General features: G+C 37.3%; 3 protein-coding genes across 3 annotated transcripts; 1 reads left to right on the forward strand and 2 right to left on the reverse strand.

Moving 5' to 3' along the window:
• Positions 1–13,094: 13,094 nt before the first annotated feature.
• LOC129754422 (mitochondrial potassium channel ATP-binding subunit-like) lies at positions 13,095–15,613 on the forward strand. The gene is made up of 3 exons (XM_055750483.1): positions 13,095–13,318; positions 13,384–14,554; positions 14,614–15,613. Exons 1-3 carry the CDS (start codon positions 13,269–13,271, stop codon positions 15,529–15,531), a joined length of 2,139 nt encoding a protein of 712 aa, XP_055606458.1. The 5' UTR covers positions 13,095–13,268; the 3' UTR covers positions 15,532–15,613.
• Positions 15,614–23,248: 7,635 nt separating this feature from the next.
• On the reverse strand, positions 23,249–26,700 carry LOC129754650 (zinc finger protein 184-like). Its single transcript, XM_055750827.1, has 5 exons — positions 26,507–26,700; positions 25,386–25,707; positions 24,766–25,327; positions 24,442–24,708; positions 23,249–24,381 (listed from the first exon to the last, which is right to left on the reverse strand). Exons 2-5 carry the CDS (start codon positions 25,658–25,660, stop codon positions 23,530–23,532), a joined length of 1,956 nt encoding a protein of 651 aa, XP_055606802.1. The 5' UTR covers positions 25,661–25,707; positions 26,507–26,700; the 3' UTR covers positions 23,249–23,529.
• Positions 26,701–32,061: 5,361 nt separating this feature from the next.
• LOC129755666 (uncharacterized) lies at positions 32,062–33,772 on the reverse strand. The gene is made up of 3 exons (XM_055752280.1): positions 33,561–33,772; positions 32,962–33,381; positions 32,062–32,893 (listed from the first exon to the last, which is right to left on the reverse strand). Exons 1-3 carry the CDS (start codon positions 33,652–33,654, stop codon positions 32,784–32,786), a joined length of 624 nt encoding a protein of 207 aa, XP_055608255.1. The 5' UTR covers positions 33,655–33,772; the 3' UTR covers positions 32,062–32,783.
• Between the last annotated feature and the right edge of the window lie 38,317 nt (positions 33,773–72,089).

Consider the following 72,089-nt stretch of genomic DNA (forward strand, 5'->3'; position numbering starts at 1 on the left):
CCTACCTATAGATTCGAAATATTTTACATTTACATTTACATTTACATTTCTTCTAAAGTCCTTCCCCCGGCGCGGCTCGTAAATGATCTCTAGGCTTTGGAGGACCATCGGATATCCTCTCTAACCCAGCTCTAAGCGGGACTGGGACCGGCATGGGATGTGACTAACAGCAGGACCCAAAGTAACAAGAAGGCTCAATTCCACATCCCGGATGATAAAAAGGGGGTTCAACCCCGAAACGTGCACGAAAACGTTGCTCTCAGAAATTCCTCCCAACATCCTACTACATTGATGGCGCCGCAGAGCAGAGTACAGAAAGTTGTGAAAAGCTCTTGCTGGCAGGGCAAATTTTGCATACGGTCAACATAAATTTCCCGAATAATGCGGAATAAATAACGCGACGCTGCTGGTGCTGCCAGAACAAAGTGGACCCCGGCCGGCTTTCCTGCAGGGCCTTGGTTCAGGATCTGAATGGCATACATACGACGAGTCCTACATAAGAACTGATTCTCTGGACTGGATAGTTTCTCCAAAATTGCACCCAGAGGAGATGTTTCCCCCTCAATCAACCCTACCAGAGATTTCCCCCTGAAAAAAGGGAGGGTGGGGTGTGAATAGCCTGTGTGTATGTGTGTGTGTGTTTGTGTGAATAACAACACATTCATAAAAGATGAAGTTGCCTGCATGGTGGCTGGGATTGTGATTTTCGGGACCGATATGACAATGTTCCGTTCCAGCTAAAATGCCGGCCATCGCCTCGGTTGAAGTGAATCAACGGGCTAGCTGCTGGTGCGATATCTGGTGCGCAAAATTCTGGTGCTTCTTTCTGAAGTTTTCGAGTTTTGTGTGGCCGGGTCGCGGACGAGGTCCTGACACTTGACTGCTGTTGCTGCTAGCGGTATGCAATCATTTCGCCGGTCGTCGTCGTCGTCGTCGTCGGCAGGAATCCGTGATCAGGATATTTCAATCATACCTAATGGTGAGAGGTGATTTGAATTTTCATGATTTTTAAGTTTTCCGCAGAAGAAGGTAATGTTGAGCAAATTCTTAAACTTTTAAAACTTAAGTTAATAATCAGAAGCCGCTTTCTTAAGAAAAAAAATAATTTCAAACAAGTATTTCGAATATCACTGCGGAAAACTATTAATTAAATATCAATTGTTCTGAACATTTCAATATTCTTGATATGATAACTTTCATATTATAAAACAAGCGACGTTACAACTTTTTCCTTTATTTTTTAAATATGTCTTTATTTGAACCAATTCAACATTACATTAATATTACATTAAATTAGGTTTTCAGCTTAGTAATGAACTGTTCATAGCCCTATAGTTAACTAAACGTTGATATGGTCAAAATTTGGTCAATATCAACTTGACGTATTTCTTACAATTTTGCATTTGAAAAACCTGAACACCCCTCATTTTGAAGGTGTGTTTGTGTGTAGAATGTTGCTCCTATTTTGATTTTGGAATTCACTCTTCAGTTGTCAAAATGCCGTCCAAGGAAGAAGAGCAGCGTATCAAAATTTTGCTCGCGCATCGTGAAAATCCGAGCTACTCGCACGCAAACCTGGCAAAATCGCTAAAAGTTGCCAAATCAACCGTTACAAATGTAATTATAGTGTTTGAGGAACGTTTGTCGACAGCCAGGAAGTCTGGATCGGAGGGAAATCGAAAACCGGAAGCCGCTGAGACGACAAAGAGAGTTGCCGGTAGTTTCAAGCGAAACCCTAACCTCTCTCTCCGAGATGCCGCAAATAAGCTGAAAAAAAAACGAGACGGACTATCGACTTACAAGAAGGTATGACTCCAAATCGCGATGATAAACAAAATACGACGGCCAAAGCGCGATCCCAGAGGCTGTACCCGACGATGCTGACGAAGTTTGACTGCGTGGTAATGGACGACGAAACCTACGTCAAAGCCGACTACAAGCAGCTTTCGGGACAGAAGTTTTAAACGGCAAAAGGAAGGGGAAAGGTAGCACATATTTTCAAGCACATGAAAGTGTCAAAGTTCGCGAAGAAATATCTTGTTTGGCAAGCCATCTGTACCTGTGGCTTGAAAAGCAGCATTTTCATAGCTTCCGGGACTGTCAACCAAGAAATTTATATGAAAGAGTGTTTGAATAAACGTCTGCTGCCTTTCCTGAAGAAATACGGTTGTTCCGTACTGTTTTGGCCGGATTTGGCATCTTGCCATTACAGTAAAAAGGCCATGTAGTGGTACGCTGCTAACAACGTGCAGGTGGTTCCCAAGGACAAGAACCCTCCAAACACGCCAGAGCTCCGCCCAAATGAGAAATACTGGGCTATTGTCAAGCGGAACCTAAAGACCAAAAAAAACTGCTAAGGACTAGCAGCAGTTCAAGGAAAACTGGCTTTCTGCGGCGAAAAAGGTGGACAAGGTGGCTGTACAAAATCTGATGACAGGGGTTAAGTGTAAGGCACGGCAATTCGGATTTGGAAAAGCGGAAGCTTAACTGAATATTTTTCCTGAATTTTATACTAATTAAACTTGAAAATGAAATTTAATTTGATTTTTTAAATAAACGATTTTACCGATTTACACGCGTTTTCCCTTGACCAAATTTTGACCGTATCACCCTTTACTTTTAGTCTTGAATATTAAAAACTAGAGCTGCAGAGAAAAACTTATTACTCATTTGGATTCAGATTCAGCACACCTTGGCAAGTCCAAATCAGCTTTTAAATATGAAATCACGGAACAAAGTTAATTTTGTAGACCTGTTTTTTGTATTCTCAGTCTTTTTCCAAGTATTAAGAATTTATTGGTGATTGGCATTTTCAAGAGTCAATAACTTTTTCGAGTTTTATAGTTTGATCTACTGATTTCGAAAAAAAAACTCCAAACAGATTGCCATGAAAGGTTTTTTTTATAGAAGGGTCTTATTTTCTCTAATATAAAAAAACTCACTCGATGATAGAAAACATGGGAAAACCTTCTTCCATCTCAGCGAATTTGCATAAATCGTTCGCTATTTGTATTCTGCGGCCGCTTAAATGAGTAGACTGATGCCAGGAAAAATCTCCCAGTCTTTCATAAAGCTATACATAGTGGAACTTTTCCGCCCGGAAGATTTTTTCCCGTAAAATCTCTCATTCGTTTAGGATTTGTTTTTTCAACGTTTGGTTCCCTTTTGTTTCAATTTATTCGACGAAGACGATGCCGACGTCGGCCATGCAACTTTGTATTTGCGCGGCGAATAAAGAAATCCAAACAGTAGCAGCTAGCGTCCATGTGGAAATGACGGGAGTTTTCTTCAGGGTCGTTCCAGCAATAATGGGCGAAAAACGAGATTCTAGCCGGGCAGAAAAAAAAATCCTACTAGCAACTGGAATGGAAAACTTGTTCTCAAGTAGTTTTTTCCCAGTTGATGTACTTTCGGAGTACTTTTGTACTAGGATACCCCTCCCCGTTTTCCTCATTCTTCACAGATCTTCCTCCCAGATCGTTCTTAAACTATTTAGGAATTCATAACAGCCCGTAATCCTCGTTTCATTCACTGTGTAGAGTAGAAAACTAAAGCAAAAGCTGTTTAACCAAAGAAAGAATGGCAATGCTAGGGGTCCATACTAGTAGTTTTTCTTTCGGATTTGCTCTCTCTTCCTCCTTGTGGTCGGGGAAAATGCGGCCCATCATCATGTGGCCGATGAGCGAAAAAGACACTTTCCAAAGTGTCATAATCACGGTTCTATGAATTTAAATACTTAAATGGGACGCATTCTATTCATAGATTGAGGGAGAGAGCAAAAAAAAACACTCCTTTGAATGGAAACCGGAAAAAAGATTTATCCCGGGAAATGATCCTGGAAACTGCATTTTATTTTCAAACGAGTCGCAAAGGACGGAGCGCGTTTGGAGTAGTTTTTCATTCTTGTTCCATTCTAGTTGAAGGAAGTTGTTAAACTCCCATAAACTTAGAAATGCGTGAATGCAGCGGTTCCATATCGCAAAGCGATTTTCAGGCATAACAATGGAATTTTGTGATTTTGTGGTTTTTGTCATTTTTGTAATCCTTGTAATTTTTGTCATTTTTGTAATTTTTGTAATTTTTGTAATTTTTGTCATTTTTGTCATTTTTTTTCATTTTTGTCATTTTTGTCATTTCTGTCATTTTTGTCATTTTTGTCATTTTTGTCATTTTTGTCATTTTTGTCATTTTTGTCATTTTTGCCATTTTTGTCATTTTTGTCATTTTTGTCATTTTTGTCATTTTTGTCATTTTTGTCATTTTTGTCATTTTTGTCATTTTTGTCATTTTTGTCATTTTTGTCATTTTTGTCATTTTTGTCATTTTTGTCATTTTTGTCATTTTTGTCATTTTTGTCATTTTTGTCATTTTTGTCATTTTTGTCATTTTTGTCATTTTTGTCATTTTTGTCATTTTTGTCATTTTTGTCATTTTTGTCATTTTTGTCATTTTTGTCATTTTTGTCATTTTTGTCATTTTTGTCATTTTTGTCATTTTTGTCATTTTTGTCATTTTTGTCATTTTTGTCATTTTTGTCATTTTTGTCATTTTTGTCATTTTTGTCATTTTTGTCATTTTTGTCATTTTTGTCATTTTTGTCATTTTTGTCATTTTTGTCATTTTTGTCATTTTTGTCATTTTTGTCATTTTTGTCATTTTTGTCATTTTTGTCATTTTTGTCATTTTTGTCATTTTTGTTATTTTTGTCATTTTTGTCATTTTTGTCATTTTTGTCATTTTTGTCATTTTTGTCATTTTTGTCATTTTTGTCATTTTTGTCATTTTTGTCATTTTTGTCATTTTTGTCATTTTTGTCATTTTTGTCATTTTTGTCATTTTTGTCATTTTTGTCATTTTTGTCATTTTTGTCATTTTTGTCATTTTTGTCATTTTTGTCATTTTTGTCATTTTTGTCATTTTTGTCATTTTTGTCATTTTTGTCATTTTTGTCATTTTTGTCATTTTTGTCATTTTTGTCATTTTTGTCATTTTTGTCATTTTTGTCATTTTTGTCATTTTTGTCATTTTTGTCATTTTTGTCATTTTTGTCATTTTTGTCATTTTTGTCATTTTTGTCATTTTTGTCATTTTTGTCATTTTTGTCATTTTTGTCATTTTTGTCATTTTTGTCATTTTTGTCATTTTTGTCATTTTTGTCATTTTTGACATTCTTGTCATTTTTGTCATTTTTGTCATTTTTGTCATTTTTGCCATTTTTTTCATTTTTGTCATTTTTGTCATTTTTGTCATTTTTGTTATTTTTGTCATTTTTGTCATTTTTCATTTTTGTCATTTTCGTTCACTGAGAAAACTTTCGACATTTTTATGTTTTTCTTATACGCTTTTTCGATTTAGTCATGTTTGAAGTAAGTTTTTCTCATGATTTTTGGCAATTTTCATCCGTTTAGTATGTGTTATTTCTCATTTTTTGTATTCAATTTCATGCAGTTGCTTTTTCTCTTTTATTATGCTTTCTTCTCAAAAAGTTTAAATTTTTTATCTTCTTTCTTTTTCTCATTTTTGTGTTTTTTTTAAATTTTTTATTATTCTGAGGAACTTCTCATATTTTCTTTGTGATTTTTGAACTTTTGGTGTCATTCTCAACTTTGTGTAATTATCGTTATTTTTTATTTTATTTCAGTCTTCTATTTTTTTTGTAGATTCTCTCAAGCTTTCAATCTATCCGAATTTTTCGTTATTTCGCTCAATAAGGCCGGAACAGAAATGAAATCTTTTCTTAGAGTAGAAACATCACGAGGGGGAATAATAAAAACTAATCCAAATTGGCAAACAATTAGAACGAATTGGACAGAAGCTTGCATACAACAAACTTGCGTACAATTTACATTGAAAAAACGAAAAATTCATCAATTCGACTTTCGGTCTTTCAACTGTTCGAATTTTCGAAGAATTTATCAAAATTTTCAACTAAATACTTTAAACTCAGAGACTCGAGACGTGGACATTGCTCGAAGAGGACATGTGCATATGTGAACCAATTAGAGAAATGGTCGAACGAATACCGTCACTCTCTGTGCCAGTAATTAGCGTTGCGAAGTTACTAATGGCAGTGATAATTCAACCCATCAACATAAAAGACAACAACGACAAACAGCTGCTTCCCTTCTTGGAAATGAACAATAGTTTAAGAAAAGTTCTTTATAGTTTTGTATAGGTACTGACCTACATAGAAAGGTGCAGAAAACCTCGGGAAAAAATTCAACCGACTAACTAAAACAACAGTAGAGAAGAAAAATCTGCACAGCATCCAAAGTCCAAGGTAAGTTAAATATTTTAAAATAGCGTCCTTTTCCGGCGGAAAAAAAGGACGAGCAACAGAAACAAACAAAACCAAACTCACCGGAAACGAAGCAAGGTGGCCCTGTCAGAGAGAAACGGAACATTCGGGGTGGTGGCCAACTCAAAAAAATAAGATGGGGGGACCCACCTCGCAAGAAATATCTGTTTTTGTTTGCCTCGAAGTCCGGAATGAAAAACTATGTCCATTGTCGTTCTGCGGCAGCGTGGAAGTAAACTTCGCGAAGCAAAACCAGCGCAATATTTGTTGAAGAACGAACTATAGTAAGTAAGTAAGTTTACAACTAACTTTCCACCGGGTTTGTCATTCCTTTCCGGGGACTTTGGTGGAATTTTGCTATGGAATAAAGTGAATAGCCGGACTTTCAATTCGTTACACTTATTTTTTAGGGGAAATTGAAATATCATGGAAAAAAGTTTTGGTTGACCTTTGGAATTGTTTCGTTTTTTTTTATTATTAAAATGAAGTTCCTGTATTCAATAACTTGAACTTTACTACCTTAGCCTAAGCGAATTTTAAATTGAATTCTTATTTCCCTGAAACCCTTTTCCTAATCAGTTCGAAAGTTTAACAAAAGAATAAATCTAGAATCATCATCAATTCATTTAACATATAAAATTTTTACCTTTAATCCGTTCGAAAAATTTAATTTAAAATTAAGATTACATCTTTTTCATACATTTACATTAATGACAAAATTACACAAATTTGTAACATAACAAAAACAATAAAAATAACGAAAGGGAAAAAGGGAGTCCAGAAAAAAGATAAAAAGGCAAAATAAATATTTAGAAAATTAGATAAACTATGAAAAAACGGAAATAGCACACATTGCAACATCAAAATAATTTAAAATAAGCATGTCTCTAAGACATAAATTTAAAAAAAAAAATACGGCTTTAATTTTGATTACAATTACAAAATGGCAAAAGAGTGAAAAAAAATGTGACACAAATACGAAAAATGAAATAAGCAAGCGAGAGCGTATTTACAAACAAACGAGAAAAATGAATCAGAATATTAGACGGACAAAAATGTTGAAAATTAGTAAATTTAATGAAATAGAAAGAAAAAAATAACAAAACCAACTCAAACTATACAAATGTTTAAAAAGACAGAAAAAAGGAGAAAATTACACATTTCATAAAAAAGAAAAAAAATATCAAATTCACACAATAGCAAATGCAAAATTTTTTTAATTTTTTTTTTTGTTTCGATTATAGTCGTTTTACCATCTTTGTGGCATTCGCGACTTTATCAACGTTACAGTTGGCGGATCGTTATTGAAAAACTTATCCGGTACAACTGTGTTCGATGTTTACTCTTGGGCTTGAACTCGCGGACATCGGCTCAGGAGACAACAGACTTGCCAACTGAGCTATATCACAAGCCCTATTAAATTTTTGAAAAACGACTGACACAAGTAATATGTATGGGAGAGTGGGGAATCATGGGCCACTTTTTTTCGTTGTTCCATAACTTCTTTATTATAAAAGATAAAATGAAAATAAAAAATGGTTTGGTTTTCTACATTTTCAAGGTATCATAAGGTTTTTTTTTAATTTTCAATAAGTTATTTTCCCCAAATTCAGACTGTTTGAAAAAAAGCAATTTTTTTTTTATTTTGAAAAATGGTGGGGAGCCGTGGGCCACCAAATCCAAATTGACCAAATAACATGCAAAGTTTATGAGTTGACCCAAAACTGTGATTTTCTAATTCATTTCGTTATTTAAAAGTTATTTCAGACGATGAAATAAAAAAGAGAGCTGTGTATGATCGCATAGAAATAGATTCCAAAACCTGGCTCGCGAACGTTTTGGCAAAAAATTTTATATAGGATGGACAAAATATTTTTCATAACTCTTCATTTGGCATAAGAAAACTTTGCAGATAGGTAAAACGTATTTTAAGTTCTGAATGTGTATAAAAACATTAAAATATAGGTGATTCAAGATGTGTGGCCCACGATTCCCCACAAGCTATGATTTGCAAATTGGTTGCGTTTGTGTGATTTATTGATGTTTTATCAAAAATTTCTTTTCCACCTGAAAGATCATGACAAAACTAAGATCATAAGCGTATGAGCATATTTTTGTAATGCACTTTAGATTTCCCATCGATGAAATTAGCGGGTATTTTTTTAATTATGTAAGTAAATTTTTCTAACTTTTTTTTAGCTTGATAAATAAAAGAAGGATATGATGCGTATTCCAGTCAACAACATATAGGAAAATATGCTCAGCGACGACGATGACAGTTGGTTTGAGATTTTTATCTCAACACACTAGGATTGTTCGATCTTCAGGGAAAGATCGATTCAGCTGAATGGTTCCGGGATCGATCCACCTTAAAAATCGAAGCAAAAGAATCGATCTTTGCTAGATCGATTTTTTAAATGTTTGTTAAAGACGGGTGCTGCCTGAGGGCTGATTTTATCTAAAAAAATAGCGAAAAACTACAGCAAGCTCATAGTTTTGAATATATGAAATTGTATGAGCTATACAAAATTAAACTTCAGAATGTTTTATTTTTCATTTCTCCAAACGATATACTTTCAAGTTCAAGTAATATGCAGGTTCGATAAGAATACGTCAGGTTCGATAAGAATAATTTAAGTCAGTTCATCACAGCGATAGGTCACTGTACAAAAATAAAGCGTTCAGTTATCACTTGAAAGGCTCAGGTTCAATTCTTCAAGCATCCATTTTTTTAAGTAGGTATAATTTCCATCAAAAATAGAGGCAATATAAAAATATTTATTTTAAATTAATATAATAATTCAAATGTAAATACAAAACGAACGCTTTATTTTTTTTTTTAGAAATACATTTGATTCAAAAACTGAACAGCTTCCTACTGAGCTTTGACCATGGAACTTGAAAGTTTAGATAAGAACTTGAATCTTAAGCTGAGAAAAATGCTTTGGATCCAAATCTTCACCAAAATGTCCTGGTTTTCAAGCTACTCACAAGCGGATCTATGATGCCAAAATTTCATGAATTTTCATCAGTTCATCAAATCATTCTTTGCTATTCGCTAGCTTCAAAATAGGTCTATTTTGTTGAAGATCTTGCCCACAAAAGCTTTAGATCAGGGGTGAGCAACCTTTTGAACCAACGGGCCAATTCAAATTTGAAATTTTGTCGGCGGGCCGCACTTATTATAACTTTTCTCTTCAATAATATGCAGAGCTTCGTGGCATTTTTATAACCGAAAGTTTTTGGGGAAAACAAATCTGAAAATGGAAAGATAAATCGAATCCACTTGATATTGAGAAGGTGCATGATTAAATCTTTGTCATTTTTCAATTTTCCCAATTTTTTTAAAGTACTGCTTGGTGAACATTCATAACGTTCATAAAACATTCTTGTTAAAACCGATGGTACTATTATTCGTCCTCACTTCCATTTAAAAATTTCCTGGAACCTTCCACAATAATAAATAAGAGTATGAAAAATGTGGGTATTCAAAGAAATCGCCGTCTTCTTAGCGTTGGACGTTGAATCGCTAATTGACTTTGTGGGATTTTTTTGCCACAATCAAAACTTGTCCTCAAAGCCTAGATTTTCTTCTTCAAACGGTAGAACCTCCGTTTCTTGAATTGAAATTGAACAAGGTGGTTGAAATCACAGAAAAATTTTCAATTTCACATATTTTTAAGCAATTATCAACAAAACTACAGTCTTAATTCTAGAATTGTTATGCAGATTTTTAATTTTTTTAAAATCTTATTTAGTCATTATTGGGATATAATTTCTTTAGTAATATAATGACTTTGGTAATAGGGAATGCGATTTCAAAGTGAAATAACTCAATTTATCGATGTTTGTTATAAATTTTTTATGAAGTTTCTGAAAAAAAACATCACAGATAATTGTCAAAGACCTTTTGGGTCGAATCACAGAGTTTCAGACATCTATTGCTTTTATCAAAAACTTTGATTTTTGTCGGTAACTTTGATGCCGGATAATTCAAGTTGATAAAAATTCAAAAACGTTCACCCAGTCATTATTATTAAACTTTCGTAGTTTTCGTCAACATTCAGAAATAAAAAATATTTCACAAGGTTTTGGTTTTAATTTTTGCTAACCGAACCATCCTTTTTGCCGAATTCGATAGAATAATTTAAAAATATTTTCTGCTGAGCATATTTTTTATCATAAAACTTTATTTTTGCTTGAAACGAAACTTTGAAACTCCTTTGATCATGTGTAGCTTCCGATTTTTAGCTGCTCTTCCTCACTTTAATGGATTTTGCTTTTCAAAGTTGTAGGAGTTAAATTATTAGGAAAAATGTATTCTGATTCCTAAATAATAACAAAAACTCCAATTTTAAATTATGCCAATAAGCAATATTGCATTTATGCCTTGACAGAACATAATAAATGCTTTAAAAGCTAGGGAAAAGGTTAACAATCTGAATGATTGTTGGGAAAATGCAGATTAGCGCATATTCGACCATGTCATATTCATTTTTCCTAATAATCCATTGTAGAAAAAAGTTTAGGCATGAACATTTGAAAAAAGCTTCGCGGGCCGCACATAAGGGTCTCGCGGGCCACATGCGGCCCGCGGGCCGCGGGTTGCTCACCTCTGCTTTAGATGCTTAGTTGAAGGTTCTATGGAACTACCGAATACTTGAGCATTCGATAAAAATTCAGGTTTTTATCAAGATTATAGACAGGATAAAGGTAAAACAGCTTATCTTTAAATCGATTTCGATTATATTAGTGGCATGGTAGCACCAATAATGAAAAGCTGGCTTTCATATGATAGAATGGTATCAAAATTCTGCATGAGACTGAATCTTAAAATATCCGGATTACGTTGAAAATAAAAACTTCAAAAGATCGAAAGATCGGATCGAAAATAAACCGATTTAATCGATTTTCTCAATGCCAAAGAATCGATCCAAAAAATCGGAAATTTGAGTTCAAAAGATCGATCTCGCAAAGATCGATTCAAGATCGACCAATCCTACAACACACATCTGAGATATTAAAAGTGGCCCACGATACCCCACTCTCCCATACTTAAAATGAATAAATGCAATGAAGGCACAAAACGATTGATACTAAAGTGAAATAAAAAGATGAAACTCCTATAATTAACATCAATATAGAATACTACATGATAACAAATATTAAAAAAATTGACAACATAAAAAAACTACAAGAATGACTGAAATTTCATAAATTTACATAAATCAATAAAATCACTAATGTGAAAAAAGTTATAAATATAATTAAAATTACAGAAATAACGAAAGTGACAAAAGTTACATTAGTGAATTAAGTTACGAAAATGATAAAATGACAGAAATCACAAAAATTGCAAAAATGCAAAAAAATGAAATAAGGGGTTTTTTTTTATTATCTGACGGTTTTGCGCCGGGGGTCTTCAGTTTTTTCCGAAAATTGAAAATTCGGTATATTTTCACGACTTAAAACACATATATTTTTATTCAGATTTCTAACATTTTTATTTTTCGAGTTAGACTCGGTTAGATTTTTTTTTGTAAACAAAAATAACCATATTTCAAAGCTACATAACTTGTTATTTTTCAACGGGAATTATGAAGTAGCACATCAAAATACATTGAAATTTTATCCGCTTTCCAAATAAAATACTTAAGGGGATTTTTTTTATTATCTAACAATTTGCGCCGGGGGTCTTCAGATTTTCCCCAAAATTGGAAATTTGGTTCATTTTTGCGACTTAAAAACACATGTATTTTTTCAGATTTTTAACATTTTTATTTTTTGAGTTAGCTTCGGTTAGATTTTTTTGTCAATAAAAAATAACCATTTTTCAAAGCTAAATAACTCTGTTATTTTTCAACGAAAATTATAAAAAAGCACATCAAAATGCATTGAAATTTTAACAGCTTTCCAAATAAAATAGTTGAAAAAACTTAAATAATGACCTTCAACATGAAAAATTGTAAATAAACTTTAAATGGGATCTTAAAGTACCTTAAGTATTTTATTTGGAAAGCTGATAAAATTTCAATGCATTTAGATGTGCTATTTTATAATGTCTGTTGAAAAATAACAGAGTTATGTATAAGGTAATTTTTTTTTTACAAAAAAAATCTAACTGAGGCTAACTCAAAAAATTGAAATGTTATATAGAAATCTGAAAAAATACATGAATTTTTGAGTCGTAAAAATGAACAAAATGCTATCAATTTTGGGGAAGTTCCAAATACCCCCGGCGCAAATTGTCAGATAATAAAAAAAATCCCCATAAATAACAATGGTGACAAAAACAATAATTTTTTTTATTTTTATGATTTTTGTCATTTTTATCATGGAATGGTAAAAAACCTTTTTTAATTAATAGAAATTGTCATTTTGGACGTTTTTATTATTTTTGTCGTTTTTGTCATTATTGTAATTTTTGTTTCCTTTTTTGAAACTTTTTAAGTTTTGCCATTTTTGTAACTTTTGAAAGATTTTTTTAATTTATTTAATTTCAATGAAAAATTAGGTCAACTTTTCAATGTCAAGCGAGTTCATAAAAATCAATATTCGACCAAAATACTTTTTTTATAAACCACCACAATTTAACGTTTAATGCATTATGAAGTCATTTAGAACTAAAAAAGAAATTTCATTTCTGAAATTTCACTAAATGATACAAACGATTTAGTAGATAACAAAGAAATTTAAAATTCTTATTTGCACCAGCCTTGTTTCTCGGATAGAGATCACTGGTGGAACTGCTCTAAAGCCAAACGTAAACAAAACCACCCAACTTTGACAGTCAGCTGATAACCACCCCCTGATGGTGCAGTTCGCGTGCATTCGGATCTCATCTTTCGTACGGAATTTGTATAATTTATTCCTTTATCCAAGCTGGAAAGTGGAAAACCGGCACCTGTTTGTTTATACTGCCTAAAAATCAATGTTCCTGACTGATTGATTTCGAAAAAGCATATGGACAATGCTGAAATTACTCCTCACAGGACATCGTTTATGTCATCCAGGCCCCAGGTCAGTTTGAAATTTTTAACATTTTTCCATGAGATGATTTTTATACGATTTGTTCCTGTTTTCAGAATAAATCCGCAATCGACGCTTCAAACCCTAAGATTCACTCAGAACGAGTTGCTCAAATCAGCCAAAGATGTCTTCCAGCAGCAGCGGCGTCAATTCGTCACCAGAAACACGAAACAGGAAGTGGTACGCACCCGGCAAGGTAGCACCAAGATAGTGAACCTGTTGCTTGGGGGAACAACTGTCAGTTTAACCATCGGCTATCAATGTGGGCGACGATGGTTTGTCCACTGTGAAGCGCCGGCCTTCAATCGACTAGATGGACGGAAATCGAATCAGTCTGATTCTGTGAAGTTTGACTGGAAGAAATTTTGGAGCTACTTGAGGCCGCACTGGTTGAGGCTGATTGGTTCAATTTTGGCGGCCTTGGCCGTGGCGTATTTCAACATTCAGATTCCCAATTTACTGGGAACAGTTGTGAACACGTTGTCTAAATATGCCAGAACAAGTTTAACCGATATAGAAGCGGCAAAGTTCTTTGATGAAATGAAATTTCCATCGCTACGTCTTTTCGGAATGTATATTGGTCAAGCCAGTTTTACATTTGTTTACATTTTTCTGCTGAGTCAGATAGGAGAACAAATGGCTGCAAAAATCCGACAGGATCTCTACAAGCAGATCATTATTCAGGACATTGCCTTTTTCGATGAAAATCGAACTGGTGAGCTTGTCAATCGACTGACGGCTGACGTGCAGGATTTCAAATCCAGCTTCAAACAGTGCATATCACAGGGATTGAGATCCATAGCTCAACTGATCGGTGGAGGAGTTTCGCTTTTCCTGATTTCTCCTCAACTGGCAACGATAGCCTTGGTTTCGGTCCCAGCAGCTGTGGCCATGTTTTCGTTCCTTGGTCGATCCCTCAGAAGTTTGAGCAAAAAAAGTCAAGCCCAATCGGAACGGGCAACCTCAGTTAGCGAGGAAGCACTGGCAAATATAAGGACCGTTCGAGCCAGTGCCAGTGAGTTTTCCGAAGTAGAATTATTTAGGCAAGAGACTGACAAAGCTGCGAAACTTTCCGAGCAACTGGGCACTGGGATTGCTGTTTTTCAGGCACTGACAAATTTATTTTTGAACGGTATGGTATTGACGACGTTGTGCCTAGGTGGATACTTCATGTCCACTCAATCGATCAGCGCCGGAGACCTGATGGCGTTTTTGGTCGCTTCACAGGTTAACTCAACAAAGTATTTTTTTTTTTTTGAAGTTTTAATTTTGATTTTTTATTCCAGGGCGTTCAACGTTCCCTCGCCCAAGGATCGATTCTTCTAGGTTCCGTTGTGCGTGGCATAACGGCCGGTTCCCGTGTCTTCGAATACCTGGCTGTCGAACCGAAAACCGATCTTAAACTGGGACAAATAATCCCTGCATCGGAGCTACGCGGTGAAATTCGCTTCGAAAATGTGTCCTTTACGTACCCTTCGCGTCCGAACCAACAGGTGTTGAAGGACTTTACCCTGGTTCTAAAACCAGGCCAAACAGTGGCCCTAGTTGGGGCTAGTGGTTCCGGTAAATCTACGATAGCCAATTTGTTGGAACGCTTTTACGAACCAACAGAAGGACGGATAACTATTGATGGTTACGAGCTGGCCCAGTTATCGCCCCATTGGCTCCGGGGTCAGGCAATCGGTTTCATCGAACAACAACCGGTACTGTTTGGAACCACAATTTACGAGAACATTCGTTACGGGCGACCGGAAGCCTCGGAAACGGAAGTTCTGGAGGCAGCAAAACTCTCGCAATCGCATCAGTTCGTGAGCCAGCTGCCGGAAAGCTATCAAACGTCGGTCGGGGAACGTGGTGTTCAGCTGAGTGGTGGACAGAGGCAGCGTATTGCGATCGCGAGGGCTCTGCTAAAGCAGCCCACCATCTTGATTCTGGACGAGGCTACCAGTGCTCTGGATGCTTCCAGTGAAGCTGTGGTACAGAAGGCCCTAGATGCTGCCGTTGTGGATCGTACGACATTGGTCATTGCCCATAGATTGTCCACGATACGTAATGCGGACGTTATCGTTGTACTGGACAAGGGCAAAATAGTGGAGAAGGGAAACCACGATAGTTTAATGCAGAAGAAGGGTTATTACTTTGAACTCGTTAAGCAGCAGGAGCGTCAGCAGAAGGAACAGGATCAAACGAGAGCTTATGGGTGAAGTGAGTATCGGTTTCATGACATAAAACATGTTAGTTTAGTAGAATAAAGTATCGTTAAAGTTGTGTTAACTTTGAATTTTGCTTCGTTTTTTACCCACGAGCTTTCAGGATTGCATTTTCTTCAATGTCCAAATGGGTTTCGGTAAAGCGCCTTATTATAGATTTCGTTCACATCTGTTCAAAGCATATTCTAATACCGTTTCCTTTTAAAATCACAAAAAAGGAAAGAAGTTCCATTGCCTTCTGATGACTCCGGAGATTCAACGGCCAGGCTATGAAATTGGATGATATTTCACAGGTGTAGAGGATGTACGCGAAAAACTAGAGAATAAACAAATCAATAGATAGAAGATAGACTAGATCATCAATGTGCATTCAAAGCAGAAAAAGTTCTGAATGATGAAAACATTATTTATTTAAGATTCGTTTTGGATGTGCTTACAATGTTTCTTAAGTTTCAAGTGATACAGTTTATTACTTTACATCTTTGTTTGTTTTTTTTTTTCCAATGAACAGGTATTCAAAGTTTATCATTTTTTAAGGATATTCTCAGCTTTAGTATACTGCTTATACATGTTGATTCCTTACACTAATGACTAGAAGCTACTACAAACTATTATATACTATGCTAAACTATCTAATACAAAGTTCTAATGAGCTCATAAGGAGAATTAATGCATTTAACTCGATGGTTGTTTTTAATTTTTCTGAATCTCTCGTCTAAAAGTTCTAGTTGTGCTAATTGGTGAACTCTCGTCGTAGAGGTATCAAATGGTAGATTAAGAATCATTCGAAGGGTACGGTTTTGAAATGTTTGCAATTTCTTTTTGTGGGTGGTTGCACATGAATCCCATACAACTGATGCGTATTCAATAACTGGTAATATTATTTGTTTGTACGTTGCCAGTTTGTTTGCTCTGGTGAGTCTAGAGCGTCTGTTGATTAGAGGATAAAGGCATCTTACTATAACACAGCATTTGTTCAGAACATTCTCGATGTGGGAGCGAAAAATTAGTTTCCCGTCCAGCGTTAAGCCTAGGTATTTGACTTCAGGCGCCCATTCTATTTGAGCATTTTCCATTTTTATGTTACAGCCAGGAGGAGGATTGAGTTTGGGAGATTGGCGATGAAGAAACATGATAGTCTGCGTCTTCGACGAATTTATTTTGATTTTCCAGATATTTGCGTACTCGGCGAATACATCTAGGCATCGTTGCAGTTTATTACAGAGTTCACGAGCGACACGACCTTTCACGGCTATGGCAGTATCATCTGCATACAGGCAGAGAAAGCCTTCGTTGGGCATTGTGGGGATATCGGATGTGTATATGCTGTATAACATGGGTCCGAGAAGGCTTCCCTGTGGGACACCTGCTGATATTTCAAAACTATTGGAGTCAACTCTGTTCAGTGACACTCTGAACTGTCTTTTTTGAAGATAGTTGTGGATAATTTTTATTAAATATAGCGGTATATTGTAGTTATAGAGTTTGTATACTAGACCGTGGTGCCAGACGTTATCAAAAGCTTTTTCCACGTCAAGCAGAGCCATAGCAGTTGATTTGGAAAGTCTTTTGTTCGTGTTTATTTTCTTCACAACGCGTAATAGTTGATGGGTAGTGGCATGTTCCTTACGGAATCCGAACTGCTCTGGTAATAATACTCCATTTTCTTCAATGAAGCGGACCAATCGGTCAAGTATAAGTCTTTCAAAGGTTTTGCTTAGGGCGGACAATAGGCTTATAGGACGATAGCTAGTTGGACAGGAGGGATCTTTTCCTGGTTTTAATACTGGAATTACTTTGGCGGTTTTCCATACGGTTGGAAAGTAGTGGAGGGCGAGACATTGATTGAAGATGTTACTTAGTAATGTATGCACCTTCGAGCTGAGATTTTTCAAGACCAGATTAAATATGCCATCGAATCCAGGGGCTTTCATATTTTTGGTTCTTTTGATTGCTGTGTGAATCTCTTCAGGTGAAATGGCTGCTGTTGCTGGGACAGTGCATACCATTTGATCAAGGGTTGATATGGTTGCAGTTACTTGATTTTCAAGGGGACTGATAATTGATGCTCCGAGCTCATGTGAGTTGACGAAATGCTTTCCTAGGGCATCAACTTTTTCTTTAGAGGTAATAAGCAGGGAATCAACACTTTTCAGAGGGGGGATTTGCTTAGGTTTTGATTTCAAGACTTTGGTTAACTTCCAAAAGGGTTTGGATCCTGTATCTAAGCTCTGAACAACATTATGGAAATTATCGTTTTTCAAAATATCCATTCTGATCGATATTTGTTTAGTTAGTGCATTCGCTGAAGCTTTTTTATTTATATCACCAGAACGTTGAAACTGGCGGCGATAGATGTTACGTAATCTAATCATGTATTTTGTATGGTTGTCAATTTCGATGTACTTACATTTCACCGGTACCCTTCGGATGAGAGTTTCATCTGCGACTGATATTGCTTCGGCTAGGCCATCCACAGCATGATCGATGTCTTCGGGGGAATCAAGAACAGGATGGTCCTCGATTCTGGAATCCACCAGGCGTCGAAAAGCGATCCAGTAGACGTTGCAATAATCCTTCCGTATAGATGGAGCAGCAGGTTCAATGGTTGTGTTCACTTCACCAATTACTGGAAAGTGATCTGATCCAAGTTCGATGATTGCAGTCGGTTTGGAGATGGCAATGTTCGTGAGGAAGATATCCAGGGTAGAGGGATTTCCAATAGGAGATAGAAACGTTGGGTCATCAGGATGCTGGATGGTGTATTGACCAATTTGTTCGTGGTCCAATAGGAGGTTTCCGTTAGTATTGCGTATGTAGTTTCCCCACTGTTCATGCTTAGCATTAAGATCGCCACCAATGATGAACTTGGAGCTGGTTCGAGTTAGAAGTGTGAGATCCTGCTTGAACTGTTGAGATAGGCCAGTACTTTGAAAGCATTGTTTAGGGCAGTATGCAGCGATGAACCTGATGTTTCCAGTGGTTTGAGATTTAAGTTCAATTCCGATGGCTTCGATTATTTTGGTGTTGAAGTGTGGTAGCGTGGAAAATTTGATGCCTCTCTTTACGAAAACTGCAACCCCACCGCCACGTGAGTTGGAGCGGTCAAGACGGATGATTTGGTGGTCTGGTAATGAAAAATTCATATTGGCTCTCAAGTGGGTTTCTACCAATGCCCCCACATCAATGTTGTGTTGAGCAATGAAATTTGTGAACTCCAATTTTTTCGCTCGGATAGAGCGGCTGTTCCAGGTTAAGAAGCGAAGATTAGCCATGAAGACGGTTGAGTGTTGTCACGAGGGTCGTGATTTGTTCAGTGAAGGCACGAAGAGCTGACATGAGATCCATCATCATCTGCATCATTGCTGGTATCTGGTTCGGCACGGTGCTTTGGGGCTCACTGTTGGACACTTGTTGAGCAAAAGTGCGCTGAGATTGATGGTAAAAACCAGGCGGAGTTTCAGGGTTGGCAATACGTTGAGACTGGTTCGAGGTGATAGGAAGTGGCGGAAAGGTATCACCGTTGACTGGTACTGGCGGCTTGGGTTTTCGAACGGTTTGGGATCTCTTGGAGGCCTGTTTGCGGATATTCTTGAATTCCTCACGTTTTGGGCACTGTCGGAACGAGGCGCTGTGATCAGCTCCACAATTAGCGCACTTTGGGGTTGTATCTGCGGGAAGAGTGCATTGGGAGGTAGTATGGCCTTGCGAGCAAAGATTACACCTCGGTTTAAGGTTGCAGTTTTTAGCGCCGTGTCCGAAATTGAGGCAGCGCTGACACTGTGTAACATCTCTGTTGCCTCCACGATACCTTTCCCATCGGATATTGATATGAAAGAGGCTTCTGACTGCTTCGAGTGCTTTAAGAGTGACTGATCCCTTGGCGAAATGTACTAGGTACATGCAGTCGCGGTATTGTCGGTCGTCTTCTTCCTTTCTGGACATTTGATAAACGTTGATGACTTTCAGATTGTACCGCAAAGCGAGCTCACTCTTGATTTCATTGATGTCAACTAGTGGAAGCCCCCGGATGACAGCTTTGAAAGGTTGGATACCCTGGATGTCATGCGTAAAAAACTCGATGGAATTATGGCTCAAGAACAGGCGCATTTTGTTGTAATCGTTCAATGACCGGGTGACAATTTTGGTTCCAAAGCTGGTCATTTTGAGATCCGCATCTAGGCCCAGGCGGCATACTTGTTGGTGAAGTAGGCAGAGTGAAACAGATTTCACCACTAAAGGAGGGAGTTTTGATCCAATTTCGTTTCCCGCAGAGAGCGGAACAGGATTGACGGCAGGAATTTCATTTTTCACGGGTACATCTGCTTCTCTCAGAGCATCGTAAATGTTCTCCGAGATAATTTCTTCCGCTCGTGTTCTTTTGCTGTTCTGATTACTAATACCGTATTTGTTTTCACCACCCGAAAGTGTTGCACCTTCCACGCTGAAAACGAGCATGAATCGAGTTTTGCACTCACCTTTGTTGGTGTGTGTGAAATCGGCAGTGTCAACAGAAAACATCAAGCTGTCAAAAATCCATTACAGCTGGTATTTGTTTTCGTTTGACTTTGAAAATTGAAATCAAATTTACTTCAGTTGATCATTGTCTTGCAAATAATATAAAAATTTTAGCATGAATTTATGTACTATGTTAAATTGTGAAAATTTCAGATTAATTTTATTAGAGGCTTGCTTGGTAGATTCGCCTCTGGCCCTGATGATAATAACTGCAATACCGGCTGATTCTGGGCGGTCTATGTTTGCTGCTGCTGGACTGCAGTTACCCCAGCTTGATGGTTCCGATATTTTGTCTTGAGAGTATCGTTTATTCCTCGCAAATCTCATCTTCTTCGTTCGAGTATTTCCGTTTCAGATTACAAATAAAAAACCGAAAACGGCGAACTCGGATCGCGGAAAAGTTTAATAACATACCGAAACGAACGAAATTCAAGCCCTTGTAGGGATGAATCATCCCACAGGATGAATCATCCCACAGGATGAAAATCCCGTATAAAAAAAGAAATTCAAGCCCCCAATGCGGGTGCAGTCTCGAACTGCCTTTTTTGAAGGGCAACGGGTTGGAATCCGGGACTTGACGCAACCGAGCATCGTCACCCTAAATAAAGCACAGTTCTTTCCCGATTTTCACGCACTCGGAGACTTCAACGCTCGAAGCTGGCTTGTAGCAGAGTAGCTTCGAAACAGCTTAACGCTTCTTGCTGCACGAGACCAACTTAAGGGACCCGCCCGAGCAAGAGAACTCTTCGGTTTGGGCGATTCCGTCAGATCTTTGGGTTGCAATTTTTGCACTCGGATTTGCTGCTCTTCTTCGGTATCTCCTGGAACCGATGGCAGCAAGCCTTCTGGGCACATTTCTTCTTGGGAGCGTCCGATCCGCATTTTCCATTTTTGCTTGAAGATGAAAACGAGTGACTCTTGGTAACTTTCCGGCTGCCTCCAGTTGCTTGAGGGCCGAGATTCGTTTGTTTGCTTTGGAACGTTTTCTCCGGATAAAATTCTCCGCCTCTGCTGGAAACGGCACTGGTATTGAATCCGGAACAAGTTTCCGTAAATTAAGGAAAAACACAATGTGGAAATAGCTAGAACGCAATTTTTGCGGTATAGAAATAAACAAGACCAGCTGATATTTGTTTACATCGGGAAGCACGTCCTGTCAAAAATCATGATAGTATTGGTGAGAGCGCCAGCAACACCGAATATTTTCAGAGTGTTCCACCGTCCACTTTATGGTGCACTACCAGTGGGCCACCATCCCTGAAAACGAGCATGAAAACAGCAAAAAGTGCACTACCGGTAGTGCCCCGGTGCACCACCACACGAAAACGAATTCTCTATAAGCGAATCCGTGCTGGTGTCAGCCTTGCCGGCAGAATGGCGATTTTTGCGCTTTCCATGACCCATCGTGCGGCAAACACAATGGAGGAAGCCAGAGAGCGACGCGAACTATACTAACTAACGAAATAAACACGTCCGTACAGCAAGAGAGTTAGCACGCGAATGGTGAAAAAAAAAAAGTTCTGAACGAAAAATCTTTTCTTTTATCACTTTTAATCCAGACAGAGAAAAACTCATCGAATTAGCTCCGCCCATTTCTCTGACGTTCGGGTATTTGACGCTATAAAAAGAGCGCACCCAGCTCAGTTGGGCTCAAAAAAAAAAAAAAAAAAAAAAAAAAAAAAACAATAGTTTGAAACAAGAGGAATGGGCGATGGGCGCGCTCGCGACCCCGGTATACGATTTCTCATGCGTTAAACAGAGAAAGCGATAGCCTTCACTCCAATTTCACTCCGATTAGCTGTCATTCTTATGGAAATCTGTGTAAGAGTAAAGAGCAAGCTTTATTCTTTTTAGCAGGCCCAATCCCAATAGGGAAGAATGACCCTGGCAGTTAAACTCCCTTGAAAAAAAAAAAAAAAAAAAAAAAAACAGTTGGGCTCATTCGTAAAACTATTCGCGTATCGGCAACAGTGGCAACAGTCAACCCGTGAAAATTTGGTCTAGATTGGTTCAGCAGTTTTTACTGCTGCCAATCGAATGTTGCCTTTCTTTGTTGGCTTCAATCGGCTTAGTCTTTCCGACATCGGAGGTTGTCCAAAGCTCTCGGTGAGCAACTAACATATTTTATGGGTGTATCATCGGTTCAATGCAGTCGCTGTCTGCATGCACAGAAAACACGCTTGGCTATTAGTGTGTACTCCATTGTTTGGATCTTGTGTGCTTGTGGCAGAGCTCCAGGCCGCTCCCCCATATTGTAGTTTCGACAGCGTTTCACACGCAAGGAGCCGTCTCTGGCTACTCTTTGGACCATGGCAGTCAGCATAATCTACCAAAACTTTAGCGGTTGATGACCATTACTCCGAGATATTTAAGCTGCTGTTTCGAAGACGTAATCCAACAGTAATTGTAGTCCATTAGCGGCTTTACTTTTTTGTTGATCACGAGTGGAACTTCGTTTTTTTTCGGGCCTTCTGAAGCTAAACTTCCATCATCCAGATGCCAAAGCTTTCTACAGACAACACCGTTGCAAGGTCTTCAATCTTTTTGATTGCTTCGCCGGTGATCATGCGCCTCCTTCATGAATTCAGCATCAACACTTCATTAAACATGACATTCCAAAGCACAGGTCCGAGTATGAGGAACCCTGTGGAACACCCACTGAGGGAGGTAGATCTCAACCCGGTTTTCGGTTTCGTAGGTCAAGACTTGAATTTTTGAAGAAGCTTCTTATTAACCTGTTTCTCAACTGGCGTTGTTGAAGGCATTCATAACGTCGATCATCACAATGGCGCAAAATATTTGATTTGTGTTTTTGGTCTATAGATAGTTAGTTCTTCCTTCATTATTATTTATGTTCATAAAATTCTGTTGTTTTTTCAGCTATTGCGCTTCTTAGAGAACCTCTTTTCGATTAACATTTATCTAATCCAACAATCGGATTCGACGTTCATATCTTAAGCCTACAGTTAAATATAGGCCACGTTTAAGTCGTAAGCTTTCTAAGAAAATCATCTATAGAAAATGTAAATTCTTTTTTTTTAACGTTGGAACCAATTGTTCATTTTATTCTTGAAAATATTGTTATATTATTTAGTATTAACCTGTATTAATCTCCACTCAAAATTTGCATTATTGTCCTAGCAATATTCAACTTTTGTTCATCAAATTTTTAATATAAAAATTAGGGGGAAATATATTAAGCTATTTAAAGGTATTAGTGCTGCAATTTAAAAAATAGCTTAACCAAAATGAAAAAGTAAAGAGAAAAATTTAATCTTTGAAACTTTGTTACAAATTTCTGATTTTTTTTAAATATATATCGAATAATGTTTGAAACCAAAAGAGAAAATATTAAAGTAAAAAAAACCAAGAAAGTTCGAAGTCAGAAAACAACTTCCTAATAGTATAAGCAAAAAATGTATATATCAAAAGGCCACCGTTTTATTGCACTGCGTGTCGAAAAGTCAACCATTCTCACGCACGTTTACCCTTCTTACCAACCCTTCGTCCGGCGCACTCGGTCCGCCGGTGCTTCGCCATACTGATCTTGTGCACCGTCTGGCGACAGTTCGGGCACCGTGTATACCTTACATCTCCGGTGTGGGCCTTCATGTGCGATTTGATGCTATGCCTAGGGATCGTCTCCAGACAGATGGAACATTCGGCGGTATTGTTCGCATCGGTGTTGATCTGGCCGTGAACGTTCCGTAGGTGGCTGTAAAGGTCTGCCTCCTTGTAGTGAGCCTTGCCACATTCCTTGCACTTGAAGCGCCCATTGTGCAGGTGCCGGTGCTGATAGAGGCCTTTGGGAGCGAAGTAGAGTTCGTCGCACATCTCGCACGGGTAGAATTTGAGCGTTTCGGTGGGATGATGTTCCGAGAAATGGTCCGGGAGTTCCTTGGAATGAGCGAAAGTGGCCTGACATAGGTTGCAGGTCGGTATCATTTTGTTGCCGTGATTTTTGCGACTGGCGAGTGGGCTGCTTCCGGATGAGGTGGGTTTTTCTTTGTCCTTGATCTTGTCCTTCTTGACCTGGCAAAGTACCACCTTTCGGTGCCGATAAAGACTACCATAGCTGGGGAAGCATTTACCGCATTGATCACAGCGATAGGGCTTCTCGTTGGTGTGCGTTCGCATGTGCTTGGACAGATTGCTGGGACGGATTTTTTTCTGGCAAACAGTACAGGCCACCGACGGGCGGCGCCTTTCTGGTGGCAGAACGAAAGCGACCCCGTGGGCCGCCTTCATGTGCAGACTGAGGCTACTTTTGTTGTTGAAGGTCAGCTCACACTTTTTGCAGTGTAGATTTTCTTCAGAGAATTGATCCTAGAAGCGGTAATAGAGGTAAATTTTGCTGCTGTGTTTTTTAATCGAAAGTTTTCTTACCCTATCATCAGTGCTTGCCTCATTATCCTCCGGCGAAGCTTCCAAGCTTTTGGAATTTGTTTGCAGCTTAGAGCGCGTTACCCTTCCACTCGGTACTGGGCTTAAGGATCGAACCACATCTTCGATGCTCACCTCCTCGTAAGTCGTCGCCATACCCAAAGTTAGTTCCAGTTCCATCAGTACCGATTCATCTTTGATGGAGCAAATACTAGTTGATTTATCATCGATCAGCGGGCCATCTACTTTAGGATTATCTGCGCTGTCGTTCTGTTAATTTAAAGAATTTTTAATTAAGTTGTTTGTATTTAAAATTAGAGTACTAACCGAATTAATACTAGGAGTATGCTTCTCTGATTCGTTTACGTTATTCTTAAAGTAAATATTATTATTGTTATTATTGCCGGTTTCTTCCGGGAAACTTTCAACGGAATCAATACTGATAGGGACCTTTTCGTCCAGTGAGGGCGTTGAATTTCCTGAAGATACTTTCGGCGGTTCCTCTTCCTGTTTTACAACTTCCTCTGCCGAGGGTTGTTTCTCATCTTCAACAACAGCAGAAGATTTTTTTCTGAATTTCACCCGTTTCAATTGAATCTTGTAGCCATCGGCCCTGGCAATGGTCTGTGACCAACTTTGTTGTGCACCGTCGATCTCCTTCACGAAGCAGCGGAACATATCGATTCGAGCCGTACATTGTAGGCAATATGTTCGTTTGAGGTTACCAAACTTTGGATCGTTTTCGGCATTCGGTAAGCCAAAATATTGCTGCACCAAAACCGCTAAAGATACTCCGGGTGCCAAACAGTGGCTACCGGGAAACATCGAATCGGTTGTGGTAAAACGTAGACACATCCGACAGCAGGCCACCTCGACCGGGGAGTTATCTCTGAAAGAGAGCATACAATTAAAAATTCGCATTTCATATAAGTCCTTTGCAGACTAACTTTACAAAAAGTGTCGGCTCCTGATATTCGCTTTCGCCACTCGGTGGTTCCGATTCGGTGGGTTGCAGTGCCTTGAAGTGATTCTTGCACACCAACAAAATCTCGGAAGCATCGGGTTGTCCCACATCGACCCACTGCTGGGTTCCTGCATGAATTGCATCTCGCCATCGCTGTCGCAGCTCCAAATCGGTCGGAATCGGAACCCCAAAATCGGTGCTAGGCCCCGGATCGCAATTCGGTACGCAACAGGTGGTGGTGCTGATGAGGGAAGACATGATTCTCTCTCTTCCTTTCTCGCTCTCTCTCCGTTCAAGCCGAGTACCTTGATAAGCGATGGATTAGAAAGTTTTTGAGGAGTTTCCCATTTTAAAACCAACACTCAGAGGAAATCTTATTATAATTTCCATAAGACACGTCTTATGAACCGCTTTTTTGTGTCCAAAATAATCTTTCATAAGAGTCTTATGAAATTCTTTCAGTTTTTATAAGAAGTTCTTATGAAAAATAGAAGAAGTGACATTGTGAAAAAACAATGAACACGTTCATTCCTTCAGTCAATTTTTCATCGTCTTACCAAGCACTAACCCGTTGTGGAGCCATTAGTTTTTTTTTTAAGTTAAAAGTGATTTTGTTATTTTAATTGGTAAGTTCATTTTGTGTAAACGTTTAAATTATTTGTTAACTTATAGGTACACATTGTTTTTGTTTTCTATTTAGCATGATGACCGTTGGAAAGGACGGCGGGATGCGGCGGAACGGCGGAATGACTGTTGGAATCTGGCGTTGATGCGCTGCTCATAGTGACCATGTAATATTTTTAAACAAATTACGCAGAAAATAAACTGAAAGTTTTTAACATCAATTATCTCGATATTTTCTCATCACAGGTAAAATTTTCTGTTTCCATAAGACCCTCTTATGAAAAGCAACAACCTCTCATTGAAGCAGATGTTCATCTGAAGAATTCATTCGCTTCATAAGACAATCTTATGAATTTCATAGAATTTTCTTATGGCGCCACTTCATAAGAGAATCTTATGATAGACATAATAGTATTTTTCTGAGTGAAGATATACCAAGAATTTTTACCAAATTTAATAACATCAACCATCAAAACTCACCTGAAACAGGAATCACTCGTTACCTGATCAAACATCCAACGAATCTTCTACTGGATAACTGTAAATGTAACAACACCAGATACCGTAATGGAAGCGCAGTGAAGCATTCCGATGGATGGACTTTCTTTCGTTTGTCTGACAAGAGCGCAGCAGCAGCAGAGAAACAGAAAATTGTTGACGTGACGTGTTTGTTTTGTTTTATTCGCGATGAGCTGCTGCTGCGAGTAGAACTGAAGAAGATACAGATACCCACACATTGATAATTTGTATATGGATGCTTCCTAAGGAACATAACCCTACTTTTATTTGGATGGAGCTCAGTGAAAAAAACTGGAATGTGTATGAGTGAACTTTGGTGCGTAAAGTTCTAATTTTGATACACTTCTAGCAAAAGGAACTCATGTTGAGGTTAATTTTTTAAAGAAAAAATGTTCAAGAGGCCTGTTCATAATGGGATTTGGTTTTTCGGATTCGATTATAGCCACGAGACGAAAACTTAACAGAGAAAATATAAAACACGTTTATTGCGTCAGCAGTTTTCGTACACACTCATTTGGCGCAACACCTTAAACTTGTAAAATTGACCCATTATTGCGAACAGCCGAGATCTGTCAAAAAAAGTGTCGTTTCCTGGAGTCAATTTTACACATTATTTAGAAAAGCTGGCTTACTAAATAAAGGGTAGTATTTCAACTTGTCATTCAGAATATAGAACTCTTTCTGCCGTAATCGATCTCGTTCGACGATTCAATGAATCGATTAATGCTGAAAGATCAGTTCAATTGATTGAGTTGATTGAATATTTTCCTATTCTATAACAGGAGCATGAAAATTATACCTTGCCGAATACAGAAATTCAAATCTAACTGATTTGTTTTTATTATTTTCTTTCCATCCTTCTGACATTTTAAGGGCTAACATCAAAGGGCTGACATCGCAGAGCGGGCTTCCAAAATAATGTGTAGATTTTACATGCTTACATTACTAATTTTCACCTCTGCTTTGACGTACATGCTGTGTACACTATAAGGGGTACAAGGACTTTACATGAAAAAGGAGTTAACCCAGTCTTTTCCGATAACGGGTCAAAACTACACTATAAGGAGTTGCGCCAGATGAGTGTGTAAAAGGTGAAGATACACATTAAGCGAGAAATACACAGAAGGTGTACTTAACTAACCACAGGGTTGCGTTACACTACAGTGGAATTGCTGTTACTCAATACCCCTGCTCAATTCAATGTTCTGCAACCCGAGTTTTCCTCGCAGCTCCTTGAATGCAGCAGCTGGTAGCCCTTTGGTTAGAATATCAGCTTGCTGCTCCTTCGTTGATACATACTCGATCCTTATAGCCTTGCTATGTATCAAATCACGTATGAAGCACAACTTCACATCTACATGTTTCATACGCTTGCTGTCACGGGGCTCTTCAGCTATCTTAATGCATGCCTGGTTATCCTCGTAATACACCAACGGCCCTTCGACGACAACATTCAAATCGGACAACAATCGAACCATCCATACACCTTGGCATGCCGCTGTGCATAAAGCGACAAACTCCGCCTCCGTGGACGATAACGAGACAGACTGCTGCTTTTTCGTCAGCCAAGCAACTGTACCACCAAAAACTTTAAAGGTATAACCGCTCACGGATCGCCGATCAATAATATCGTTGGCCCAATCGGCATCGCTGTAGGCCTCCACTGGAACCACTTTGTCACCGCCTCGATACTCCAACACAAGACCTAGTGTTCCTTTAACGTATCGAAGGATCCTCTTCGCATGTGTCCAGTGCTCTTCCGTTGGACAACTCTGGAACTGGCTCATGTAGTTCACTGCCGCTGATAAGTCTGGCCTCGATGTTAAAGTAACGTACATCAAGCAACCTATCAATTCGCGGTAAGGCTTGTCCGTCCGGTTCGATTCGACTCCTTTTGGCAACTTGAGTCGACATTCAATCGGGGTAGAAATCGGCTTGCACTCCTGCATACCGAATCGATTGAGCAAGCTCTCCAAATAAGCTCGTTGATTGATGCGCAACACTCGCTGGTTCACATCACGCTCAATCCGCATCCCAAGGAAATTCGTCACCTCGCCCAGGTCTGACATTTCGAATTCCTTCGCCAATTTGCACTTTGTTTGCTGGATTGCCTTCTGATCACGAGACACAATGAGTAAATCGTCAACATAGACTACGACGTATACTCCATTGTCACCGTCTCCTTTGAGGTAGAGACAAGCATCGTTGTCACTCCGTCTAAATCTCAGATTCACCATGAATCTATGCAACCGCTCGTTCCATGCTCGTGAAGCTTGTTTGAGACCATATATGGACCGATTCAGCCGGCAGACGAGGCCCTGCCCCTGCTGAAACCCTTCCGGTTGTGCCATAAATATTTCCTCCTCCAAAAAGCCATTGAGGAACGCGGTTCGTACATCCATCTGGTGTACAATCAACCGTTGCTGGTTAGCAACTGCCAGAACAACTCGTAGTGTGTCAAGCCTCGCCACAGGAGCAAACGTGTCAAAGAAATCGATACCATAGCGCTGAGTGAACCCTCGAGCAACTAATCTAGCTTTATAACGAGGTTCACCGTTTTGTCCTGGCTTCTTCTTAAATATCCACTTACTTGAGATCGGCTTCCTACCTTCTGGCAACTTTTCTAGGGTCCAGGTGCGGTTCCGGATTAGCGACTCCATTTCTTCATTCACTGCGCCTTCCCAGCACTTCCAATCATCACGCTTCCGAGCCTCAGCAAGCGATTCCGGGACATTATCTACAAATCCCAGCGCATTCAAGGCAAATCCAGCGAAATCCATCTCGTAATCCTTCTGCCAAATTGGCGGCTTCCGCACTCGCTTCCCTTCTGTATTGACCGAGCTGGACACTGGTTCGTCCGACGTTTCAGCTTCCTCATCTTCGGTACCACCACAGCTAGCGAACCTTTCGTTTTCATCGGTAACACTGGATCCCATTTCCGATGCACACTCTTCACGATCATCACTTTCGGATTCACTATCCGACTCTATTTTTGATCTTTCGATCATCACTATTTGTTCACTGCTTTTATCAGGTCCCGAAGACTGTTTCGGTTTCTCAACTTTTTCACCGTAACTCTTCTCGTCGAACACCACATCTCGAACAATCACTATGGTTTTCTTCCGGGGATCATACACGCGGTATCCATTGTTCGCGTATCCCACAAAAACCCCTTTCCACGACTTACTGTCCAGCTTTTTCCGAAGCTCTTTGGGAATGTGAACATGCGCATCGCAACCAAACACTCTCATGTTCGCGACATTCGGCTTTTTCCCATACCAGATTTCACTAGGAGTCTTCTTCATATTCAGCGCACTAGCAGGACTACGATTCGTCACGAAAGCAGCTGTTTCTATCGCTTCGGACCAGAACTCCATACCTATTCCAGCACCGATCAGCATCGAACGAGCTTTTTCCACCAACGTGCGGTTCATTCTTTCACTTACAGCGTTCTGTTCCGGTGAGTACGGTACGGTAAACTCAACACGGATTCCTTTCTTCCGACAAAACTTATCGAAACCGAAAGCGCGATATTCCCCGCCGTTATCGCAGCGAACACGAGAAACACGACTTCCGAACTGTGCCTCGGCTGTGGCGACGTACTCTTTAAAGCACTTCAAAACATCGCTCTTGGCACCAATCGTATAAACTTTCACGAACCGACTAAAGTCATCAATAAAACTCACGAAATAGCGTTCTCCGCTGTGACTTTCTGGAGTCACTGGTCCACATACATCGGTATGTATGAGTTCCAAAACTCGCGACGATCGCCTCCCGACGTGGCTTTTATCGAAGGGTTTGCGTGTTTGTTTACCCTTGATACACGGCTCGCAGAAAACATTTTCGCTTTCTTTCTCGCACACGACACTTTCCAATCCGTCAACCATACCGTTACGAACGAGAGCACTCAGATTTTTCTGGCTCAAGTGGCCATACCGCCGATGCCACAATTCATCGCACTGCCTTATTTCCCCACACGAATACAACGACGAACCTTTCGTCGCACCCATCGCCATCTGTAGTGACTGGGCATCTTTTTCCAATCATTTTTCAACGACGAACTACAGCTTTCCGGCCAAGCATCTATTCTTCACCAATATACTTTCTAAACTGATTTCTCCACCCTTCAAACGAAGCTTGAGAAAGAGCTATGCTTTTTCCCTTTTCTCCAACACGTATACACTCACACGCGTAAGCTTACTCGAGCATTAACGGAAATCCGTTACTGAACGTTTGAAGTACACGCTTATGTTGATCTTGCTATTATAGATATATAACAAGAACGTTAATCTTATAATCATTATAATACATGGCAAATCCAAATGTAATACGGTCATTCACCTACCTAATTCTGATCCCTACATCCGTCCCCTTTCCTACTCTGAATTTAAACAGAATATCAGAAAATACCGCTTTTTATAATCACTTAACTTGTTTTACTATGAATGTATTTCAATATTACGAAAAAACTTTTTTTTCAAAGGTTCACTAAGCAATGGAACAGATTTGTAATTGAAATGTTCATGTTTATTACTTATGAAAACTTATTCAAAAACCCCTTTATTAGTTTTTCTGTATAACTTGACGTAACGTTGGTTTCGTTTCAACCACAATAATTCCACTTGGATACTTAACTATACCACACTATACCAGTAAGAAGATATATTTTTAGAAATTATTCCATGCTTCAAAAGTTTTTACTATAAATATTCTCCTAGGTCGCAAGTTTTCATTTTTTTTTGAAATTATGAACCTTAAATGTTTTTTTACAAAGACTTTTCTATAAGCTGAAATTTTAACCATTAATTTTACATTTTTATTTTTACTACTTTGGCTTATTTCAATAAAGGAGAATGGCATTTTGCTTTTCGGATGTACTCAAGAAAACCAAGTTTTATACAATTTCTTTCTTGTTTTCTCTTTCCTTTCGTCGGCAGAGCTTAAAAATTCGTTGAATTTTCTCTATTGAGAAATCTGCTTCGAATCTCATTATGTTTTTATCTTTTCTCCCACATTTTGTCGGCTGAGCTTTACTGGTATAAAAAAAATTTACATTCAATCATTTCTATCATCTGTTTGTACTTCCTCTTTTTCCTTTCCAGTATTGCAATGTTCGCTTTCTGAAATAATCTACTACGAATCAATCTGTTTTTTCCCTAACCTTTCGCCAGTAGAGCTTGACATTTTGGCTTTCAAGAAATCCCAAATTTCCGCCCATCGTGGTGCAACCGATCGTGTTGGCTACGCAGGCTACCAGCAATGTGCTCGGTGGCGTCAAAAATCAGCTGGTCCCAGATGCCCGGGCCGAGGCACGAGAAAAGTACAAGGACGACGTTGAGTAGCAGTAGGGGGTCGGGGCCGAGAAATTGCAACATTTCTACTGCGCCCTGGAAGCAGGTTACTCTGATTTCCCTCAATATTTTCCTCCAAGAAAAAAGAAAATTTACTTATTAATTAAGTTATCAATTTAATTATTTCTTGACAATTTGTTACACAGTAGGTTGTACGTTTTATTTTAATGATACAATCGAAAAGCCATAATTAAGAAAAGGAATGCATTGCTGATAAATGCAGATCTAAAATTTACCTATTTATAGTTTGAGACAGCTAATAAACAAGTGTTTGGAAACGTTTTCAAGACTAACTTTTGTATCGTACGTCATTCTTTAAGAGTTTACTAGAACTGATCAAAGACAGTAGCTACTAGCTTGATTAAGTGGAATGAAAATATAATCTCTCTAATCACTTTATCCATCCTACGAATTGTACGTTCTTCTAAGCAGTTCGCCCATCTACTATTTTAGTACGTCTATGAATCAATAGATATGGTCAAGCCATTACTAGAATCAATATACTTCTTAAAATTTAAGCTCTTACATTACCTAAATATCGAAAACAAATTGATCGAATTGGATTGTTATCCGTTCATGGATGGACCGGAATGAGTCATATTTTCGCTGCGATGTGAACTGGGATTGTGGCACGATTTTACTGCGATCGGAGCGATCGGGGTATGGTTGTGGTGAATTTGGAAAGACCAACCGCATTGTTTGGCGGATGATGAGAAGAGAATACTACTATGGCTGCGTGACTGATGCAAGATGGAATATTTTTTAGCTAAGTTTAAAACCAACTCTGTATTCATAGCGTTCGAAAGTGAGTCAGAATGCTTTCGCAATAAATAAATCTTAATTCCTAAAATAAGTTATGTTCGATGCTTTCAGTGAAAGAAATCTTCTTAGTACGGTGAATTGCAGCAACAGTTCACAATCAGTTGATGTTCGTAGCAAGAGTTGGCGTACAAGATGCTGCAGTCTTCCTGCTGGCCACAGCTCCCATAACCGATTCCTGTAAAAGAACCAGAAGAAAGAAAGCATACAATTAAAAATCCCTTAAATCCGAAGTTCAGTACAAACCATTAACTCCAAAACCTCCACCAAAGCCTCCCCCGAAGCTGTTGGTTCCACAACAGCAACCATCGTGGAACACTTTGTAGTCGCAGTAGCTGTACACCGATGCGTCGCACAGTGGACAACCGGGGAGTGCTCGCCGTTGGGGTGCGAGCAGGGCGGATGCAACCGGTGCCGCCAATCTTTGCCCGATGGCCGCCACAGCCGGCGTTCTCAGGGTGTCCAGAACTCGGGTCACCAGTTTAAGGGTCGGATTGGCGGCGTCGTCTTCGGGTGAATCCATTTGCGGTTTCTTCATGTCTTTGCCAGGGGCTGGTTTGATCGTCGTCATCGTCACAGGGCTATCGGCCATTGCCGAAGCATCCGCTGCAACCAGTGCCTGAGGTAGCAGGTTTTGCTGGAAGCCAGGTAGTTGCAGAAATTGAACTGTTGGAAAAGGTGAGTGGAACGTTTTACATTTTCCCCCGATTTCAGTAGGTACTTTTATAAAATGGAAAATTCCTATTTTTTAATGTGTTATAATATGTAATGATGTAAAATAATATGGTCAAATGCATGACATGGTTATCAAAAAATAGAAATACTCAGTTAAAAAAATTATTTACCGCGGCAAAAGGAAAGGATCGAAACCTCGCAGCTGCGGTGATATATAATTGTGTAAACTTTGTCAACATCGATATCGACCAACACATATAACATAGAAACATCTAGAATATTCGATTTTAATTGACCTTATTCCTAATGGTGCTATGATTTTTAACTGTGCAAGAGAGCACAGCCGGTGTTGTGAAGGAAGACAAGAGTTGAAAAAACACTTAGATGGTTTTTCGAAATGGATGCCGGGCATCCTTTGCTGACCAGCAGCACCGAACAGATCCTAACGAGGGTGCTGGGGCCGGGGTGAAGGCTTTAAGCAGCCTTGGTCCGGGAGTCGTTCTATCGATGCGTTAGAACGAGCGCTGATTGTTTCAATAGTTTAACATCCAAACAAAAGAGACATCGAAATCTGGATTATGCGAAAAAAAAAATATCAGAATCAAACGGTGTGAGTTTATTATTTAAAACTGCTCACGAGAATTGATGAATTGGTACATTTTTTTAAAAATTTTGTCACACAGGTTGTTTTGAAAACTTAGGGTAGAGATTCTGGTCACATCAGAAATATCTGATGTGCATTTGAATACGTAACTGTTCTTGCACATTTGATGCGTTGCCTACTCATAGGCGTTTAATGTATTCTATCCTCCAAGGAACATCTTTTGCATCCAATCCTGGAATATTACAGGTAGAACAATATCAAAATTTTATAAGAAACAATGAAAAAGGAATCCTAGAGTGTCTTAATTTTTATTTTGAATCTATATCATATTCTGATTCAAAATATTCGTTTAAGGTTCCGATGTCTTATTTCCAATTGCACATTGTTGTTTGAAAATAGCTTTTGTATTTCGATCTTGTATCCTCAATCTTAATTTGAATTCTTTATTCAAGATAAGAATTTGTGTATAGTTTCAGAATCTGAATGCTGAAGATGAAGTCAAGATCGAATTTCTGATTTCGGAATTCAGATTTAAGTTTTATTTAATTTTTTAATATTTTGTTTTAAAAATTTTATGCAGTTGAAATACATCAAGGAAAAAAAAGTTTTACATTGAGACGATTGATGAAACCAATTCAGGTTTAGAATACCTGAACCAGTGAAAACTGAAAATCCCTACAATTAAAATAATAAAAGGTTTAAAATTCAGATTCAGAATCCATTCCATCTGCATTCTGAATATAATTATAAAATTAGAATTCTGAATTTGAACCCATTTTCAATTTCAAATCTGGATTTTGAATCTGAACTCTGAATCGGCATTCTGAATTCTGAAATCTAGATTAACAATCTATTCTATTCAATTATGTTATTTGAAGAGGATTCTTTTATTCTGAATCCTTACTCTGAATCCTTATTCTGAATCCTTATTCTGAATCCTTATTCTGAATCCTTATTCTGAATGTCAATTCTCATTTCTGAACATCTTCCTAATTCCGAATCTAATCTCTGTTTCTAAATGCTGAATAAGACGTCCAAATCTGAATTCTGAATCTTCATTTCTGAATCATCAACCCTGATTTTTGTATTTGGATTCTGTTTTTGCATTTTTTAATCTTATTTCACTGAATTCTAAATCCTAAAATCTGGATCTGAATAAGGAATCTTAATTGTAAATTTAGAATCTGATGTAAGAATCTGAATTCTTAATTATACAAATCATAATTATATCTGAATCTTGTTTCTATACATTATCAATGTTATTTTACAGTGTTTTCAACTGTTACTGTTGTAGTGACTGGGCATCTTTTTCCAATCATTTTTCAACGACGAACTACAGCTTTCCGGCCAAGCATCTATTCTTCACCAATATACTTTCTAAACTGATTTCTCCACCCTTCAAACGAAGCTTGAGAAAGAGCTATGCTTTTTCCCTTTTCTCCAACACGTATACACTCACACGCGTAAGCTTACTCGAGCATTAACGGAAATCCGTTACTGAACGTTTGAAGTACACGCTTATGTTGATCTTGCTATTATAGATATATAACAAGAACGTTAATCTTATAATCATTATAATACATGGCAAATCCAAATGTAATACGGTCATTCACCTACCTAATTCTGATCCCTACACCATCGTCGTGTAGAACTCCAGCTCGTACAACAAATTGTTTCTTCTCCCAACAGCAACCACTTCTCCATCCCGAAAAATTTCCACTCTCCCACTCTTGAACACTACTGTCATACCCGCACTTTCCACTTTCCGAACCGAGAAGAGATTACACCGTGATTCGGGAACAAAGAGAACATCTCTCACGGTGCACTCTATCTCCTTCTTTCCCACTTTGGATTTCACTACTACAGTGCCCGAATATTTGGCCGTTACACTTTCCCCGCTCTTCACAACTGCTATTTCCATCGGGTTTTCCATTTCACTCAGCCTTACGAACAATTTACGATCGTTCACTATGTGCTCAGACGCACCAGAATCAACGAACCAGCGAACTCTTTTTGAGTCGCTTCCATCCATGGCGGCAAAACAAACTCCCTTGTTACCACCATCACCATGCGATAAGTGCGCCATTGATTTCGGATAAGGCTTGAAATTTTTCTTCGTGTCATCTTTCTTCTCGGGACAATCAGATGCTTTATGCCCTTCTTTTTGGCATTTGAAACACTTAAATGATCTTTTCTTCCCTCTTTTGACACTACCCGAAAAAGCAGCTTGCTCTTGTTTCCCTCTCACTTCACTAGCACTCGAGCCTTTCTTCTTGATCTCTTCGTCCAGTAATCGGCACTTAGCAAATTCCAGCGTTAGCGTTTCTGCTGGAAGCGTCTCCAACGCCGTCACCACCGTCGAATATTCACTGCCAAGGCTCAGCAACAAACCACACACAACATCTACATCTTCCATCACCGCTCCGACTCCACGCAATTGGCGGACAAGCGATTCGTACCGGAGAAAATGTTGCTGGAGTGCTCCACCTTCGTAATTCAACTCCTTTAGTTGACGGTTAAGATGCATCCGCTTCGCAACACTTTTCCGCTCAAAGACTCGCGAAAGCGCATCCCAAATGGCCTTCGGCGATTCGTGTGCCTGGACATATTCAATTTGGCTATCGCTAATGCGAGAGACAAGTAGGGACTTGCATTTTCTCTCTCTTTTCCGCATCTTCTCCAGCTTAACCTCTTTCTGTTGCCTTTCTTGGGCAGAATCCGAAGACTTAACCTCAATTTCTACTGCCCGTTCCGCAAACTCCCGGTTAACACAGTCAAGGAGCTCGTGCTCCTCCAATGCCACCATCATGCGGTATTTCCAGGAAGGGTAATTTGTGCCATCAAAAAGATGCACCCGGAGAATGTCTTTTTCGTCCTCCATTCCGCGCAATCGGAAATAACTCGCGTTTAACTACTTTCGAATCACTCGCGATTTACTGCGGCCCATAACCTAATGGGATTTGGTTTTTCGGATTCGATTATAGCCACGAGACGAAAACTTAACAGAGAAAATATAAAACACGTTTATTGCGTCAGCAGTTTTCGTAAAAGGTGAAGATACACATTAAGCGAGAAATACACAGAAGGTGTACTTAACTAACCACAGGGTTGCGTTACACTACAGTGGAATTGCTGTTACTCAATAGTTCAAAACGTATAAAGATAATTAAATTAAGAATTCAAAAAACGATCAGATTCATAGATTAAATACGGTTTCAGAATTCAAAATTTTGATCTTGAATTTCGATTAGGATCAGGCAGAATAATCTCTGTGTTCAGATTCAGAATTCAAGATTCAGAATTCAGAATTCAGATTCATAATTCAGATTCAGAAATCAGATTCAAAACTCAGATTCAGAATACAGATTCAGAATTCAGAATTCAGATTCAGAATTCAGAATTCAGATTCAGAATTCAGATTCAGAATTCAGATTCAGAATTCAGAATTCAGATTCAGAATTCAGATTCAGAATTCAGATTCAGAATTCAGATTCAGAATTCAAATTCAGAATTCAGATTCAGATTCAGAATTCAGATTCAGAATTCAGATTCAGAATTCAGATTCAGAATTCAGATTCAGAATTCAGAATTCAGAATTCATATTCAGAATGCAGAATTCAGATTCAGAATTCAGATTCAGAATTCAGATTCAGAATTCAGATTCAGAATTCAGATTTAGAATTCAGAGTTAGAATTCAGATTCAGAATTCAGATTCAGAATTCAGATTCAGAATTCAGATTCAGAATTCAGATTCAGAATTCAGATTCAGAATTCAGATTCAGAATTCAGATTCAGAATTCAGATTCAGAATTCAGATTCAGAATTCAGATTCAGAATTCAGATTCAGAATTCAGATTCAGAATTCAGATTCAGAATTCAGATTCAGAATTCAGATTCAGAATTCAGATTCAGAATTCAGATTCAGATTTCAGATTCAGAATTCAGATTCAGAATTTGGATTCGGTTAATTCAAATCCATTATCGGGAATTCAGCACGAATCTAGGAATCAAATTGAAAATTTAAGTTCAAAATTAATAAAAAAATCATATGAATTTTCATAATAATTCAATTATAGAAATTTAATTTTCAAAGTTTTTCAATTCCAATCAAATTTTCAAAACTCAAATTTCTATTCGAAAATTCGAAAAATTTTCATATAAACAATTGAAATTTTCAAAATGAAAATTTTAAATTGTTATAAAATTGAATTTTAAAATTTCAAGATTTCAAATCGCATAGAATTTTTTATTTTTAAATTTTGAAAATTATTATTTGAATTTTTATGATTCAAAATTTTGAAATTTTAAATCTTTTTTTTTTATTTTTCTAGTTTTATGATTTAAAATTTTACAATTTTAAGCCTCAAGGCCTAAGCCGTTTCAAATTAAGAAATTACAAAAAAAAAATTAAAATTTCTGAATTATCAAAATTTATTAAAATCACTACTGAAATTTAAAAAAAAATTAAATGATGAATTTAAAAAAAAAATTATATATCCAAATTTTTTAAATCTAAGCTTATCAATTTTCAACAATAAATTTTTTTTTAAATATTTTCAAAACATGATTTTTTTAAAACTTTATATTTTTTCTTAATGTAATTGACGTCATTTGAATTTTTTAACTTTTCATTATTTTTCAATATTGAAATCTTTTTGAGAATTCTGAATATTGCAATTTTAAAATTTGGTGTAATTGTTTTACTTTTTGAATTTTTTTTTTTATTTTAAATGTGTTTGAAGCTTCAAATTTAGATGTCTTTAAATTTTCAGATATAAGAATTTTTAAAATTTTAAAATGTTTTAAAGATTTTAAATATTCAAATTTCTCAAGATTTAGAATTCCGATCTAGATGTTGTTTTCATACAAATATTTTACGCTAATTGAATTTAAATTTCATTTGATAGATCGTTAATCAGTTGCTAATTTCAGAAGCATCCCCTAACGATTTTTCACTGTTAAAAACCCCTCGGTCAAACAAAATTATTGAAACACAGCCCTGCGCAACATTGACAGCTATTTTCCTTTTTATGCAAATTTTATGCTGCAACATCGGCAATTTACAGTGGTGTAAGTTTTGCTTGTTTTCATTTAACACCCTCAAATGGGAGCGTGAAAGAAATGTCTATCTATCGCCATCCTCTTCAAACCAATGGGTCTATCATCTTTCCTTAAGCTTGTGTGCGTATGTTTTGCAATCTTTTTGTTTACACACCAATTCATCAGCCAAAAATTTTATGCTTTCCGAATGAACGAATCAGTTTGCAGTAGTGTGCAGTCGCGTTTGCAAGTGTACTTCGAAAACGCTCTTCTCGGGGAAGGTGGATTTTCGTGGATTAATCGTTCTCTTGGCTGCTCGCAGGAAGAAAAAAAACTTAACTAGCAGAAATTGAAAATCGAAATCCATTGCGTGTCCTGTTCTGTCCGTCGTGTTGTTCGTTCTGTTTTCGCGTACAAAGTTTTCGCCTTTTGGGACTTTCGTCGAGGCGTTACTTGTCAGCGATGTAAAGTGTGTTTCAATCCGCTGCTGGTGGACCAAACAAGTGTATAGTGCCCAAGGGATAAGTGCGGAGGTTGGTTCATCCCCAAATAGGGTTCAATTCGGGGGTCCTAGTCAGTTTTCTTGATTTAGGAAAGTTAGGGTCATATCCACAGATATGGTTGCCCATCAGTGGTGAAAAGTGATATTTTTTGCCCATTCTGAAAGTGTTGTTTCGTTCGTAGCAGAAGATGCGTTGGTGTTTGTGAGAGCAAGAGAGTGGATAGCCGAATAGGAAAGCAGTGCTGCCAGTTGGCCAGACGGGGAGTTGATTATCGTGTTATCACTTATCAGGTATTTCTGAGACTGATACCGTATTCGTTTTCACCACCCGAAAGTTTTGCACCATCCACGCTGAAAACGAGCATGAATCGAGTTTTGCACTCTCCTTTGTAGGTGTGCGTGAAATCGGCAGTGTCAACAAAAAACATCAAGCTGTCAAAAATCCATTACAGCTGGTATTTTGTTTTCGTTTTACTTCGAAAATTGAAATTAAATTTACTTTAGTTGATCATTGTCTTTTAAACAATATGAAAATTTTAGCATGAATTTATGTATTATGTTGAATTGTGAAGATTTCAGATTTATTTTGCTTGGTAGATTCGCCTCTGGCTCTGATGATAACTGCAATACCGGCTAATTCTGGGTGGTCTGTGTTTGCTGCTGCTAGACTGCAGTTACCCCAGCTTGAAGGTTCCGGTATTTTGAACGTTTATTTCTCGCAAATCCTTCGTTCGAGTACCTATTTCCATTTAAGATTACAAAAAAAAAATTCTTGGAACTCGGATCGCGGAAGTCGGGGAAGAAAATTTTGCTAACAGACCGAAACGAACGAAATTCAAGCTCCCAATGCGGGTGTAGTATCGAACTACCGTTTTTGAAGGGCAACGGGTGGGAATCCGGGACTTGGCGCAACCGAGCATCGTCACCCTAAGGCACAGCTCGAAGCTTGCTGGTAGCAGAGTAGCTTCGATGCAGCTGAACGCTTCTTGCTGTGAAGACCAACTTATAGGACCCTCCCGAACAAGAATACTTTTCGGTTTGGGCGATTCCACCAGATCTTTGGGTTGGCCTTTTTGCACTCTGATTTGCTGCTCTTTTTCGGCATCGCCTGGAACCTATTGCAGCAAGCCTTCTGGACACATTTTTTCTTGGGAGCGTTGTTTGCTTTGGAACGTGCCATCCAGGTGAAATTCTCCGCCTCTGTTGGAAACGACACTGGTATTGAATCCGGAACAAGTTTCCGTTCTTCGGGATAAAAAGAGAAAAAAAACAGCTCGAACGCAATTTTTGCGGTATAGAAATAAACCAACCAGCTGATATTTGTTTACATCGGGAAGCACGTGTTTTCAAAATTCATGATAGTATTGGTGAGAGCGCAAGCAACACCAAATATTTTCAGAGTGTTCCACCGTCCACTTTATGGTGCACTACCAGTGCACTACTTATCGTGAAAACGAGCATGAAAACGATAAAAAGTGCACTACCGGTAGTGCACCGGTGCACCACCACTTGAAAACGAATTCTCTATGAAAGTGGTCCGCCTCGTTTACGTGTTTGTTTTGAAATATCATAACACCACAGTTGACTTCCATTTTGGACGTTGAGAATACAATTTATAATTTTTTTTAGGCAAGTTGGCCCAGAATGGTCCTACACTCAGAAAAATACTATTATGTATGCCATAAGATTCTCTTATGAAGTGGCGCCATAAGAAAAATTAATGAAATTCATAAGATTGTCTTATGACGCGAATGAATTCTGAAGATGAACGCCTACTTCAATGAGAGGTTGTTGCTTTTCATAAGAGATTCTTATGGAAACAGTAAATCACTTTCGAATAAGAAAAAATTTAGATATTTCATGCTGAAAACATTTACTTTATTGACTGCCAAATTCGTTTGAAATTAAATCATTCATGGTTACCAACAGCAGCGTATCAACAGACGCTTCCTTCAAAGATTTTTTTTTCCGCATCCCAATCTTCGACCTTGCGTTTTTTGCCGATCAGCTAGCTGAAAAGTAAACAAAAAATGTATTTCAGTTTACTACTATTCCAGAGATGACAATAACATTTAACTTTGAATGAAAATAAGTAATTATGAACCGACGATTGCTTCGTACTGGTTAGATGGATAAAAAAAACTGATGGAATGAACGTGTTCATTATTTTAAACACAATGCCGTTTCTTCTATTATTCATAAGAACATCGACTGAAAATTGAAAGAAATTCATAAGACTCTTATGAAAAATTATTTTACACTCTAAAAAGCGGTTCATAAGATGCATCTTATGAAAATTATAATAAGAATTTGCCTGAGTGTAGTTAATCGTGTCAGACGAAACAAAATTAAACAGATTTTTTTTTTATTAAAATATTCGTCTCTTGAAAAAATTTAATATTTTTTATCAGATTGAAATACGATGGATCTAAAAAAAATCATATCTACCATGAAAAACAGTTTATTGTGGCACATATCGTTTAACTTCCATTTGATTTTGGCGTCAATAACATTTAGATACTGTTTAGGGATGAATCATCCGCACAGGATGAAAATCCCAGAAAAAGAAAAGAAGAAATTTAGATACTGCGCGGATATTGAACAATGTTATTGTTTAAACGGTGGTTCCGAAAAGGGAGTATGTTCTGGAATCAAAACCTTGGTGCCTGAAATTGTTCTTACAGTTAATTTGGTTCAGCCTGGTTCAGCGAGATTCAAGTTTGTATGGAAAATTGACACCCTCTTTATCTAGCGATACAACAAATATAAATTCTATGCAACGATATGCCTCGATCGCTCTACAATTTGTTTTCTTAATTTAGCATAGAGGATCTCTAGATGTAATTTCAAACATTTCCTTCAAAGACCATCAGATGATACGAGGTACGACTAAAAAGTTATTAAGGTTACAAAAGATGTATGTCCATCAAGTCCAGCGGTAAAAACTACTTGTTGTTCCAATTTTTTTTTTTAAATAATATAAACGTAAAAAGTTCGAAATTTAAATAATCAGGCTATTCTGCTTTTGTTTAACATACCCTTGAGAAGGACATACCTTTCTGCTATCCTTAACAAGTTTTTTAACGTAATTCGTATCTTCTGTAGGTCTTCAATGGAAATGTGTGAAATTACGTAGTAGGTAAGTTATTTTATTTTCGTAGTATTCCATCTCACGATATAACTTGACGAACATAGGGGAGATGGGGGCATAATGGCCACCTTAAGGAAAACGCTTATTTAACCATAGAGAACAGCTGGAATATGTGAATTACATCATTGTTTCGTGTTCATACACTCAAATAGTCTATTGCCTAATTAGATGAAACTTGAAAAAGTAGATAAAAACGTTTAAAACTGCATTTTAAAAATTTTTGCCGAAAGCTGAAATCCACTGTAGAGGCATAATGAGAAACCCCCCGAGGCATAATGAGCACCATTAATGAAGGCATAATGAGCGTTTTCTGCCGTGAATTCTAGCAGCAAATTCGACTCGATGAAGTCAACTGAGTAATAGAGCTACAGCTTGACTTGTCGCTACAGCTACAGCAGATGTCGGAGAGGTAATCAGTAGGCTCGAGTTCGATTCCTGATCGAGGTGATTTTTTTTTTAATTTATCATTCATGATCATGATTGCACTAAACGGTGAGGCGTAGATTCATCAAACAAAACAATAACAAAATAATATAGGTCTGTTTGTAGAATTCAAAGAATTAACACATGCTCATACATTGTGTTTCTGGTGTTTTATTTGACGGATGATGCTTTGATGCTATTAGCCGTATAATGTAACAATAAAAAAAATCAATCATGAATGGTATGTGCAAAAAAAAAATCCCCTCGAACAGGAATCGAACTCGAGTCTACTGATTACGTCTCCGACACCTTATCAATAGGCCAAATCGACAGACGAAACAAGCCAAGCTGTAGCTCTATTATTCAGTTGACTTCATCGAGTTGAATTCGCTGCTAGATTCCCCGGCAGAAAATGCTCATTATGCCTTCATTGAAAGTGCTCTGTTCGCCTCTAGTAAACAAATTAAAGTAAAAAAGCGTTTTAAAATTGATTAAAGTGAAAAATCAAAAATTTTATGATGTTGAAAATTGAGAAACAATGCTGATACAAGCTGAAGTTAATGTCTACACCATGAAGCCAATAAATATTTTTTTTAAATTTTTTTAATGAAGGGTCACAAAAAGTTAAAAAAAAATAATCTGAAAAACCTACTTTTCATTCGATTGCTAGTAAAAACTGTTTGAGCAATGACTACAAAATTTATTCTAATTCTGTCATTAGATTTTTTATGCAACAAAAATTGAATTTATTGGAATTTTTCAAAGTTGACTACTTCGCGCGATTTTTTTTACAAATTTAAATTTCATCTGTTTTTGTGGTCCATCGTCAGGTTGTACCCAGATTTTCATTGCTTTTACTTTGTATGTATGTATATATTTGAGATGATGGCCGAGAGTTTGGTACTCTATATCACCACTATACGAAAATTTTGTCAGTCGTGTTGCATGTTATTGAAATAGGGATGTTCCTTTTTTCCACTTTCTTTCTGTACTGCTTATACTTTCATTCGTGCTTTTTCGAGAAAATTGAGAATTTCTCTCAACTTTTCTTTATCAAAATTTTGGATCATTTCGAACAGATTGGAGTATCGATTCCAATCATAGTGGTTTCGTATATGATTGAATTGAATGCATTTTAGTAATGCATGTTCTGTGGTAAAATTTTCGTCACATAATTCGCACAATTTTGTGTCTCGAATTCTCATGATTCCCAAATAGTATGGTGAATAATCGTGTCCGCTGAGTAATCGATTCAAAGTTCTAGTTTGAGTATTGGTGAAATCGGTATTCCAGTACCAGGGTTTTGTGGAGAAGTTCGATTGGAATTCGTAAAATTTGATTCCTTTTCTGTCGTGTTGTACCATGTTTTTGTACCACAGATTTGTGGATTCCAGGGACTCTAGTTTGAATCTTTTGTATGCGTCTTCTAGTCGTAATTTGTTTTGTAGTAATATTGGTCCATCTAGTCCTTGTTTTGCTAATATATCCGCATTTTCGTTTCCTTCAATTCCTACGTGTGAGGGAATCCATTGGATTTTCACATTTTTAGTTGTAGCTAGCGTACATATATCATGGGTAATTTGGTCGAATTTCCTGTTCTTTATGTCTTTTTTAATAATTTTACAGGCAGATTGGGAGTCGGTAAAAATTACGGCAACCCCCCTGGTTGTGTCTATATTTTCTAGTGCTACTCTTATAGCTAATAGCTCGGCTGTTGCAATGTTAACACAGTTAACTAAAGAAATGCTTATCTTCGTATCTGAAGAAGCGTCGTAAATTCCAATGCCACATTTGTCCATACTTTTGGAGGCATCAGTGTACCAATGATCACGGTGACCATAATGGTTATTAATCATCTCTATGGCAAGTGTTTTTAGTACGGTCGGAGATGTTTCTTTCTTTCTCATCATTGATCCTATCATTTGATCTTCTATTTCCACTTTTAAAGCAATTTGAGGTTTTGTTTCTGTGTATATTGTTTGAAATTCTTGTACATTTTTTATATATGTTCTTTCTATAAAGGTGTATTTTGCATCGTTTTGAATATTTGACAAGTCTAAAGAATGTAATTGTTGGGCTATCAAATCGTTTCTTTGGATGTGTAGTGCAATACGTTTTTTAGCTAAATAATTCCGTTTGATATTGAGTGGTTCTTCTCCAGCTATTGCTGCTAAGGTGTTTTTTGGTGTAGTTTTTGTACATCCTGTAGCGATACGTAAACATTGTCTGTTTGTTATTTCAAGCATGTCACAGTATTTCTTGGGTGTTCCGCCATATATAATAGCTCCGTAGTTTAAATAGTTACCATATAAGGCTTTATGATATAACATCATTACTTTAGGTGTGCCACCGAATTTGATTCCGCTTATAATTTTTAACATGTTTTGTTTGGTCAATACGTTTTGTTTAAGAGTTTTAATGTGTATTCCGTATTTAAGTGTCTGATCGAGTGTGATTCCTAAGTATTTATAGCTCTTTACTGTTTCCAGGGTCTCCCCTTCCATTGTCAGGCAGAGTTGTTTATCACAGTCTTTGAATAGCATTGCTTTAGTTTTTGAACTATTCAAACGTAATCCCAACTCAGAGGCTATTGCCGTAAAATGATTTATTTCATTTTGCATCTTTCTCAAAGCTGTTTCCAGAGATTTTGCTTTAACGATTTTGAAAAAATCATCAGCAAACTGTAGAGTTGTAATATCTGGGTCTAAGTTTGTATTGTGTAAAGAGGCAGTGTAGATGTTAAAAAGAACAGGTGACATTACGTCTCCCTGTGGTACTCCGGTGCAAATTGATTGGCTCACAGGTCCTTCTTGTGTGAAAACCAAAGTTTTCCGGTTATTCAGGAAATTGTGTATCCATGTGCATGTGTCTTTTTTAAAACCATTTCTCAACATTATGTTGTATAGTTTTTCAATATTTACGGTGTTGAACGCATTTGAAAAATCGAAGAAAACACCAATTGTTGTGTAGTTGTCTCTTCGTGCTGCTTTAATAAGATTAGTTGCAAAGGTAACACAATGTTCTGTCGACATTCCTTTACGAAATCCGAACGAAAGGTTTGGAATGATATTGTTATTTTCACATGTCTTTTGTATGTCTTCAAGAACGGCCGCATTCAAAATTTTCACTACACTTGGTAGGAGTGCTATGGGTCTGCTAGAGCTTATTTCATTTGGTGGTTTGTTAGCTTTTAAAATTGGGATAATCTTTATTTCTTTAAGATGATCGTCTAGTACTCCTTTACGCCACATTTCGTTAAGTAAATCTATGATTTTCATTGCGGATTGCAGGTCCAAATCTTTAAGTGTCCCGTAATTAATGCAGTCTGTACCTGGTGATGATTTTGAGGATTTGTTTCTTAAAAATCTTTTCCAGAGTTGATAATTTAAAATGGAAGTTCTTGTGTTATTTTCCTCGGGTGGGAGAGGTTCTTTAAAATTTGATGGACCAAAGTTTGTGGTTAAAAACTGAGTTGCCATGTTTTTGCTGTTGATTATGGGGTTGTTTTTAGGGTTGATGACTGGGAGGAGTTTCAACCTTCTGACAAGTTTCCAATTTTCATGTGTGTTTCTTGGGTCTATGGATCCTGAAAGTTCAATCATTTTGTCTTTGATGTGTTTGTGTTTGGATTTGAGAAACATAGCAGAGGATTTTTTCCATTTAACTAAGTTTACACTGCTGCTGCATCTATTATACTCACGTAGAGCGTCTTGTTTTTGATTATATAGTTCAGAGAGCTCCGAACTCCAGTAATATTTTGGTGAATAAGTGCTGGTTTTTTTATGTTTCTTCGTTATATTCTGTGAGAGATTAGAAAGATCCATTAAGTCGCTGAATTCCCAGTGTTTTACTTGAGCCATTTCTTCAGCGATTTTTTGTTTGTCGTAGTAAAACTTTTGTTTACGTTTAACTCTTAAATCAAGACAAGTTTCTATGATAAGATGTCCACTTCCACCAAAAGTTTTGTTTACTACCTTCCAATCAACCATATTAAAGAGATTTGGAGTGCATAATGTTAAATCAATAGCGCTGGGTCGCTGATTAGTGATTGTAGGAAGAAAGGTAACTGTTCCAGTATTCAGTAATAGTAAGTTAGAGCCAATTATGGCATCATGAACAATTTTTCCTTTGTTGTTTGTCTCGTGACATCCCCATATCACTTTATGACTGTTAAAATCACCTCCAATTAGAACTTTTCCATAGTTAGTTACTTCACTGAAAAGAGTTGTTATTGCTGTTTCTAAATTGCCAATTGAAATTCTGGGATTTATATAAACAATTACTAGAGCAAGCTCTATTTTAGATATGAAAAGCCCAAGTGTTTCAAAGTCGCCTGAAGTTGAAAGTTGAATGGTGTCAAACTTAAATTCTTCCTTAAGAAAAATTCCTACGCCTCCAAATCCGTCCGCACGGGGAGCTAGAAGTCGATGGTATCCCTGAATATTCCATCTTCCTGTAGGTATTTGATCCGGTTTAATCCAGATCTCGGAAAGTAAAGCTGCGTCGTAGTTTTGGGTGTACATCTCATGAATTAATTCATTTTTATTTCTGTATAAACTCTGAATATTTGATTGTAGTACTTTGAAATCGCCGGTGTGAACTATTTAACTCCCGGGGATCCCAACATTCTGTTCAACTCACCCATAATACAAGCTGATATCTCTCCTCCTGTTTTTCCATGTGTTTTAGTAATGTCCTCTAATTTCAAATTAATATTTGTTATTATTTGTTTCCATTCTTCATGTGATTGTTTTTTAACAGATTCTTCGATATCTTTTTTTAGCCTCTCAAATTCGCCTGTTTTATATTTATTAAATAGTCCCACACCTCTGTGTTCTTCCTTTTCCTCTTCCATTTTTCTTTTCTTCGCGAATTCGTTCTGATTTAATCCTAAAATACTTGCCACCCCAGGTACAGTATCTGTGACTACATTTAATTTGTTTTGGGTTTTATTTTCTTTTCTAGATCTATTTTTATTATAATCTAAACTCCATTCTTTGCGTTTTTGTTGTAGATGTTGTGGAAAACTTTGGCCATTTGCTGCTACTTTAGAGTATGCTTCAGCTGGTGTTGGATATTCATCTGTTGTTCTCAAAACATCGAATAAATTATCTGTTGGAATTTCAAAAAATTGTTTCGCTTCCTGATAGGTCATACTTTTCCTTGCCATAATCGCCTGTATGTCATTTTCTTTTTTCCATCGTGGACACTCTTTATCCGTCGTCTTGTGATTACCATTAGGACAATACAAACATTTTAAAATATCACAGGAATTGTCTGCAGAATGTTCTGCTGCACACTTCATACATTTATTAGATAACTCTTTACAGTTTTTGGACAAATGATTATAACGTAGACATTTAAAACAAATTATCGGTTTTCTTATGTACGGCTGCACCCTATGTATCACAGAATAAATACTTATATCACTAGGTAAAGTGTTGCTTCTAAAAACTATACCCATTTTATATGTAGCTTCTTTTTTCTTGTCTTTGTATCGATGCATTCTGAAAACGGAGTCTATTTCTACCTTTGCCTTTATGATATTTTTTATTTCCTCATCTTTTAATTCTAGTGGAATTCCAGAGATTACTCCTGTTACCGTAACATATTGTTTAGGGATGAATGATTTATATCCTTGTAGGTTGAGGTTTTGACAATTTGCGAGTCTATTAGCGTCTTTTATATTTCCAACATATACTGTTACCTTGTTTCTTGCTGTCTTTCTTATGTCGTCAATAGATTTGTCGAAACCATTTTGGTGTAGCAAAATTCCGACTTGTAACCTGTTAATTACCCTTCGCTTTTCCACTTCCGTATTTTCCACTATCACCCGATACGGACGACAATCACCACTCTGATAATTGTAATTTCTGTAGATTTTTACAGGTTTAGGAACCGTATTTTTGTTTCCTTCCATGGTCGGTTGAAGAGTTTCCATGATCTCGTCCTGCATCCTTTCCATTCGTCCGGGATCCGGTGGTATAAGGTGGTGTGTTGATGCTGCTCCATCTGGAGCAGCATCCTTGCCACTCATCTTAGTACGGTCGTTAGATTATCACAGATGGATTCTTATGTAATTTTATCACTAGATCACAGAGTAATATCACAGATCTTTTTAAAATTAATCACACGACAGACACTTTAAAAGTTTTTATTAAAAAATAAACCACGTTAAAAAATAGAACATCCACACGCTATCAATGTAAACATTGGAATCCCGCTTTTTCTTTGTTGGAACCAATCAAAAGTATATTCATCGGAATGCAAATTTAATCTACATTCTAGTGAGGTGCAACAATTCACGCTGTGAGATTTCACAAAAATATGAAAATTATAAACGTAAAATCATTTCTGAATTTCTAGAATCACAAGCAGAACGCGTCCAGCAGAACGTGTTTGTTTGCTCTCCGAGTAGGTACGGTGGAAGGTGATTTGGACAGAGAGCCGAAATAATGATGCGTGTCGTGACTAGCAATCGCGAACTACTATCAATAGAAAATTTCCGACCATCATTTCTTTTTGTTGCATCAAAAATCTAAAGACAATAAAATGTTAGAATAAGAGTAAATTTATAGTCATATTTTTTTCAAAACCCTACCATCGCCCAAACAGTTTTTACTTGCAATCGAAGGAAACGTAGGTTTTCCAGACCATTTTTTTTTAACTTTTTGTGACCCATTCATTAAAAAAATTAAATAATATTTCTTGGCTTCATGATGTAGACATTAACTTCAGCTTACATATGCATAAGGCAAATATTTTTTTAGACGTGTAATATATGAACTACAACAGTTTTCCTGAGGCATGTTGTTTTTTCTCTTATACTGAATAATGAGAAAACTAGTAGCTTAAGGTATATAATGTTCTAAACATATTTTACTGACATTACAAGGTTTCCACAGACAAACAGACAGGACACTTAGAAGATAAAACGGTTGATTTTTCGCAAAGTGATTACATTGCCATCTAGCGGCGACATTGCCTACCAACAACTTTTACCTTTTATCAAATGATCTAGGATGCCTATGACATTTTGATGTTCCAAAGATAATGTAAACAAAGAAAATATGAGATTCAATTCTGTTATTCGTTTTTAAAGTTGAAGCTGGATCGGATCTGAAGGCGACGGAGTTCAGTACGTTAATGGAATGTGTAATTAATGGCAGCAAGAAAAACAACAAAAAAAAACCATTCGATTTAAGCTTTCGGGAAAAATACTTAAGATTTATTCAGAAGTTCGTAAGTTCACAGTGAGGTCATCTTAATGCATAATCTATTTTCCAGCTGCAGATAACCCTACGAATGTTATTCCGTATAATTCCATCAGCGTTACTGTAGAACAAATTTCCGTTTCGATACCCGGCAAATCCATCAAAACTTGGTGTTTCATTCCCTTTTCAAGAGGACACATTTTCGAAGCGATTTCGGAACAGTTATTTATCAATAATTTTCGTCCCAGGCAAATTCTTGCCAACGCATTGGTTGCAGTTAATTTTGATTCTCAACAAATAAAATAAGTTTTTAAATAACACATCTTAATGTATTATCCAAATTCGGAAAAACAAATTTACTTCATACAACCCTTCTAAGCTTGAACTTTTCAGCACGACCATACTGACTGGACACTCGATTTCGTTTTCTGGATAAATTTTCCAGAAAAAAAAACAAAAAAAATCATTTTTCCAACAGTACGCAATGTCGATTCCAGAGTGCGCATCGATCGATTTGAAGAAATGCTATCCCAGTTAGGAAATGCCACCCAACTTTAAAAATAAAACACGCAATTTCTACGATAAAATCGGGCTAAACAGGACCATTTGGACCAGGGCATGTTTTGTCAAATTTTTCAGGTTCGCCACCTGCCGTCGGTATCGCGAACCTGCAAAAGCTGACAACAAAAAATTAGACAGAAAATGGTTGAATTTTTGTTCTAAGAGTCAAGTCAGTGTGGTCAGTGTTTTCAGGCTGGTGGCAAATTCATTAAAACCTCTTTTATGATCCTTGATATGTTTGTTAATATTTCAATATTTAGTCTTAAAGTATGTCTACAGTTAGAAGATTTTCACACATTATGTACATAAGTAAACACTCAAGAGTTTTCTTTGTTTAAGACTGCTTAAAGATAGATTTTGGAAGCATCCTGGAATCATCCACAGGTATCCAGGTTGTATTTTCTTAACACTGCAGATGCATTTCGGCAAATCAACACAGCATTTCGACTGCATAAAGGTGTTCCTTACAGATCTGTTACGCATTCAACAGCTCTCGGCATGTTAGACCATCGTTTGATTTTTCTTTCATGAGGGTACCACAGAGCACGTAATCCAGGTCACGACTAAATATAAAACGTTAAATTTAAGCAAAAAGAAACGTGAAAATATTTAAATCTACTTACATTTTAACGCCAGGATATTGTTTTGTTGGAGTAAGTTTGCTCGTACAATTTTCGGTGAATTTTATTTTGGATACAGTTTCTGGTTGTCACGCAATGAAAAACAAACACGGTGAGCTACTACGATGATAAAAATTATTATTTCAAAAAATTGAAGTGGCGCAATCTGGTGTCGACATTGCCTACCATTTATGGGTTTGCGAAGAATGAAAAAAGAGTGTCCTGTCTGTTTCTCTGTGAGGTTTCTATTGATATATCTAAGTTTTGTTTAGATCGGTTGAACACGCCAAAAGTTATAACGATTTGAGCTTGTAGTGTCAAATTGACACTCCTAAGGCTGATAAAGGTAACGAAACCTGATGCGGATGAGGGTTGATCGTTTTTTTTTCAAAATCAGCCATTTCACATTATTACAATAGTTAAAAACTATCAATCATATAAAAACAAGCAAATTCAATTCCAGTACTCTTTGTTGTAAATTTCGAAATTTTAAAAAGATGCTAATCCAGTGATAGTGTTCAATCCGATAGTCAAACAAAAGGCAATAATCTTTACACACAACACGGTATTTTTGTAGCTAAATAATAATAAATTTGACATCGCTAAAAATTTGCTGAGTTATTTTAAAAGAAAACCATCTCCTATCAAACGGGCCCAGATCTATTTTTTGAGCTGTGCTTTCAAATTTAACTTTATTCGATTAAATGTCATAATTTATCCAAAAAATTTCGAATCACTCTTTTTAAAGCTTGAATATTTTGAGATTACGTTGATAATCTCAAAATCTCACTAATCACTAATCTTACTGGAATCGATCAGAGCTTCGAACATCTGTGGGTGACCATAGATACGGGCCAGCAGAAAGTTTATATTGGCGTTGTTTATGTTAGTCCTGCTGATGCTAGCAATCCGTCAATTATCGATGCTCATCTAAACTCAGTGGTCGCTGTAGCAGATATTTTACGTCCAAACGATCGGCATATTTTGCTTGGTGACTATAATCAGCCTCTACTGAACTGGGTGAAGAACTCAGCAAATTTTGCGTATCCTGACCCGTCAACTTCGACATTCAACTCTTGCTCTTCGGCTCTCTTAGATACGATGGATCTTTTGGGTAATCGACAGATGAATTTAGTCGCCAACTCTCATAGTCGCACTCTAGACTTAGTTTTCATTAACGAAATGGATGGAGATAGTTGCACTGTGACAGCAGCAATGGAACCATTAATTGATGCCGATCTTCATCACCCCCCTCTGCTAGTCGATCTAACCTACTCTGGTTTCACCCCGTTCGAAAGCGCAACAGATACATGTTCATTAAACTTCTATAAAGCCGATTTCGCTCAAATATCCGAAATATTGCTTCACACAAACTGGTCGTTCATTGAAAGTGCAACTGATGTTGATCAGGCAGTGGACTTCTTTACCTCTACATTACACGAGTCATTCCGAGACAACGTCCCATTGAAACGACCTGTACGCAAACCACCTTGGTCTGACGCACATTTGCGTATGCTGAAACGTAGAAGAGCCGCCGCAATGAGACAGTTGTCGCGCGCTAGAAATCCGGTCAATAAACGTAGGTTCAACATTGCAAGTAACGATTACAAACGCTACAATCGATTTCGGTACTCACAACACGTTGAGCGCATGCAAAATATGTTAAAGCACAATCCGAAGCGTTTTTGGTCCTTTGTTAACGAGAAGCGAAAGGAAACCGGGTTCCCATCAGAGATGTTTCTGGGCGAGCATAAATCGACTAATTTGGAACAGACATGTAATCTTTTTGCTGAACATTTCGCCAGTGTATTCAGTACTTCGAACGCCACGTCCACTAAAATCGCAGGAGCCCTTCGGTACGTTCCTAACAACATGCTGAATCTTACAGGAATTATTTTCTCGGAGGGAGAAGTTAAAACAGCTATATCTAAGCTAAAACCGTCGTCGACTGTGGGACCTGATGGAATTCCGGCCAATACTTTAAAAAATTGTGTAGACGCTTTGTGGAAGCCACTCTCAGTTATCTTCAACCTGTCCATTCGCACCGGTAAATTTCCAAATGCTTGGAAGAAGTCATTTATGTTCCCAGTTCATAAGAAAAATAATAAGCACGACATAACGAACTACAGGGGAATTACTTCTCTTTGTGCCTGTTCGAAGGTTCTAGAAATTCTGGTATCACAGAGACTTTTTTATGCAGCTAAGTCGTACATCTCTATTGATCAACACGGATTTTATCCTGGACGTTCGACGAACACGAACTTATTGGAGTTCACTTCATTCTGCATTCGCACTATGGAAAAAGGGGGTCAGGTTGACACAGTGTATACTGATATAAAGGCTGCCTTTGACCGCATTGACCATCGTTTGCTCCTAGCAAAACTTCAACATCTCGGACTCGGAGAACGACTAATTCTTTGGTTTGAATCGTTCTTGACAAATCGTTCTCTCACTGTTCGGCTAGGAAATGCTGAGTCATATGTGTTCCAGAATAACTCAGGAGTACCACAAGGCAGCAACATCGGACCTCTTCTTTTCTGCATTTATTACAACGATGTAACATACGCTCTTCCATCCGGGTGTAGAATGTTGTATGCTGATGACTTGAAAATTTATCGGAAAATTGAAAGCTACAGCGACTGTTTGGAATTGCAGCAAATGTTGAGTAAATTTCTGGAGTGGTGTAAATTGAATTGCTTAACGGTCAGTGTGGCGAAATGCAATGTAATCAGTTTTACTCGGAAAAAGAATCCACTGACTTGGAATTACACTCTCCAAGATTCCACTCTTGAACGAGTTTCCGTTGTGAAGGATCTAGGTGTACTGTTGAATTCCAAAATTACATTTGAAAATCAACTAAATTACGTCGTAGCCAAAGCGAATAGGAGTTTAGGATTTATTTTGCGAACCACTAGGGAATTCACAAATCCACAGTGTCTACGAACTCTATACTGTGCATTAGTTCGCTCGCACCTGGAATCTGCAGCAGTCGTCTGGTGCCCTAGCCATGACACCTGGGTCAGTAGAATCGAATCCGTACAATCCAAATTTACTCGCTCAGCACTCCGAATTTGCCCCTGGCCAGTCCCGGAAGAATCTCCTACGTATTCACAGCGATGCTCCTGGTTGAATCTGGATACCCTCGCTAACCGACGTGAATACTTGAAGGCGGCGTTTGTTGGAAAATTGCTGCTCGGTGACATCGATGCGCCAAACATTCTTGCGAGAGTCGACTTCAACGTGGTGCCTAGACAACTGAGAACGCGAGAATTTCTACGGCTAGGATTTCATCGAACACTCTACGGTCAGAATGAGCCTATTCGTTCCATGTGTGCAGTATTCAACAATGTATGTAGTGAATTCGATTTTAATTTAACGAGTGATATGTTTGTGAACCGCTTACGAGCTACAATGCTAAGTTAATTTTTGTTTTGTTTTCTGTTTGATGATAGATCTTAGTATTGCTTTTATTTTGTAAATCAGTAGTATTAGTTTTTACATTCTGTTAATTATTGTATCGTCTATGCTATCTCCACTGATGGGTTTTTGTGCCTTGTGCTTTTCCCATCACATCCATTTAGACCTCTGGTCCGATGGATTAAGAAATAAACAAACAAACAATAAACAAACAAAATTTGCGAAAATCGTGACTAAAATTGAAATAAAATTTAAAAACTTCCAAATAAAATAGTCGTGTGAATTTTAAGCAACACTGTACAGAATTTTTAAAAGTTTGTTTTTCATAAGGGCGTGCTTATGTCGATAGAAGACACTATCTAATTTCTTTAAAAATGTTGAAAGGATTCAACATTCCACACATTTTTGTGTTTTAAGTGAAGTATTTAAACAATTTGATTATTTTTACTTATTTCTTTTCGATAGTACATGGCAACAAAATTTACGTTTTTCCGTGTGAAGAGGGTTTAAGTCAAGAGCTGATTTTCATTTATACGAGTGCGACATATCCAAATATGCAGTGAAGTTTTTTTTCTGCGAGTTCTAGTTTTTGAGATTCAAGGGTTGATTTTTTTTTTTGCAAATATTTTAGAAAATTTTTAAGATACTCAAATCGAAGGTTTTGAATTAATTATCAACGAAAACCGCGAGTAGTTTAAACTTCTGAGAAAACTGCGGCGTCCTTTAAGATTATTTATCACAGTTTTGTGAAGTATGATAATTTAAGGACATTTTGGAATATTTTTTTAATCAAAAGGATTCAAACATATTTTTCAAAGCATATCTAAGAAAAAAAATCTCAGTCTCCAACAAAGTTATTAATGGAATTTGAATCTTTAATACCGAAAGCTCATAAATGTTCTTCAATGATGTCAGAAATAGTTACATTTTTTTCTATTGTATTTATAGAACTTGATGAATTTTTTTCAAGCATTGTTTCTTTGAATGTAGAATAGCTAGGTAATATAAATCCTCTATCAAATGAATGATAATAAATAGATTCCAAATCAGTTTTTTTTTAAAGAGTGTTTTCGGTTTATCAGTTATCAATGATTTATTTTACTCAAAACATAGTAATTTTTAAAATTCAAAACCATAGATCACTAGATTTGACAGAATCTGACAGATGATTCGAATTCAGGAAGGCAAAATCAATTTTTGAAACAAGAATTATAAAAGATTTGAAAACATGTACATATCATGTTGTTATTGTTATCTGCATTTTATAACTAAGCTTATAGTTTTAGAAAATTTTATTTACACTGTTGAGTCTCTTTGATTTTGATACCTTATTTGTCTATTTTTCATCTTGATTTTGCATAAATCCTTAAAATTAGCCTTAGCTTAGCATGAGTTTGACCCTAAGAAACTAACTCAAAATAAAAATATATGTTAAACAACTAACTGTAACTTTTTTCACTGAAATCAAATCCACGTTTTTCTGCATAACAAAGCTAACCCTCTGTTGAATAAATTATGAAAACGTGGAGATTTTTTTTAATGGAAATATTTTATTGACTATAAAATTTGTGCAAAAGAGTAGATCTGTTTTTTAATCATTTTATTTGTTTAAATAATGTATGAAATTAGCTTATTTATATGTTTTACAGTACTGAATTATGTTAAAAATATTTAAAAAAGATCTACAAGGCCATATCTGGAGTCGTACGCAGTAGCACTTTTATGGCTGCTTTACATTGTATCTTTTAAAAATTCTTTCAAAATTTGCAATTTCGATTAAAAATCAAATTTTTATCTTGAACTTAAATTAAAATTCATGGGTTCTGAAGTTAGGTTTTTTTAATAGTATAGGTAGTTCAAGTTTCAATCAAACTGCAGAATTATAATTTTTTGTATTGATTAACGAAACTTCTGATTTTGTTTGTAATGAATTAAGATATCATAATTTTGAATTCTTTTTGCTTTTTTTTATAATAATCATTTCGATATTGAAATTCCTTAGTAAAAAATAAAGAAAATAAGAAATGTCAAACTTTTATATGTTGTTAAATAATCCCCAAAACTGTCGAATAAAGACCGTGTTAGTTATAGTCCATATTTTTTCTAAAATTTTGAAGTCAGAACTCAAAATAGAGATCGTAATTCCCTTTGAAACGATGGTTTCTTTAGCACGAGTCGTAAATTTATCCATCGGAGCTTGACCAGTTTGATAATTACGTCGAGAACTGCAAAAGTCGAATCTTGCCACGGAAAATTCCTTTGAAAATCCATTAATTGACCTTCAAGAAGTACATCTTAACAAATCACCACATATTAATGACCATGCCAAATGGCTGAAAATTTCTGATAAAGTAGATCGTAAACTGTACTTTTAATAGTAGGTATCAGATATTATGGCTTTCCGATACTGTTTTCAGTGTCTCAAAGACAACTTTTTAGCACTGAATTGCATAAAAACAAATAGAATGACGATTTGAAAATTTGATTTGTTTTTTTTTTAAATTATTGCCCTTTTTTCAATATAAAAATTCTACTGAATTCTAAAGAAATTTTTTTTAAAACTTGGGTGAAAACAGAAGATAAGTTTTTCGGAAAACGGTATACCCTATAGAGGGACAACTGAGGTTATTATACGCAAAATAATTTTCACTTGAAAAATAAGTGACATCTGTAGTAAATTCTCGCCATACGTTATTTCATTTGAATTTTAAGTGATGGGTCAAGTGAATTCACTTAAGTGACCGGACACTATGACGTTCGAGTGAAATTTATCTGAATTTCTAAGTAAGTTTCTAGTTAATCATCTTGCGTTTTTAAATAAAAGAACATTTATAGAACAGCACTTTGATTTCAAATACTTACATTACGCTTTCGCCATAAATTTATTGATTGGAAAATTCCATCGTAATCTCAAGGCAGATCGGTTACTGCAGTTAGTGCGACTTCTAAATCATCCCTGCTGCAAACCAGAAAATCTATCCAGTTCAACCCACAAGCTGAAACATGATAACACCTTTAAATAACTTTTTCTTACATCACGTTTTTCACAAACTACCGCCAAAATCGCTTAGTAAAGAATTAAAAAACGCTGCTCTTTAGAATTTGCCATTTTGAACTCTGAAAATAATCACAATTACAACCCGACATTCACTTAAAATTCAAGTGATGGGGAAGTGAATATTTTTTCTCACTTCAAATTCAAGTGACGACTGAAGTGAATGTGGATGAATTCACTTGGAATTTGAGTGACTGCCAAGTGAAATGTATATGTTGCACTTGAATGGAAGAAAATCACTCGATCCTTGTTTTTAAGTGAAAAATCATGTGTATTTTAAGAGTGAATTTGGGTTCAGTGTATGAATAAAGATCATTATTTTTTGTTCTTATATCTGTTTATAATGAATGACCAAGGTGAATAACAATAAACATTGTTAAGATTCTTGTTACGTAATAATTTTAGTGTTGGTAATATTTCTAGAGGAGTCTAAACACTGCGTCTAGATAGGATTTGTGTTGTTTTTCAGAATTCAAAGAAAACGAAATCTTGTCCTACAATCTCATATTCACAGATTTGTAGAAACTGATTTATTGATTGAAGTGCGTTTATTTGGGAGGGTGCCGTGCGCCAAGCGATTAAGCACAGGGCTGGTAGCGAGTCACTTTTTAGTGACTTGGTCACTTTTTTTGGGTCAGTCACTAAAAAGTCACTTTTTTCATCATTTGGTCACTAAAGTCACTATTTTCCGAAAAATGGTCACTTTTATCACCAAAAGTCACTTTTTTCACCGATAATAAACCAATGAAAGAGTAATTTGAATTGCACGTGTTAATATTGACGGTAGTAACGGTAAATTACTTGATCAGTCAGTCAGAAATTTTTTTCGCCTCCGGCGGAATTTCGGTATGAATCACCCTTGGCTTGAGACATTTCGATCTACGACATTATTTGACGTTCGTGAATTGAAACTAACTTTGATTGTAGATTCTAGTTTTTAGTTCAATCAACCTTTTGTATTGGAACTCAAAACTTGATATACAAAAACCCTATCTCGTCTTTAGTTAGAATGGGTTTTTATTAAGAAGTGTAACTAAGATTGAGATTGAAACGAACCATTTTTTTTATAAAAAAAAAATCTTTTATGTCATAACAAATGTTATGATGACATGAAATATTCTTTAAAAAACAATTTCAGACTCAATTTTATTTCGTGTTTTTGTTCTTCTATATACTTAAAAAAAGGGTTGTAAAAATTTACACAAGGCCACAAAAATTACATTTTTTTTAGGTGCAATGAATTTAAACGGTAATTTCAACTAATTTGGGTTCCCCGAATCTAAATATGTATGCAATACTTCTATCAGCTTTTATATTTATTATTATTTATTTTGTCTTTGGTTTAATTACCGTACAGACTGATGACTTAAAAACTAGGAAATTCTGCTTAAGCCTATTTTAAAACGACGTTTGCACATATTAAAATTAAACAAACACTAAATTAAAAAGTTCACAACACTTGTCAATAGGGTGGTTTTGGCCATAGGCAGTACGGTGGTGAGGAATTGAAAGAAACTGACGTTGTCGAAGTGTTCTCGTTGGTACATAAATGTTAACACGTTGTAGAATGTAAGCACAGTCAATACGGTTGGTCAATGTGTCAAATATAAAACCTTGCTGCAGTTCGACGCGCCGCTTTTCGAGTAAGGTTAGACATATCAGAGCACACCTTTCCTCGTACGGTGAGTTGGTTATTGAAATGAAAATAATTTAAAATCTTTAGAGAAGTTTCTGCACTTTCTTTTTACAAAAACTCAAATCAAAAACATATTATTTAGAAATAAAAGTTTTTTATGAATTAATGAGCTTTAAATAGAATTAGAATTAGAAGTTTTTTTTACACTTTCTGCTGTGATGTCAAAAATACTTATAATGACATTTTTCCATAATCAGTTATCTATCAATTTTACTAGTAATAAACTCTTTATTCAATACTGATGTTATGAAATCGCTTGGTACATCTTTGTACCTGAAAATGATCACATTTTCATATGTGATGAAAGAAATTAGAGAAACATGAACTATCAAAGAACGAAAGAACATAAGCCGTAAATATCATGAAAATTTCGAAAAAGATACAACGGCTCACCGACAGGACTTGAACCTGCAATCTCCGCTTCGGTACAACGGCGCGTTAGCCAATTCCACCACGGTGAACGTGATGGAACCGGCGAACACGAGCAATCGAGCTCTGCCGATCAACTGCTGGACCTTCTATCGAAACACCATGTATATCCCGCATGTGATCTTTCCCTCTATTGATCTCTCTTGTTTCTCTAACCCCACCCAGCGTTACCACATATACAGATTTTTGGGTAATGATACAGATTTTTTTGGAATTATTAAACCAAGAATCTGTATATACAGATTACAGATAGTTGGAATTTTATACAGATTTTATACAGATTTTTTAGCAAATTGAAAAATGTTCAAGATATTTTGCTAATACTGTGAGTTAATCGATAATAATCTCTTTCGATCATCCAACGTTCAAGCCACCTTCAATTGTCACACCGGCAAATTTGGAAAATTTTCCAGATCAGAGATCGAGACCGTAAAATACAGCGCTTATCATGACAAGCAAGGGGATTTTAAAACATTTTTGAAATCTGATTAAGAATCATACACTAAAATAGGATACTGCTTTATACGAAATTTAACTTTCAATGCCAGTTTAATATCATTAAATTACTTTCGAATCTCTGAACATTTACCTCGCAGTTTACTGTGAGTACAGAGACTACTCAAATTGACTTTTAAATCCAGGAAGGATAAAGCTTGATTCATTTAACAAAAAAACGTCGACTCTAAACTTTGCGTGACCTTAGATCGTTCGTTGCACAGAATATTTTGCGTGTTCCAAAATGACAAAATTTACATGTTTTTGACAGTCTGCAATTCGTAGTAATCTGGAGCGCAGTTAAATTTAGTGCAATACGCATTATAAGATGGTCAGCGTAGTGCAGCGTTAGTATCCAGATCAAAATTTTAGATACAGATTTCAATACAGATTTTTGAGATTTTATACAGATTAAAAAGATTTTTTGCCTCGAAATTACAGATTAAAATGTGGCAACGCTGACCCCACCCATCGACTCGGGAGAGCAATCGACCATGTGCTCGCTCGGCTAAAATCCCGAGTCGATGGGTGGGGTTAGAGAAACAAGAGAGATCAATAGAGGGAAAGATCACATGCGGGATATACATGGTGTTTCGATAGAAGGTCCAGCAGTTGATCGGCAGAGCTCGATTGCTCGTGTTCGCCGGTTCCATCACGTTCACCGTGGTGGAATTGGCTAACGCGCCGTTGTACCGAAGCGGAGATTGCAGGTTCAAGTCCTGTCGGTGAGCCGTTGTATCTTTTTCGAAATTTTCATGATATTTACGGCTTATGTTCTTTCGTTCTTTGATAGTTCATGTTTCTCTAATTTCTTTCATCACATATGAAAATGTGAACTCTTTATTACCAAAACTAAATGGCCGAATTTGACAAAATTTCTAGTTGAGGGCACTATTTACCAAATCAATAATTGAAAAAATAAGCACCAAAATGGTTATTATGAAACATGTTTATTGAAAAAACTCTTTCTGAAATGTTTTTAAAAACTAATCTTTTTTATTTCCATACTGTTTTTTCAATTTTTTAAATAAAACTACCGAATTTTACTGTACAGTTTTTTTTTCAATTTTATAATCAACTTGCCGGATTTTTTTTAATCAAACTTTTTAAATTTTTAAGACATATTTTTAACAATTGTTTCCTTGTTTTTAAATTCTAAATTTTCGTGTTCTTCAACCATTAGCCTTTAACTCCAAATTTTAAATAAAAAAAAACATAATTTTAACCTTATGTTCTTTCAGGACCCAATATTTTAATCAAAAGAGACAAAATACTCAGAGCTTGTAATTCAAAGCTTAAAACCCTGCGATTGAAACTTTAAAAACTTTTTATTAATATTTTTTATATGAAATCATATTTTTGGATCGATCATGATTTTTAAATTAATCTAAAAAGTTTGAAAAATTGTTCTAAGTAGCAACTTTCAAAATAAATTTTAATACGCAGTGTTAATAACAAAAGTTTTGAACTCATTGTTTTTAATTGTTTATCAGTTTTTATCATTCACATAATTACTCATTTTCTAACATTTCTTTGTCAGTGTAGTTGAACATGGAGGATTTTACTTTATTAAAGGTTTTATGTCTGGCTTCTATAACTGGCACTTTTAAAATAATTATAAATATATTCTTCTTTTCATAAAATTAAAATAAAACATCAAACATTGAATAAATTCTGTTCAAAATTCATTTCTTATTCAGTAATCGGTAATTCACATTTTAAATCGTGATTAAATATTTTTTGTTCAAATTAAAAAATTACAGCGGAATTTCTCACTAAACTTCCAGTTAAAAATGAGGAAAAGAATTCCAAATTTAGATGAATAAAAATTAACAATTATTATCATTTTCCTAACATCTATTCATGCTAAGTTTTGTACAAGATTTGACATTTATTTTAGAATTCAGATATTTTTTAATTTTAAATTTGCTAAGAAATTCTTTTGAAACTAATTTATTTCTTTCTTTCTTGACTTATCGAAAATTTGAAACATTCATTGTAATATGTTTCCAAAATTTTGTTTATCAATCATTTTTTTTAGTTTTTGTGTTAAACATGAGTGACAAATGGTGTAAGAAAACCCTTTCCTTTTCAATTGTTTATTTTTGGTATTGTTATTAATTTTATCTAAATTTGAATTTTGAAAACCCCCCCGGAAGGGTCCATCGCACGGGCCTGACTGGTTACATTTTTTGTACTTCAAAGTTATTTTTTCGTTCTACATAGTCACTATTTGGTCACTTTTTTCGGTCCTCAAAGTCACTATTTGGTCACTTTTTTTCAAATTTTGGTCACTAAAGTCCCTACTATTTCATTGTCAAACCGCTACCAGCCCTGTAAGCACCCTTTGTAGAAACTGAGAAAGTTATGTATAACGGTTTATTTTCAAGATCTAGATATTGATTGATATTTTAAACATTCAAAATAAGTTTTTGATATTCAAACAATGCCTAAAATAATTATACCTCGCATTTTGAAAAACATGCGGGGCGATTGTGAACAATCCTCTGTGAATCAGGGAGATAAATTTTTAGCAAAATTATATTACACTTGAATATGATGGGCTTGTAATATAGCTCAGTTGGCAAGTCTGTTGTCTCCTGAGCCGATGTCCGCGAGTTCGAGCCCACAGTTGTACCGGATAATTTTTCAATAACTGTCCGCCAACTGCAACGTTGATAAAGTCGCGAATGCCATAAAGTTGGTAAAACGACTATAATCGAAACAAAAAAAAAACTTGAATATGCATTTATTACTGTGTAAAGGGAGTTACATGATTGACCTCGCTCAGAACAATTTTGAATATTCTCAGAGACGTGGATTATGTGAGCTATAGTATCATACTTGGTATCTGTAACTTATTTAATTAAGTGGTTAATCGCCGCAATGAATTGTTTGTTGTTTTCATCGACTTTTTTCGGCGAAAATTAAAACGAAATTACTTGCCAGTTGATTGGTTGGTGTAACTTATGTAAAAATGATAGAATGTCACATGACGAGGAATGATTGATTGAAAAGTCCTGTTTAACACACCATTTTTAATTTTTTTTAATTAAAAAACCCGTAACGACTCTGTGTATCAGTTTTTTTTTTCATTTTTAGAAAATGTTATGAAAACCGTAAATAAAATCGAGTTCGTCTAAGTGTTCAATGATTTGAGTGTTATGAAACAACTAAATGAATGAAATATGTTAAAAATTTTGTTATATTCCGACGAAAATGGACAATAAAAGTCTGGAAAACCTTGAATTTTTGACCGGGAATAAATCAGGGAATTTCAAAATGAAAAAGTTGTGGCCACCCTGTAACATAATGCAATCTACTTTTAAGTACCCGCAGATTTAACCCTTTTAGATCAGATTTAAGCTTTTTTGGTCAGATTTAAGCTTTCATCTCCAATGCTATCAAGGTAAAAAAAGCTTAAATCTTATAAAAAAGCTTGAAAACGAGATTCAATAAGACTAAGAAAAAAGAGGTTGGTCACACGTTTTACAGAGTAATCGTATAACGTTGCATGCCTCTAGACTGAAAATAAACCCTTTTAAACTACTGTGAAAGCCTTCACTATATGATAAATAACGAAATAGCAATTGCTATTTACTAGCTTTTACTTAACTCGAACTTTAGTATGGCAAAATTTAAAAAAAAACCAACTACTTAGGGAAGGATGTCAAGGCTTATGGATTGGATCTGGACCCCTCTGCAAAGTTTCGAGAAGTGCAGATCAATGCTCACGAAGCACAATAACTGGGAAAGAATTGTCTCATTTAACAATTCTCTGTCAATAAGATTTCGTTTCTCAGGCCAATGTTCAAACTGAATATGAATATGAAATATGAGTATATGAATATGTATAACTTATTGCGTATGGCTTTCGTTCAAGATTCTTATTATGAAAGACGTGAGATCAAATTGATGTTCTTATAGATGTTTTTTTTTGTTAATCTTTTGACCACCTCAAATCATTAATGAATCTATATACAATACCAATTAAGACTTAAAAGCGGTTCTACTATAGCAATACATTTTTTTGTACCTTATAGTCAAGGTTTATGGAACTCCATTGCTCCAAGAAGTGATAACAGTAACGGAAGTCTCCGTCGGCTGACAGCACTGCCTCCCTTGGTCGGGTTGGGGTTTGTGTACCGAGGTAGTCACGTACCGAGTCCGATGACGATGGGCACCAATGTTGGTGCAATGTGGACGCAGCCAGACTCAGCAGCAGTGCTCAGTGCTCACTCAACCAGCTCTATCATCCATCCGTTTGTGTAGAGGGTTTTTTGCTGTTGCTGGCTTTGGCATAGACTGACCGTCTCAAGTCTCGCTCAAATTGGAGTGACAGCCAGCTAGTATAGTGTTTCGTGTTTCCTCGGCCTCTAGTCTAGCCTTTGGTAAAGTGAGTGGGCGGAAGGTTGGTCGGTCGGTTGATATCCACACCGGGAGAGGACGTGTACAGGTGAAGAAGCAGTGCTTTGTGTAGATATTCGCCTAATACACCACCATAACCATAAACATGGCATAGAGAGAGCGAGTTGAGCATATTATACCTACACAACGAATGGCAACAAAAACAAAAACAACAACGACAGACCCAGCTCAGGCAGGCCGAGTAATAGCAACAGCCCCAGAGCCAGAGTCAGAGTCAAGTCAGTCAACTACAAAAAGTGAATGATGTGTAATGTGTGTGTTGTTGCCTTTTGGATGTTTCAATAGATCAATTTGTTGTGTGGCAATTGTTATTTTCTGGTTTAGGCAATTTGTAGCCATCAATTGATATCTCCTGGTCTAGGCTGGGCTATTAGTCGAAGAAGTACCCGATAGAGAGTACATTTGGAGTGTGATGAAGCGGCCGTGATTAAAGTTTTTTTTGCTGCTACGATATCAAAGTGATTCGATATCTATGGATGGGCGACTTGATGATTAAGTCTCTTTCATATATTTTTTTCCGATTTCAGCACCTCCACAATGAGTGCTTTGATTGCTAAGCAGTTATGTGTTATCTAAAAGGTCTCAGTGTCTGTGTTTGGTCTTGACGGAAATTCCAAGGTGCATGCTAGAAGAATTGTGGAGGTTTTCGTTTTCGTTGTTTTTGTTGGCTGGCTGGCATCGAGGAAGTTCATATCCCACCACACGAATGGGACCCCAGCATCAGTCAGTCAGTGTGATTAAGCAGTGAAAAGTGTCCCAGATAGTGAAGCAATCTGAAAACCCGTATAGCATACGAAAATAGAGGAGAGCCGCAGCTTGTGAAGAGAACGCGAGTGAAACGCAACATTAAAAATTCTGTGTGCGTGCTCCACCCCAAGTTTTAGCACACACAAAGTCAACGACAACAGTGTGGAAGATTTCAGCTTTTACTCAGTACAGCCGCAAAAAAACGGGGAGCTACTAAGAAGAAAGTTATATCCCCAACTTCACCCCTTGCAAAGTTATTAAAACCCCTAGTAGTTAGAGTCACATCGATCCCAAAACCAAACAACCATGGGCAACTGTTTCAGTAGCAGTGCGAAAACGGATCCCAAGGATCACCTGCAGATCGGGACAGGGATTGTGGATAGTGATCCGGTGATGCCTAATAATCAGGTGGCAACGCCGCCGCAGGAACAGGCGGCAGGCCGGCAACCGATGCCGGCGATTCCGGATCCCTCCGGAGGTGATAGTATTTCGGCGGCCAAAATCTTCGTGGCCCTGTACGATTACGATGCCCGTACCGATGAGGATCTGAGCTTCCGCAAGGGAGAGCATCTGGAGATTTTGAATGATACTCAGGTGAGTGGATTTTTGGCATTTTTCATTTCCAATTGGAGTAGAAGCACTAGTAATTATTGAATAGGTACTAGTTATTGAACTCTAGTAGAGATACGGATAAATTTATACCATAATGAACAATAGGAAAACATAACTAAAATAATTTTTCCTGTTTTACAAAATTCCTGAAAAAAAATCAATATAAAAGCACAACTTGTGAAACAAGAATTTAAGTTCAAAATTTGACGTGCTTTTTCGGAAGAAGTTGTTATTTATACAAAAATTACAAAAAGTGGATTTTTCAGAACGAGTTGTAAATTTATCCAACGAGGCTTATCCAGTTGGATAATTACGTCGAAAGCTGAAAAAATCGAGTGTTGCAACGAGTCGCATACCAAATTTATAGCAAATTCGTAGAATTTCCTTAAAAATCTATTATTTAACCTATAAGAAGCGCCCAACAAACATTTTTCGCTGAACCACCGCTGAAACACTATTTCGTTATAATTTTAAATCAGCTATCTTGCTGAAAGAAGGCAACCAAAATTCAGGGAGAAGCTGCTGTTCAGCTCTTAAACATCGACATTTGGAGAAATTAATCAGCAAAGTTGCCATGAAACGTCAATTGACGGATCACCAAAAAAAAAAAAACAAAAATAATGATGACCGATGTACGCCCGATGTTTGCCATTTTTCCCCTCTCTTGTTGTTTTTGCTTCATTGAAACTTGTCTCGAACTCTAAACCTTCGACTTGTTGGTCTCATGCCGCAGAACGCAGAACCAACTATGGATTCTGTGGAGCATAAGAAAAGTGTCGTTCTTAAGCGACCGAAATATCTCCCAACCAAGGTCAATTTCACATGAAGAAATTGAAATGCTTCGTAAATAAAAAGAAACTTTCCCGACTAAGGTCATTTTATCAAGCAAAATGAGAAACTACGAATAATAAGACGATTAAAAAATTCTTATTTCGATCCATTCGCTATCATGCATTGGTTGATCCATGACAACAACAGAAATTTTGATATATAGCTGAAAGTCGCTGTCGAAGTTACCCTTGTACAGCTGACGCCTGTCAGATTTGAATGGTGTCAAAAATGGTTGGACAAAGGCTGAACGAGTTATTCTTCAACCAATTTTCCCCTACTTTCTATTGGCTGAAATAAAACTTCCTTACATGCTGAAACAGCGCTGAAGTATTTCGTTCTTCAGCCAGAAAGCTGAAACAGCAATCAGCACCTTAACACAGCATACGATCAGAGAATTGGCGTTTTAAATCAGCAAAAATGTTTGTTGGGCGCATTTTAACAAATAACTGCAACACGCCAATTTTCTGAAAATTTCTGGTTGTGGGCTGCACTTTTGCAAGCAAAAAAATAAAAACAGTATCAAAATGTAGCCTAGGCCCTAGAGATCAAAGTTTGCCAAGAAATATCTCGTTTGGAAAAAGAATTTCTGTGGCCTGAAAAGTGATATTTTGGTAGCAACTGGGACCGTAAATCAGGAAATTTATGTAAAACAGTGTCTTCAAGATGGTTTGCTGCCTTTCCTGAAGAAACATGACTCATCTGTGCTGTTTTGACCAGATTTGGAATCCTGTCATTATGGGAAAACGGCCATGGAGTGGTATGCCGCTAACAGCATTCAAGTTGTGTCCAAGGATAAGAACCCTCCTAATGCACCGGAACACCGCCCAATAGAAAAATATTAGGCGATAGTTAGGCAGAATCTTAAGAAGACCCAATAAATTGTTAGCAGCGAGAAGCAGTTCAAAGCAAACTGGCGATAAATGTGATGATTTTTTTTAAAAATAATCAAATAATCGATTTACACGCAATTTAATTTGTCCAATTTTTAATCAGAACACCCTCTATTCATGTTATTGAAATTTAAAGTCTAATACTGGAATACTTCAGGTCTTATTCTATGAAATCCACAAAAATATCTAGCGCAGATTTTATTTATTTATTTATTTCGCCAACCGTAACGTAGACTAGTTTGATACATGTGTATTTCCTTAAGAAAAGGTTTAAGCAGTGTCTCTTTAAAGAATTAGGCAGAGCATTTACAAAAAGATGTGTTTATTCAGTAATGGATAGAGTGGAAGTGAAAATTTTAACTATGACTAAAGTCAATGATTACTGCGATAACTGTTTGTCAGTAACTAAGCACGTAGCTGATGGTTGCTATACTCAACATCCCCGCTCAACCAGATAAGCTCAGCTTGGATCGCAGCTTCTCGAAAGGTCCTTTCGCCAGTCCTTTGGTGAATATATCCGCAATTTGATCCGTTGTAGGTACGTAAATAATTTTGAAAAATCCATCTTGAAGCTTCTCACGAATGAAGTGAAAACGGATGTCGACATGCTTCATTCGCTTGTGTTCCTTCGGTTCCTCCGATATTCGAATGCAAGATTGGTTATCTTCGAACATCGGAACGGGCTTGATGATCTTGATATCCAGTTCCAGCAACAAGTTCCGTAACCAAATACCTTCGCAGATTGCATAGCTCAGCGAAATGTATTCGGCCTCTGTTGACGATAATGCCACACAATTCTGTTTTCGGGTCATCCAGGAAACGGTACTGCCAAAAACTTTGAACACGTTCCCTGATATCGATTTTCTGTCTTCCAGGTTTCCCCAGTCAGCATCAGCATATCCTTGCAAAGGTTCGCCATCGTCCGTCCGTTGGTACTCCAATCCATAGTTCACCGTTTGCTTTAGGTACCGCAAAACCCGTTTTAGATTACTCCAGTGTGCATCGGTAGGAGCCGATTGGAATCTGCTGAAGTAATTCACCGCTGCGCTGATGTCTGGTCTTGAAGCCAAAGCCAAATAGGTCAAACAACCGATCAGTTCCCGAAACGGCTGCTTGGTCAGTTCCTCAACACTTTGGGTCTTCAATTTCAGGTTTGGTTCCAGTGGAGTTGCGCATGGTTTGCAATCTGCCATTTTAAATCTGCTTAGCAGGTTCACGACGTATTTCGGTTGACTAATCTTCATTCGACCGCGCCTCTGATCGTAATCCACCTTCAGCCCGAGGAAATGCTTTATCGGACCCATGTCCGACATTTCGAAACGCGTAGACAGTTTGGATTTGATGTCCACGACTTCCTCTCGACTGTTTGAGACCAACAAAATGTCATCCACGTACAGCAGCAAATAGACAACATTCGTTTTGTCTTTCTTCGTGTAGAGACAGGTGTCGATCTTCGAACGTTGGAATCCTATTTGAAGCGCAAATTTGTTGAACTCCTCGTTCCAACTCCTCGGTGCTTGTTTTAGCCCATACAAGGACTTCCTCAACCGACAGACGAGATGCGGTCCTCCCCGCTCAAATCCAACAGGCTGACGCATGAAAATTTCTTCCTTCAGGATGCCGTTAAGGAACGCCGTCTTGACATCCATTTGGTGCACATGATGTCCCATTTGATTTGCAACTGTTTCTCAGCATGAGTAGATTTTGCTCGCGTATTAATTTTTCTTTTTTAATTGCTGCCAGACGTGCTGAGAACAGTAGCGTCCATTACCAGGGGGCTCAAATGAGCCTTTTGGTGTGGGGGAGTGTGGTGGGCCGCTACAAAATAATAATAATAATAAAAAAAAAAAAAAAAAAAAAAAAAAAAAAAAAAAAAAAACTGCCAACAGCACTCTGAGGGTTGCAATTTTCGCCACAGGAGCATATGTCTCGTCGTAGTCGAAGCCTTTCCTCTGCGAAAAACCTTTGGCCACCAGCCTCGCCTTGTATCGGTCAACATTACCAGCCTCGTCACGCTTGATTCGGAAAACCCACTTGCATTCCACCAGATTCTTTCCGGCAGGTTTCGGAACAAGCTCCCATGTTTCGTTTTTGCTCAAGGATTCCATCTCACTATCGATCGCCTTCTTCCAATCGTCCCAATCGTCACGCTTCTTCAATTCAGCGATCGTCGTCGGAATGTTTTCCACATACGCTTCTGCATTAAGCGCATACGCCAGAATCGAACCATCACTCGCCATCGGGGAACCTGACAAATAAGTACCAGCAGTATTGGCTCCAAAATTGGTAATGAAATCTTTCAACTTACCAGGGAGCGTGCGCTCCCGACCGCTGCGCCTCGTTGACACTTCTGTAGAACAGTTGTCACGTTCTTTGTGCGGTGGGAGCGCGAAGTCTGGATTGCTGTCTTCGTCATCGGTCATGCAATCGGAATCAGTCGCCATTTCCGGTTGCATCGCATCAGCACACTGCTCCGATTCGTCCACACCAGGCTCGCTCGACACCTCAAGGATTTCCGGTTCATCACTGGGCTTGACGTCAGCTTCAGTAGCAGGTTCAACATAACGGTAAGATTTTTTAACCACACTGGACCATTTCAGATTTTCGTCGAAAATCACATCTCTCGAGATAAACAGCTTGCGTTTCCTTGGATTCCAAATTCGATAGCCATTGGGAGCGAATCCAACCATTACGTTTTTCTCCGTCTTGCTGTCCAACTTGTGTCGTTTTGCTTTCGGCACCCAAGTGTACGCCACCGAACCAAAAACACGCATTTTGTCGACCTCAGGTTTCCGATCATACCAAATTTCATACGGTGTTTTCTTGCAGTTCACAGAAGACGTAGGACTTCGGTTCAGGATGTAGGCAGCCGAACTCACCGCCTCACCCCACATTTCCTTCGGCAAGCCAGCTTCCTGCAACATCGATCTCGCTCTCTCCAACAACGTGCGGTTCATCCGCTCAGCTGCTCCATTCTGTTGCGGACTGTACGGTGCGGTTGGCTCCAGTTGAATCCCTTCGGTGCGGCAAAAATTCTTGAAGGAAGCGGACATATACTCCCCACCGTTGTCGCATCGAAGACGGGAAATTTTCGTCCCGAAATAAGCTGTTGCTGCTGCCTTGTACTCCTTGAACTTTTCCAGCACTTCATCCTTCGTCGCTATTGGATACACCACCGTAAAATGGCTAAAATCTTCAATGAACGTGACAAAATAACGTTTGCCATCCCACGTTTTCGGATTGAACGGCCCACAAACGTCGGAGTGTATCAATTCTAGTAGACGTGTTGATCGCTTACCACTGCTCACCGGGAACGGATGTCTCGTCTGCTTTCCACTGAGGCAGACCTCGCAAACTGTACCACCAGGCCATTTAGGGATTTCGGATTTCGTTTCAACCATGCCGTACTGCCAAAGTTTCTTTATATTTGCCTCGCTAAGATGTCCAAACCTTCGATGCCACAAATCGTATTCGTTTTGACTTGTTACCATGGCATTCCCTTCCGATTTCATGTCGCGTAGGCTCATATCCAAGCTGTACAACTGGCCCAACCTTCGTCCCACGCAAACGATTTCGCCATCCAGTTCGATCGTCACATTTCCTGCCGCAATTTTCAACACCATTCCAGCGTCCTCCAACCGACGCACCGAGAATAGATTACACTGTAGACCAGGGACATACAGCACTTCCTTTACTGTACCAGGTTTCTTCACGCCGTCGACAATCATATTGACACGTACTGTTCCAGCCGATTCAGCAACCAACGTCTCACCACACTTGGCTACAGCGATGTGAATCTTGTTCTTCAATGGATGGAGCTCTTCGAAAAAAGACTTGTCGTTGACCATGTGGTCCGTTGCTCCTGAGTCAAGAAACCAGGAAAACTTTTTCGTCGACTTGATAGGAGCTAAGTGTGCCGTTGCGTTGCCCGTGGTTACCAGAAAACAAATTTCTTTTTCAGCCGCCATTTTTGCACCACCTCT

Source organism: Uranotaenia lowii, chromosome 3 (genome assembly GCF_029784155.1).
Source record: "Uranotaenia lowii strain MFRU-FL chromosome 3, ASM2978415v1, whole genome shotgun sequence".
NCBI classification, from domain to species: domain Eukaryota; kingdom Metazoa; phylum Arthropoda; class Insecta; order Diptera; family Culicidae; genus Uranotaenia; species Uranotaenia lowii.

Excerpts from the sequence above, each read along its gene's own strand:
- LOC129754422 (XM_055750483.1), top strand. The coding sequence starts at position 13,269 with ATGCTGAAATTACTCCTCACAGGACATCGTTTATGTCATCCAGGCCCC. Across the intron at positions 13,319-13,383 it reads TTATGTCATCCAGGCCCCAG|AATAAATCCGCAATCGACGC; the intron begins GTCAGTTTGAAA and ends TCCTGTTTTCAG. Across the intron at positions 14,555-14,613 it reads CGTTTTTGGTCGCTTCACAG|GGCGTTCAACGTTCCCTCGC; the intron begins GTTAACTCAACA and ends TTTTTATTCCAG.
- LOC129754650 (XM_055750827.1), bottom strand. The coding sequence starts at position 25,660 with ATGTCTTCCCTCATCAGCACCACCACCTGTTGCGTACCGAATTGCGAT. Across the intron at positions 25,328-25,385 it reads GAGCCGACACTTTTTGTAAA|AGATAACTCCCCGGTCGAGG; the intron begins GTTAGTCTGCAA and ends GCTCTCTTTCAG. Across the intron at positions 24,382-24,441 it reads AGGCAAGCACTGATGATAGG|GATCAATTCTCTGAAGAAAA; the intron begins GTAAGAAAACTT and ends TACCGCTTCTAG.
- LOC129755666 (XM_055752280.1), bottom strand. The coding sequence starts at position 33,654 with ATGTTATATGTGTTGGTCGATATCGATGTTGACAAAGTTTACACAATT. Across the intron at positions 33,382-33,560 it reads GATCCTTTCCTTTTGCCGCG|TTCAATTTCTGCAACTACCT; the intron begins GTAAATAATTTT and ends CTTTTCCAACAG. Across the intron at positions 32,894-32,961 it reads TGGAGGTTTTGGAGTTAATG|GAATCGGTTATGGGAGCTGT; the intron begins GTTTGTACTGAA and ends GTTCTTTTACAG.